This window comes from Xenopus laevis, chromosome 1L (genome assembly GCF_017654675.1).
Source record: "Xenopus laevis strain J_2021 chromosome 1L, Xenopus_laevis_v10.1, whole genome shotgun sequence".
Classification (NCBI taxonomy): domain Eukaryota; kingdom Metazoa; phylum Chordata; class Amphibia; order Anura; family Pipidae; genus Xenopus; species Xenopus laevis.
In genome coordinates, this window is record NC_054371.1 from 113,960,741 (window position 1) to 114,015,871 (window position 55,131).

Sequence of the window (55,131 nt, forward strand, 5' to 3'; positions counted from 1 at the left end):
TAGACAAAAAAAGGAGGTAATTTGGGGTAATGATGTACGAGGAATTCTGCCGATTTTTCACTGCCAGAGAGGCAATAGAAAAAGCAAAGCTTGTACCAGCAAATGAATTTCCCCATGCACATGAATAAAAAGTACCATCATTTTTAAGGCAAAATTTTGTTCAACAACTACCTCCCAACTGTCCCTTTTTCGGAGGGACAGTCCCTCATTTGTACTGGAAAGTCCCTATTTTCTCTGCACTGAACAGCCAGAAAAAGAAACAATGTTTCTCACTTCATTGGCTTTTAGCAGAGAGCACAGAACAGCTAACAAATAAGATACTTTGTAACAATTTTGAGACACAAAAAAAGTTTAGATAAGGAGAATTATTTTCAAACTTTCATAACCTGCCAAATTTTGTAAAATGAACATGGTAATTAGGGGGTGTGACCAGGGAAAGGGGCGTGGTCAATAATGCGAAACATGTTTTTGTCCCTCATTTTACTTCCAAAACGTATGCAACTACACTAGGTTACACTTTACACGTTTTGACTGAACAGTTTCAGTCGCTGCATTCAAGTAGAACTCAGTTGCGTGCCACGCCTCTATACTGTAACTCTACCCTACGTAATACTTTCGGCGCTAGTCGCCCTCTTCTAACAAGCCGATTCAACACAGTGCCTGATATGTATTTTTCTTCACGTTAAGAAGAGCAGTGGATGTTACAAAAAGGTCTAAATTTGGTGTGCGTTTTAGTTTCACTCCAAGGACTACACCTTTAAATTATTCTCCGGACATAGCAATGCATCAACCGGTCCAGAAAAGTAACCAATCACGAGCATCCGCTCTGACATTATTTCCACCAACCAGCTCGCACCTCACAGTTTGACTCGGCAGCTTTGCCTGATAAACTTTACGCTGGACTCGGCCGCGGGGGGTCACTAGGGATGGGCGGGTTGTGGGTGACGACAGGGCGTTGTTAGCCAATCGATCTTCTCTTTGTCATAGATTGACGCTGTCCATAGCCAGTCGTTCGCAGCTTCTGGTATTTCCTGTATAGTAGTTTTTAATATGGCGAAGACTTACGATTATTTGTTTAAACTGCTACTTATCGGCGATTCTGGGGTCGGGAAGACGTGTGTGTTATTTAGGTTCTCAGAAGATGCCTTCAACTCAACCTTTATATCCACTATAGGTAAGTCAGGGTTTTTGGGTGGGGAAGCAACTGGTGGGGTAAGTGGAACAGGGGGTGAGTGATTGGGCTTCTTTGTGGCTATATCCTTACTTCACTGGGGGGTATGGGGATGCCGGTATGAAGATAAATTAATATCAAGAAGGAAATAAGTCACCTGCCTGTCTCTGTGGCATAGGATTGTGCTTTCAGCATAAATTTACATCTGCTTCCCTGTTTTATAACTGTAACGTGTCACTGTACAGTAATACATCAAGAAACATCTTATTTGTAGGTACATGATATTCAAATCTGTAGCGCTGATATATGTCTGAAAACATCATCCAGTTGCTATGGAGCTTAATAAGTGCTAGTGTACATATATGGGCAAAAAAGAGAAGCCTCAATGAATACACACCATAAGGACTATGACTTGTCATCTGTACCATAACAAACCCATGTATACTTATTTTTATTTGGTCCCTTTAAACAGTAGAACATACTATGTCATCCCTGTGCTAACAACAAAACCAGCAAATCTATATATTCATTTTAAAGCTGGCAACATAGCACCTGATTTGCAGGGGGATCTATTCTAGATAGCAATGGCTATTTTTGAGTCTAGAGTGATATAACATTTTCCGACAAACCTTTGTACTCCGTGACGGGCTGAATAGTAAAGGTGAAACTGAAGTCACTGTGAATAGAAAGGGCAAGTCTTTTATTCTTAAGGGTGTAAAGTTGCTTTATATGCCTATGTTCATGCAAAGGGACACGTGGCAGCAATGCGTGGGATGCTCATTTTGTATAATCTTTCTCGACTAAAATAAAAAAAAATAATAAGGGTATAGTTTCTCTTTTAAATAGTTTTTCTTAAATAGACCGTAGGATCAGCTAGTTTAAATATGTCCCATCTCTATATATTCGCACGTTTTTTTACATGTTAGTGTGGCTTTACTAATGCAATATCCACAGATCTGCTTTGGTGGTCATCGGTTGTCTTGTGAATATGCATAATACAAGGCAATAAGCAATTGCAGCCCCATTCATATAATATATGTTAATATATGTTATAATTTATGTGAATATTCTGTGAGTGTGAGAGATGAAAAGTAATCTCTGCTTTTAAAAGATGCTAATAAAGATACCTTGTCTCTCCCTGGGTAACCCCTAAAAGTCGTTTGGCATTCAGACACCGTTGTTCATTAAAAGAATCGTACGTCTCTGAAATCCCAGTCGTTTTCTTTAGTGTGAACACTTTAATATCTGACACAATGCTTTGAGATGTATGGGGAAGTTCAATCATGTGCTCGTCAGACTAAAGCTTGAAATGTCACCTTTTTGGTCTGAGAGAAACTAGATTGGCACCTGTTCAGCAAAGACGTGGCAGTTTTTTCACACATTTGTGCTTAATGCTTTAATGATGATAGCTGACTTTATTGTGTGTAATGAAATCAGGATTGTAATTACTGGAGTAGTAAAACTGCCAACACTCAGAGAAAGAACTTTCTTTTAATCCCTTTCCTGCACTGACATTTTATTTCTCAGTGGACAAGAGGATCAACCAATGATATAAATCAAAGCATTACAGTTCTCAATGAACTAGAACTGTAGAGCTCTACTATGCAGACCCAGCTGGCAGTCTATTGGCCCTTATATGAGGCCAAAACACTTACCCTGTGAATAAGATCTATAAAGCTTGAAAAAATTGAATCTGGGAAGCACCACACCTGGCCATCCTCTCCCAACAAATTCCTCCATCAGATCAGCATGATTTTGCCCAACGCTTGGATGGCCAAATTAGGCAAAGATCCTGTGAAATGGTGACCTGTCCAAACAAACATTTTAAATTATAATTTGTAATAAGCACATCCCTTTTTACTTACCTGAATCAGTCAGAATATGTGTGTAATGTTATTTATTTGTAGCAACATTTAAAGGAGAAGGAAAGTCATAATCATTGGGGGTACCAAATTGTTAGGTATCCCCAGTGATTATAATCAGTTACCTGAGACCTCAGTCAGTGCTCCTGTTTACTGAAAGCTGCACCAGCCTTGGGTCTGTAGGAACACTATATACACTGCCATCTTCTCTCTCTCTCATTCGGATACCTTGTGATTGATGTGCACTGTGCCTGTCCACAGTAGAGTGAAAATATTAATTAAACTGAAATCTGGCATTTTGTTCTGCTGCCCATGTGCACCTGGCTATAGAGAGGATCAGTGCAGAGTAATAAGATGGCAAAATTGCACTCCTACATTAGTACTCAGGATTGCTCTGCAGTTTTTGTCAAACAGGAGTACCAGCTCGGGGTCAAGGTAAGCAATTGTCAGTCACCCCAATGATTATGCCTTTCCTTCTACTTTAAACCAGGCTTCATATGTTATGGTTTTCAGGTTATTTGCCTTCCGTTTTCATCCTCTTGCAGTTTATAATGCAAAAAAACATTCTCAGAGGCCTGATTTTTATTTTTTCTCTTAGTTTTATCATTGTATTGGGTTTGTTGTCTCTTATTCATTTGCCACCTGGAGAGCTGTAGTGTTCATTCCAAAAATACACGAAAAATAAATGCTTCTTAAAGACCAGTTCCAAAGTGACGTTTAAATATCACTGTCTATATCATTATTTTTCTGGTAAACTACCCTTTAATAAAGGGAATAGAGGATTTTAGTAATCAAGGTAGTCTAGCCAAGGTTGAAACTGTTACATTGTAGAAAAGCATCTTAAGGGGTTTATGATCTTTTTGTATAATTATATAAAGTAACATACAGTAAGCTGTCTGAATGCTTCCTTATCAGTAGATTTTTTTTAGAGATCACATGTAACTTGAAATGAAATGTGGATTCGGTTTTAGATATTGAAAAATGTTGAGTTCTGTGGAATTCTGTACCTGAAGCTTGTATTGGCACATGCAAAAGGTAGTTTCAAGTGGGGAATCACAAAGTTACAGGTACTAGTATATTCAGGACATTGAAAATCATTTTCTTCTTGGGGATCAAAGTGGAAACTTTGTCCCCCCCCCCGCCAAAACATTGCCCACACTACCAAACCAAATGTAGCACTTTTAGGTAAATCGGCACAACTGTATCTGTGAAAATCTTTAGCTTACAAATGATCTATGCGCATCAGATTTTTTCTTATGTTTTGCCAGCACACAAAGAAATAAATGCAGGTGGAAAAATCATAGCAGTCCCAACCCTATGCCAAAATGCCATTGTTGTGATGCTATATGACAGATGTATTTGATTTTTTCTACAATAAAATAAATGCTGTGTAGAAACCTTCTTAGCACACAAGGTTGTATCATAACAGCTTATGCAGTGCTCAGTGGTAATGTAGTTTGATTTATTGTATAAATGTAGTTGTCGATACACAATAGATCATGTGAGCTTTCAAATTTAAGGCTGGGTTCATACAATCGCCTTTAATACTTTAATGAAGTGTCTGAAAAATGCTTAGTGGGATCCCTGTGCCTGTTGCCACATGGTAACGTCTGTTATATTCCTATTCCAGTAGGGATGCACCAAATCCAGGATTCGGTTCGGGATTCGGCCAGGATTCTGCCTTTTTCAGTAGGATTCGGCCAAATCCTTCTGCCTGGCCTAACCAAATCCGAATCCTAATTTGCATATACAAATTAGGGGTGGAGAGGGAAATTGCGTGTCTTTTTGTCAGAAAACAAGGAAGTAAAAAAATGTTTTCCACTTTTTTTTTTTTTCCATGTTTTCGGATTTGGTTCGGTATTCGGCCGAATCTTTCGCGAAGGATTCGGGGGTTCGGTCGAATCCAAAAAAGTGCATTCGGTGCATCCCTATATTTCAGTGCTGCACAGTACATAACCTTATTATCAAGTTATTTTTCTGGAGATCATTGCTGGCCATAAACTGAGTAATGGGAGCACCACTAGCACCATTATAGTGAGGTCTGTTTTTAGAAGTCTGTTTAAATTTTATTTAGAACTACCTCAGATTAAAAATACAACAATAATCAGTTTTATAACCAATAGAATTTAATTTGTGGGATCTACTTTTCGTGTATCTGAGAATGGAAGGGTATTTTCAACTAAACAACCAAGTTAAGCTGGTTATACATGTGTCTATGTTTAGTAACAATTCAACCTATCTAGACCATGTTAATAGCTTATCATGTATAGAGTCAAATGTACAACTTGCCTGACTGATGGACAGCTATCTGTCAGGCATCATAGTCCCCCATATTGTGAGGACTTCTTTGGACACCTCAGGGACTTTCCAGTCAATTTGTCCCATGTAATGAAAGTTGCTTTTATGGATCTCTTTTGTACCAGGAGATACAGTTTCTCTACTGTAAAAACGAACAAGCCTTGATTAGGAACATTTACCAACTCAGACCCATACGTGGATGATATAGTTGCTACACTAAGCAGAAATTCCTGAACTCCACCCCACATTATTATGGTATTGGCTATATACTGTATGTCCATTATGTGTCTAATGAATCCATGATTTGTTTGTAAGCTGCGTGATTCATGCATCCACTACTACATCCAGCTAGCCTCCAATTGTAATAAAAGGCATTACATTTGACCAGGAGCAATAACCCACATTAAATGAACTGTAACAAGTATTAAAGTAATTAAAATATAATGTACTGTTTCCCTGCACTAGTAAAACTGGCATATTGGCTTCAAAAACACTATATAAATAAGCTGCTGTGTAGCTATGGGGGCAGCCATTGAAGACTTGGGTTACATAGCAGATAACAGAAACACTTTGTAGAATCCCATTTTATTTCATTACAAAGCATATCTGTTATTTGCTAATTATCCTGTGCCTTTTCTCCTTATTCAGCTTAAATGGCTGCCCCATGGTTACACAGCAGCTTGTTTATATAGACTCTAGTAGTCACATAACTTTTACCAATGTGGACAGTGTCGGACTGGGCCGGCAGGGCACTGGGAACCCAGTGTGCTCTGGCCCTCATGGGGGGGACCCCGTGGACTGCCAAGAGGGCCCTTCATTTGCAGCCCCAGTAGGCCCCCAAGGCTGCAGTCTGAACCTGAATGTGGAGCAACATTACATTATATTTAATTACTTTAAAACAATTTTCTTTTTTGTGTTACTGTTCCTTTAACCAGTTAGATATTTGCTTGTTAGCAGGTGACTGTTAAATACTGCCTGCTGTAACCTTTTATTATATAACCCGATAGCTAATATGTATTTTACAAATACAGGAAGTTCATTTTCTAGGAACAATTCTGCTCTTAAATGGCAACATCATATTTTCCTTAAGCAGAGCTTATATATAGAGCTGGTATATAGAACAAGGCATTTGCAAAATGTCATAAATGTAAACCCGGTGCCTGTAAATGTTTATAGCTGTTTAACAAAGAAAGATGTCTTTAAATATGTCATTTTAGAAAAATCATTGCACCAAAAGAGAGAATGTGAGGACGTTTCATGGTAGGCGAATTACGTGTAAACAACAAAACAATGTAAATAGATGACGATGAGTCACGTAGGTAATTGTCTGGTTCTTGAAACAAGTTGCTCATGTTTCATGTATTGGCCATAGAACCCCCTTATATTAATATCCTTAAACGTTACAATAGGAGGTATCTGTTTTGTATAAACATGCCATAGTTGAAACCTTTGCATACATGTCCTCTGCCTCCCAGGACGATTTTATGAGCTCAGATGATCATATTTTATCAGAGATTTGGCAGTTTGTAAGCCTTGAGCAATTGATGTCCGTTTGGTGTTAAATGAGTGTGCCAGGATCAGTACTTGCTGACGCAGAGTTATCTAAATAATACAGAGATGTGAAGCAGAGTATAAAAGCAACACCCTGCACTGTTGAATTAGCTTCATCCACCCTGGGTTTGGTTTCACGTTGCGGTTGCTATTAAAACAGATACAAAAGGTTAACAGGGTGCCTGTCACTTCCTCCTATGTGTGCTGTCAGCAGGAAGAGCTGACTTATCTGAAGCTGCAACTTGTTAGCGAGCAAATGGTCACTCAATAATAACACATCATAGGGAAGAATATTTTGTATGTAGAGTAACCAGGATGGAAAATGTTCAACAAAGTGAAAAGGCTGGAGGAAGGGGCCTTTAACTTGGGCTTAGAGCTGACTGACTCATACAACTGCTATATAGACACTTGAATGAATATATATATATATATATATATATATATATATATATATATATATATATATATATATATATATATATATATATATTACTTTTGTTTATTGAGAGGAATAAAAGCTCTACATTAACAAAGGATATAAAACACTGAAGCAGCCTCTCTCCTCTTTACAGTATTTTTTCTATCCTGCTGATCATTAGGGAGATAAACGTATAACTCATCCATGTATATACATAGCCCATCCATAGATATGCTATACATATAATATCTATTATACATAATTCAAATGTAATCCAGCACAGCTGCATATTAACCTTCAGTTTATTTATATTTGCTTCTTCAGATGGTTTTGAGATCCATTATCCAAAAATCTCAGAATTACGGAAAGGCCATCTCTCATAGACTCCATTTTATCCAAATAATCCAAATGTTAAAAAATAATTTCCTTTTTCTCTGTAATATTAAAACAGACCTGGTCTATACAGCAGTTGTACGAGTCCCAACTAAGATATAATTAATACTTATTGGAGCCAAAACCATGATTTTCTAGTAGACTTAAAGGGGTTGTTCACCTTCCAAACACTTTTTTTTTTTTGTTCAGTTGTTTTCAGATTGTTCCCCCGAAATAGACTTTTTTTCATTACTTTACATTATTTATTTTTTACTGTTTTTCCAAAATCTAGGTTTAAAATTAAATGTACTTGTCTCTGGTGTTTCAGTCTGGCAGCTCAGTAATTCAAGTGCAGATTCTAAACTGTTACAATTTTGCAACATTGAGTTGATACATTTCTTAGCAGCATCTCTGGATTATTAGTAACTATTGTATCAATTCTAACAGCTGCCTGTAATGAAACCCAGAGATTCTGCTTGGCAGGGACAAAGATAAGAAATGTATCAGCTAAATGTATCAATTTAGAACAGTTTACAGGGTCGGCGACCCCCCCTCCCAGAGCATCTTTAGAAGGTGAAAAAAGACACTTTACACTTCAATATTAGAAAAACGGTGAGACATATGAAAAATTGAAAGTAATTGGAAAAAGTCGTTATTTCTGGTGATCTATCGGAAAACAACTAGTTGTTTGAAGGTGAACAACCCCTTTAAGGTATACAGATAAGATTTACAGAAAGATCTGTTATCTGGAAAACCTAAGGTCCTAAGAATTCTGGAAAACGGGTCACATACCTGTACTTGTCTTTACTTGTTACCATTTGCAGTCCTATTTATTTAGCTTATGTTTGACATGGCTATATGGTTGTATAAGTAGTAGTATCCAGAAACACTACTATAGTTCATATAAACAAGCTGCTGTGTAGCGATGGTGGAAATTGAAAAAAAGGCTATATGGCACAGGATAATTAATGCATAACAGATAATACCATTATGTTCCACAGAGCTTATCTGCTGTGTAACCTGAGCCTTCTCTCCTTTGAATGGCTGCCCCCATTGCTACACAGCAGCTTATTTATATGTATGTATTTATGTATATTTTTATTTGTAAAGCGCTCCTTGAGGGCAAAGCACTGTACAGCAAAACAATAAATTAGTAGTAACAAACAAGGGCCCATTGGAATAAAAAGTAACAATAAGTGCATTATTAGAAATACAATTCACATAAAAAAAAAATATATAATTACAATACAGATTAAGTGCTCAGTGTCAAGGAAACAGAAGGCTAGAGGACCCTACCCCGTAGGGCTTACAGTCTAAATGGGAGGGTAACATTCAGAAGGGTATTAAGGTGCTGTATATAATACATATATGAACAATAGTAGTGTTTCTGAAGCAAACACAGCAGTTTTACCAGTGCAGGGCAACACTGCATTATATTTTTATTACTTTAAAACACTTTCATTTTGTGTTGTGACTTACTTTAAGTAGCCTTAAGGTATGGTAATTCATATTATGTAAACAATCCCTTATCTGGAAAACCCCAGGGCCCAAGCATTCACGATAATATATCCTATAGCTGTATATTATGTTTGCCCTAACTAATAATAGGCCTGTGATGCACCAGTAAATATGTTCGAAGAGTGTAGGCCTGTGGCACACCTGGAGTTTTAATAGCTTTGTTTCTCTCATGGGGAAAACATGCTTCTTAGGTCGGATACCGGCGGTGTCAGGAAAATATCACTTTCCTACCAATGCCGACCTCTATAGGTTGTATATGTTCTATTTATGTTATTAGGAATTACAACTTGGATTTCCAAATTAACTCTTGATGGCCATTGTTATTAATAGGGAAGGTTGGCAGCCCTAATTACAACATGAACTTACATGAATACAAGTAAAATGGGATATGTTGAACATACACATTACATGGAAATAGCGACTAATACAGAAAGTACACTGGGCCCTGCTCAGCAAAGCTTGCAAGCAAAAACTGAGGAGTTCTGAAATGCAAGGTAAATTGAAAGCAGATGCAGGCTGGAACGGATGATGTGATTGCGCCCCACAATGCCCAAAGTCATAAAGCTGTGCTTCCAGTGACTTTAAAAAAAAGATAAACAATGTCCACTATTTCATATTGTTTGATGAGCCCTAAATATTCCAATTTCATTTGCACCAATTGTCCTGATGGAATACTGGTTCTGATAAGACCAATTGTGAAGCTGGTTAGGCACACACAGCTGATAATGTATGAACCATAGTTGTTTTTTTTATGATGAACGGTGCTTGTATGCCGGCCCACCAGTGCTGACTGATATCCATGTACAGTTCAATGGACAGTGTTATGGAATTTTCCTTCACCGTTTCCTTCATTGTGAAGTGATGGCTTCTGAGGGCAGGGTTGGATCACTCTGTAAGCCTAAGGGGCATGAAAATGGTAAATTTTTTTGCATCCCACCACTCGGCAATTCAAGTGTCTGCTAATATTCTGCCTACTGTTATGGAGCCCTTTTACAAACACACATAAAATAGTTCTTAAGCACTTAATACGTGTCATTGTTTGAGTGATACAAACTAGTACAATGTCAAGACATTCCAAGGCATTCCATTGCATTGAAGATGTTTTGTGCTATGTGCTGATACAGGTTGGTTTTAAATATCTTTATGTTTACCAGTACTGTTTTTAATGTTATATTACCCCTCAACCTAAAGTATAAAATACTTGTCCTTCAACTAGTATTATTGTGTTTGTAATTTTTATATAATGTATAACTTTTCTTCACAGGTATTGATTTTAAAATCCGAACAATAGAATTAGATGGCAAAAGAATTAAGCTACAGATATGGTAAGATGTTTATTGAATGTATCTTGTGTTTGCAGAATAGAAGAAAAAACAGACTAAGGACTGAAAAGCTGCTCATAGCTACATTGTGTCCTTGCCAAGTGAATCATAAAAATGCAATGATAATTAAGGTATCTCTGAGAGGAGCAGAGGTGATTGACCAGAACTTAAAGGAAGTCAAGGGAGGTGATGTAGGGAGGAGCAGGGCTTTGATTGTTCGCAAATGTATGCTGTCCTTTTCTTAACAGGCATGCCATTAAAGAGATTTTTACCTGGGGCTGGATATGATGTCTTTTAGGAGAGAGAGCAGGAGAATTCTAGCAGAAGAGTTTAAAATTGACTGCAGGGGGGGAGAGGTGGGGGTTTGGGAGGCCCATTAGTAGGAGATTGCAATAGTCTAAACAGGATAGGATAAGGGCCTGGATCAGTGATCTAGCAGTTACTTGTTAAAGGAGAAGGAAAGGTTAAAACTAAGTAAGCCTTATCAGAAAGGTCCATCTAAATATACCAGTAAACCCTCCAAAGTAGTGCTGCTCTGAGTCCCCTGTCAAAAGAAACACTGCATTTCTTTCCTTCTATTGTGTACACATGGACTTCTGTATCAGACTTCCTGCCTTCAGCTTAAACCTCATTGCCCTGGGCAAGAGCATGCTCAGTTTGCTCCTCTTCCCCCGCCCCCTCCCTTCTCTGCTGTAATCTGAGCCCAGAGCAGGGAGAGACTCAGTCAGGAAGTGATGTCACACCACGTTAATACTGCAGCTCCTATCCTAAACAAACAGAGAGTTTCTAGAGCTTTTTACTCAGGTATGGTAAAACATTCTACAGAATAAATATAGCATTCTAGCTTGCACTATTGCAGCTAATCTATTGGCAATAAAATGCCTCCGTAGCTTTCCTTCTCCTTTAAAGGAAGGGGGTATTTTTGCGATATTACAGAGGAAAAAGTGTCTGGTTCTGGCATGGACATTAATATGATTAGCAAAGGATAAGGTTTGGTCAAAGATCCCCAGGCAGCATGCTGAATCAACAGGATTAATGGTCATGCCAGATGTAGTAATGGCAAAAATACGAGTAGGGTCAGGTTTGGGGATGGAAGACGAGAAGCTCTTTTAGCCACATACAGTTTGAGTTGGCACTGATTCATCCAGGTTTAAATCAATACTGTGTCCAGAGAACACACTTTCTGTGCATATGCACATTTCTACTTTTCAGTGGGAGCATCCATCTTGTTTGCCTTGGCTGAGTGGTTCTCCATAGGCTTTACTATAACAGCAACCCTGTTGGTTTCACATAGTACTGTTCTGTTGAACCTGTAAAATCTAACAGTTCCTTCCTAGATGTTCTTTGATGTGTGTGTGTGTGTGTGTGTGTATGCGCAGAGGCTGCATGTACATTACATTGGTAGACAGCATATGTGCTAAATCCTTTGTGTTTTATTGAGATCTTCACTCAACTTTTCGGGGTTTCCTCCCCCTTTCTCTCACTGAGAGAAATTGAGAAAGGGGGAGGAACCCCGAAATGTTGTGTGAAGATCTCAATAAAACACAAAGGATTTAGCACATATGTTGTGGGGAGTGTCATCTGACTGTTTTTGTTTTATGCTAGTATCTAGTTATACTGCACTAAATATTATTTGGCACAAAAATATCATGAAGCAGTAGATTATGTTCTAAGGAAATGAATGAAAGTTGTTAGATGTATGTTGACCACAGCATATAATATTTTTTATTATGCTGGTTTTCCAAGTTTTGGTTAGACACCAAGAATGCAGCATGCAAATAAGTTAATTTCAGGTGTTGCTGTGAATAAGATATTTATGCTTTATTTGTCATGTTTCTGTTTCCTGAAAGTGTGTCTTTCAAGCTGCCCTGCATTCACTTTGCCTTTACCCGGTTGATAGGGAACAGACCATGCAAGCTACAGTGGGAGGTTATCAGCTGCTGTCAAGCTTTTCCCAATTGCTTCTTTAATACTATGATCACGTTCATTCTGATACTGAAGGATTTAGGCATAAATGACCAGTCATGCTGTTTTGCCTGTTTATAAGAAATGTAGTTTTTGGCATAATGGGCTAATATATTTTAAGACTCATGATGTAGGAAATTTGAGACACTTATTTCTCATTAATTATTTACCTTTTTGAGCAATGGCATGGGTCATTTTGTTCACTATAATTTAGCAGCAGCAATATCTACAGTACACCTCTTTTTGGCTACAGATATACAGCATCTATTACAAAAATGTTAGTGCTTTGTAAATTATTTGGTAAAAAAAAAATTACAATTGAAAGCAGAATTTGCTTAACTCCTGGTTACTTCTTGATCAATGTTGCAAAAATCTTGGTTCCCCAGCAAAGACAGGTCTGTTAAAGGAGTGGTTAACTTTTACTATGTTGTAGAATGATCAGCACTGAGAAACTTTGCAGTTATTTATTTTTTAGTTTAAATGTTTTGCCTTCTTCTGACTCTTTACAGCTTTCAACTGGGGGTCACAGGCACCCCATCTAAAAACAAATGCTCTGTAATGCTACACACTTTTTTGTTCTTGCTACTTTTTATATCTCATCTTTCTGTTCAGATCTTGTCCTATTCGTATTCCAGTCTCTTATTGAAATCGGTGCATTGTTGCTATTGTAATTTGGACCATACCAACCAAATTGCTGAATAAAAAGCTAAATAACACAAAAACCACAAACAATAAAAAATGAAAACCAGTTTGTCTCAGAATATCACTCTCTACATCACAGTGAAAGCTTAAAAGTGAACAACCCCTTTCAGCTGCTTGTCTTACATTATTCCAAAAGTTAGAGCCAACAGGGCAGAAAATAAAAAGGGACAGATGCTGCTTTCAATTGCAATATATATACAAATAACCTAATAACAATAGAAAATCTGTAATGAATGTATATTGTAAAGTTGCTTAGAATTATGTTTTCTTTTATTAGACAAATGCTTTTTGGGTTGATATTCTCTTTAAATATGGGATTGTAATAAATATTTTCATATCTTAAAGAGGCAATTAAACAATCAAAACAAATTACTGTAAAATTGCTCAAAAGAGAGCAGTTTACATTATTTATTTGTTACAAAATGCAGCCAGAGACAAGATTCTCATCATTACCAATAACAAACCCCCCTTCCCCTTTTTTCTGCTTGCATTATTGATTTGTTGTAACACTGTTGTTCTACAATTCTAGGGATACTGCGGGACAGGAAAGGTTTCGTACAATCACCACTGCATATTACAGAGGGGCGATGGTAAGTAATATACTAACGTTACCACATATTACAATTACAAAAACACATCAACACCTATGTTCATTAAATGAGATGCATTTCTGTTGTAAGTAGAGTGGGGCTAGTATACTGTCATGCTATTTCTTTTTTTTTTTTTTTCATGTTCTTAAACCCCCCCCCCCCAACTTATTTTGTAACTACAAAAAGCATACATTTTTAAAGTCTCTGTTCCTTGAAGCAAGATAAACCTTTTTTCTTTTTCTAAGATAGCCTCAGTTAGAGTCCTGCGCAGGTCCTTTTTTGGTACCCGACCCGTACCGGCAACCTGCAGTCCGCAACCCGGACCCACAACCCGCATTCTTAACTGCTTGGACCCGCAAGTAGCTTATCCGGACCTGCGAGCCGCTGACCATCAAGAATCAGGAAGTGCTGTCATTGTAAACCAGAAGTGACATCATTGGAAGTAGACATGATCAGAAAAAAAGGAGTAAAACCGGTGCTGTCATTGTGACCTGGAAGTGACGTTGTCGGAAGTAGCTGTGACCAGAAAAAAGGAGTAAATATCGCAATTGAAAAGACCCGTCACGCGACCCACAAACCCTAAGAACCGCCGACCCGCGTCTGTACCCGGAACTTCTATCCGCAACACAAATGCCCGAGGGGCCGCTCTGTCCTGTGTTTAAGTGGGCTGCCGGCTGCCTGATTAGATGCAACACTGCACTTATTAAACACTGCGCCCGTTTTTGTAAACTGCAGGCTTTTTATTTTTTCGGACTGCCCAGCTGCTCAGACTGAGGGGATAAGCACTGGGCCGGCAGATCGCTCACCACTAGGACCCAGGAGCAGCTTTTCCTTCCTACACACTGTGACAGAAGTTTGCCCGATCGTCTTCAATCTGAGGCCCGCCACCTGCCTGCGATCTTCCTTTGTCAGGGGAGAGCAAGCGAGTGCCAGAACAGCAGAACAGCCAATGAGCTGCAGGTACCCTCACATTGATCTGAATTTCCTGCCCACTGTTCTACTGTCTCTTTCACTGGGCTCTGGAAAAACTGGGTATGTTAGTGGCTGGTTTATGTTTTTACCTATTGTATAACATTACTGTAATGTATATGACATGTTTGTGTGAAAACAATAAAAAACACTTGGGAAAAAAAAAAAAAAAGTTTGTGGCTGACTAGTTTCCAGATTCCCCCTCTGCCCTCAACCCCCCCCCCCCACCTAAACTTTGTGCAGGGAGAATAGTGGTTAGAACTATTGAATTTTTACTGTATGTATGTATGTATGTATGTATATGTGTGTGTGTGTGTGTGTGTGTGTGTGTGTGTATATATATATATATATATATATATATATATATATATATATATATATATATATATATATATATATATCTCATTCAAAAAGACCAGCAACACTGGGAATTTTGGTGAAACGTCAAGTCAAAAGTCTATATTTTTAAAGTGCATATACAGCCAACGTTACACCCTGCACCCTCACTAATGGAAGACTGGTTCGGAGTGCAAGCATTAAATTTGTGATTTATACAGTCCACCAAAGAGCCAGCACTCACAATAATGAAAATAATGTGCCTGGGTGCAGCATCAATAAAGAAACTCTAAATCCAGCAAATAAGATCCGCACTCTCAGGTCTTGAACAATACATTTTTATTATTTTTAAGACCTGAGAGTGGGGATCTTATTCGATTACTCCCAGTCCGGCCCTGTTTACTTCCTTCTGTTGCACGAACAACAGGTCACTTTGTCACCCTGATAAGTAAGTATATTACACATTACTTCACAGGAAATGTTTAATCATTCACACCAGTACCTGCCCTAGTCAAACTTCCCTGCCACATGCACACAAATACAAACACTATGGTCAATTTCATCAGAAGCCAAATAACTTACAAGAATATTTTTAGGTGTGTGGGAGGAAACCTACACAAACATAATGAGATCAAACTGGAGGAAACCCACGCAAACATAGTGAGGACACACTGTGAGGGATGAGTGCTAACCATGATGCTCCTGTAACATTGTATAGCACTGATTTTAAACAGCACTGTATAATATTTTCAAGCTAAGTGACCTACTATACTACCTGCTATACTGACCTACTACAGTGCTTACAATTTAGGAAAGGAAGCCTTAACCCCCATTCTCCATTTTTGCAGGGCCCTCTACCCCCCACCCAACCATATACTCCTCACTGTGTAAAACACCCTTTGTAGGACCCCCATTTAAATACAGAGTTATGCAAAAGGGATGGCTGGTGCTATGTTAAGCCATGTGACATTCAGGGGGTTATTTATCTAAGGTCGAGTTGTGTTTTTCCCTGAAAAAACTTTAGTGTAGTTTCAATAAAAATTGGAATATTTAAGAATAAAAAAAAACCTCATATTTTCAAGATTTTTATTCCCCCAAACTGCAAAAAACTAAAACTTGTTGAGGTCATGTAGACGTCAATGGCAGAGGTCCCTTGAACCATTTGAAGATGTTTTTAGCCTTCATTCGTTTTTTTTGTTTTTTTTTTGCCGATAACTCGATCAATATGAGTATTCAAGTTTTTCCCCCTGATTGACATTCATTTGAGTTTTTTACATTTGAGTGTTTTCGTAAATAAGTAAACATTCGAGTTGTGAGTTTATTTGAGGTAGAAAAAACCTCACAAACTTGACCTTTCCCAAATAACTCCCTTGGTGTCTGCTTCCCTGGAAGTCTTTGCTGAATACACCAGACAGAGCGTAAACTTGACAGCCACCAACCTGTATCTCTGTATTTATCAACCAGATGCAGGGGGCCCATGGGGTTTTACAAAGTCAGAGGTGGTGCCATGTTAATAAGTGTATACCTAAAAATACATGTGTGTAAATGTTATTCATAAAATATTTCAAACTACAAAGTAGTCATATTATGATTACGATAATGACTGTGCATTAAACAACAAGAATAAAATTAACAAGTTGTACTTTCTTTGTATGTTAGCACTGCTGGATATCATCTCATAAGGAAACCTCTCTTTTCTTTCAGGGAATCATGTTGGTATATGATATCACCAATGAAAAATCCTTTGACAATATTAAAAACTGGATCAGAAACATTGAAGAGGTATGTATATATTTCTAGCTTGGAACCGTTTTATTTTTAGGCTCTAGGCATTCATTCAGGCACGAGTACCTGTAACATGACTTAGCAATGGTAATGTGGTTTCTAATAAAAAGAGAGAATATAAACTCTTGGCAACAAATCTGTTCATCTAGAATTCTTGTTCCAGCAGTTCTGTATAGGGGTGATGCACAGATGTGTGGGAATGCACTACATACATGTTTAACCAGGTGCACATAAGAGAAGCATTATGGCCACATTAGCTTTTGTCTTCGCTTTTATTTTTAGTGAGGAGCATAGCAGTGCTCTTATCACAAAAACATATTTTATATAGGTTATAGAAAGTGGAATATTACTATTTCTGATTATAATTAGAACAGATAAGTGCTCTCATATTACTAGCAGCTGGTTTGCTACATCTCCCCCTAATAAAAAATATTTTTTGATACTCCCCTTTTCAGGGACCTGTTGTGATAAATAAAGAAGATTATTTATATTGGAATAAAGTAAAATAACAAAGGAAAGTGAATTATCTTGGACATGTTAAATTGGTATCGTGCCAGATTGATCATGTTCTCGCGTTACATGGTCCAGTGTGGGCCCATAATGACCTATGTCCATATTTGGCCTTTAAATCTACCAATTTCATTTTTAAAGGTTTGTTTGAATGACTGTGTGTGTATATATGGTTTGGCTTGAAGAACTGTTCATATATCGCGATGATCTCTACCAGGAACACTGTGTGGCCTGGTGGAGATATATATCGACGATATTTTTGTAGTATGGCGGGGTGACATTGATTCCCTATCACCTCAATTGCTTTCATTCCTCCATCAAATTCACGCTTACCCATGATGTCAAAGAAATCTCTTTCTTGGATGTACTAGTCTATAGAGAAGGAGGGCTATAAACTAAATTATATTCTAAACCCACTGACCGTAACCAGATTCTACACTTTGATAGCAATCACCCTAGGCACACCAAGAATTCGATACCAATGAGCCAATTAACACTGGTTCACAGATTGGTTAGTGACCCGGTAGTTAGGGATGCCCAAATCAAACATATGAGACACAAATTTAGAAAGAGGGGGTATCCATTGAAAGTATTGGATAAAGCTGAAAAGGTCATGGGACAGACAAGATCTAAAAAAATGAAGGGCCCTAGAATCACCTTTGTCACACAATACGGCGGATTAGCTAGACAAATAAATGGTATTCTACAGAAACATTGGCCTATTTTATGCAGAGCCTATCCTACAGTGAAAGAATTTATCTCCCCTCCACTAATATCGTACAAAAGAGGAAAAACCATAGGGTCCAAACTAACTAAATCTATAGTGCAAAAAGATAAATCATTAACAAGTAAATTTTTGGGACCACACAATAGTGGCATGTATCCATGCCTTGATTGCAAACAGTGTAGACATGTGATTAAAGGCAAATTTTTTTTACATCCAGGTACAGGAGAATCTATTCAAATTAGGGGATACCATACCTGCCTATCACAGTTTGTGGTGTATGCGATTTTTTTGCCCATGTGTTATGATCTATGTTGGGGAAACTATCCAGAAGGTCAAATCACAGATATCACAACACAAGTCCACTATAAAATTGGGAAACACTGCATTACCATTGTCCCGTCATTTCAAGGAAAAGGGCCATACTGTGGAGCAACTACGGTTCATGGTACTAGAATATGTGCCCCCATTAGATAAGGGAAGAAAACCTTGAACTTAGGTTCAAACAAAGGGAAGTATGGTGGTTTAAAAGAATTCACTTCATCCAGCAGGCCTTAATAAGGATTATAATTTATATCTATTTTTAAAGCTATATCTGTTTCTACATGCATTGTTTCTATTGTATAAAGGTTCAAATACTTGAATGGAGATACATAGATTTTATTCAGCCATTGTTCAGTGTACATTGTATCAACCCTGTATAGTGGATAATGAATACGCTGCTAGGTCACTTCCTTTGATGATCCTTAAATATTCACATGGATTGTGTTTGAACTTGATACCATTGACACACATGGCTTGATAAAGAGCCTATGCAGGCTCGAAACGCCGCTTTTTATATGTGCACACATATGGTGATGTCATTTTTTACCATTTAATATAAACTTTTGAGCATTATAAGCGAGTGCTGTCCATTACTACTTATATATATAAACCAAATACTGTACAAAAACCACACTCACAGGACTTTATAAAGGTGAAAAAAGATCTGTTTATTTCTCTTTTTGTAAAGAAATAAACAGATCTTTTTTGCACCTTTATAAAGTCCTGTGAGTGCGGTTTTTGTACATATATATATATATATATATATATATATATATATATATATATATATATATATATATATATATATATATATATATATATATATATATATATATATATATATATATATATATATATATATATATATATATATATATATATACACTAGCTATCATATCCTTGCAGGTCTAGACTAAAAATCACAATAGGCCCTGGTATTCTAGGTACACAGAGGCCCAAATAGCCCAACGAGAGGTCCAAACATCCCCACCAGCCCACTAATTAGTGAGTGTCTATGACATCTTACAGCAGCCAGAACCTACAGATTGCCAGTCCAGGCCTTTATCCATTGTGATCTGTGCTGAATGTATTTCTGTTGAACATATTAATTTTGTTTTGTCATGTTTTAAAGCTGGACCTATGTGTGGCCAGCAAAAATGATTTGCCAGAGAGTCGCTTGTATGATAAAGCACTTTGATTTCAGATCAAAGCTACTGAGTTAAACTAGGTTTTAAGACCATCATAGTGTTTTGACTGACTCCGCTAAGACAAGTTCTTAATGCTTTGTGAAACTGGCATCGGTCTCGCGTGTCTGGAAGTCTGTTGATGGTGATATGGGACTGGATGGGAAGCATCCATCACTTAACTGCATATGATGCAGATAGTACATAACTAAATGATAAAGAAAGGCAATAATCCTTCTCTCTCTTAATGCCATTCCAGCATGCATCCTCTGATGTTGAGAAGATGGTCCTCGGGAACAAATGCGATGTGAATGAAAAACGACAAGTTTCCAAAGAGAAGGGTGAAAAGGTGAGTTATTTAACAGTTTTGGTATCTGAGCTTTAAATCCCATCTTGTGGTGAATAATGAACAAGCCATGAAGGCCGCATTTGGGTACATTTAAAAATATATGAAAATCTGTTTCAAAGAGCAAACAAACAAAATAGTGCATAACCACTTCCCAATTATCATTGTGTTTAATGCACACTGTAGTCAAACCTAGACATAATGAGATTGGATTATTTGTAGATTACAGACACTGGGATGATGACATCAGTGCAACCAATATGGTATAAAGTAATATATATATATATATATATATATATATATATATATATATATATATATATATATATATATATATATATATATATATATATATTAATATTGTATAGTAGTAATTTTCTTGAAGGCTGCTATAATAAATGTAAGCACTACTGTGCAAAAAATTATTTGCCTAAAACTGGCCATAGACACAAAGATACCATTGTACAAAACAAAGATTCGTATGATTTCCGGACCGTGTGTGGATTGTCCCAACATTTTTCGTATCATGGTGATCGGTCATTCAGTCAATATATTGCCTATCTGACGATATCAATGGGAGCTTGTCACTACTATTTATCGGACATAAGTTTAGTATAATTGGTGCCTGTCAATAGTGGCCGAGCATTGTGTGATTTGTTCTCTTTACTACTTTATATTCATCTGAATGGTTAGTTGCAGGTCAGAAGATTGGAACGGATGTTCGCTTGTCTGATATAGGCTATAATCTGCATGTCTATGGCCAGTTTAAGGCATAGAGACAGGGCAGGCAATTACTTTCCATTCTGCACTTCCTAGATGTTAGTGCTATCCGCACATTCCCTCTCCCTTTTCACCTTCTTATTGTTTATCCAGTGCATGGGCATCTCGTCCCCATTCTTTCACATAAACAAGATTTCGGCACAATGCAAAGCTTGCATTAATAACAGTGCCTGCAAAATGGCTGCTGCCCATATGATTTGAAATGGTTTCTTACGGTGACGGATCCCTTTTAATTTTAGTCTTAATCTTGAGACTATATATATATATATATTACTGCAGAGATTGACAGCACTCCAAGGACGACTTTACAACGTAGTCAAGTATGCAAAAATCGTTGAGGTTTATTAGTGGTCCAACGTTTCGTTTCCGTACAGGAACCTTCGTTAGGGCAGTCCCTGACGAAGGTTCCTGTACGGAAATGAAATGTTGGACCACTAATAAACCTCCACGATTTTTGCATACTTGACTACGTTGTAAAGTCGTCCTTGGAGTGCTTTCAATCTCTGCAGTAATTTTATATTTCTATGGACTGGCACCCAGGCTTTATATGCTAATGATTGTGCGTTCCATTGGCTTTGTACAAATTATTTTCTGCCTTGAATAACTATCACCGTTTATATTTTAGCTGGCCCTTGAATATGGAATTAAGTTCATGGAGACGAGTGCTAAGGCAAATATCAATGTGGAAAATGTAAGTAGACTGACTATTAATTTAGTAAGTGGGGAATTTACCAAACTGTAACTACCTCTGGGTTCCTCCCACAGCAACAGACAGGTGACACTAGTGCTTGTGCATGGTAGATTGTAAGCTCCACTATGGCAGAGACCGAGGTGAACGATGAACAATCCGTATATAGTGCTGTAAAACATGTCGAAATACTAATTTTAGTCAAACGCAGCAGTGTGATCAGTCAGCTGCAGTAAGGCTATTACAAGCAAGGAATGATGAATAGTGTTTGTAAAGCAATAAATAATATGTTTGAACTATTTAAATAATGTAGGTTTCTATGGGATACTGATGTGGAATAAAATATACCAGTTTTATGCGTTCCATCTTACATTCCTCTATGTTTATTCAGTTTTTTCCAAAGGTGGCCTTACAGGAGCCAATTCTTATAGTTATCAGACCAATTGTCTTAGGGCCGAACAGTCAAACACCATATGAAGAGGCACTGATGCCTTTCTATTACTCTGATACTACTGATCATTTGGCCAGACAGCCTGAACTGAACAGGAGGAAGTGAAGAGTAGCTGTGACTCCTCTTTACCTCCTCATCTTCTGATGTAACATATACTGGCAGATATGATGCACTGGCAGATAGGATTTACCAAACTGCCCAATATCCATGTGTCAGAATAGGTTGGCCACCATTCTCGACTGAAACTTCTCTTCTTTTCTCTTCTCTTTTGTATGATATCTGTATTTGTATGTTTAGCTTTAGCCTGAGACAAGCGACAGGAATGAGTATAAACCAAGGAAATATATTGTCCAAAACAATTCTGCCCGCTTGGTTCAGGAAAAGGGTGCAACTTTCCTCGATCAGGTCACCGATATCCTGATATCTATAACTCGAATTATAGGGAAATGAGGAGAGCACTCTGCAAGCATATAAATGCTGTGGTTATCCTTTTATTAGTCGACTACTAAGTAACTTGATAAAGGGCACATGGGCCCGAAATATGTCGCGTACAAGTAGTCGACTAATAAAAGGATAACCACAGCATTTATATGCTTGCAGAGTGCTCTCCTCATTTCCCTACAATTCGAATGAGTATAAACCAGTTGTTAGAGGAACACTAAGACCCCAGTCTACATCACTGTTCATAAGCAGGATATACATATTGTAACAGGCTACAGTAGCACGTCGCACTAGCTGAAATGTATGTATGGATAGATGCAGAAAGTTGTAGACAAAGTCATCATGAGATTGTAATTGGCTCAAAATGAAACTTTTAAAAGTTTTACTTTGACTTTTTTTAAAGTTCAGCAAACCATGTAGTCATATGTTTTTCTATAAAAAAATAAGTACAGGTATGGGACTTTTTTATTCAGAATGCTTAGGACCTGGGATTTTCCAGATAAGGATATGGCTCTCCATACCTTACCTCTTAATCAAGAGGATTGTTTTTGCCTCCAGGAAGGGTTAATTATAACTTAGTTACTATAAAGTACAATGTACTGTTTTGAAATCACAGGGAAAAGGGAATTCAATTATTTGGTTAAAATGTAAGATGGCCTTCTTGCAATTCTGAGCTTTCTAGATATTGGATCCTATACCTGTACATGTATTGTCTGTGCATTTGCCTGCAACTTCCATATCTGCACAATGGCATATAGAAAGAGATCTGTAGTGCTGTGTAGTGAAAATAAGCTCACAACATGGTACTGTATAGCCTCAACTAACAGTTCCACATGTCAAAAGACCTGAAACATAGGATATATTGTGATGGTACTGTTCCAAACTCCTGGCCCCCTATATGGAGGCTCAAAGCAGCATCTGGGTGGCTCAGATTATGGAGAGTTTTGTAGAGAATGCCTATGCATGGATGCATACGGGACTATGAATAAATGGCTGATCTATGAATGTTTTCATATATCTGTATCCTCAGTTAAGGGGTCCTTGACTAAATTGTGGACCTGAAAGAGGTAGAAAAAAATGTAACGTGATCCAATAATAATATAGATTTCCATTTATATAGAAATGTATGATCTATGTATTCATTCCTGGAGGGCTCATAATACATTTTAATTGTGTTTGTTGTATGTTTTTAAGAAACCCACACTTTTTGGGGTCAATGTTTTGCCATTCTATAAACTTCTATAAAGAGTGTGTTTATTGTCGCCTGGTACTTGTACTATGTAGGCAAGAGATTAAAAGAAACACCCACTTGCGGTATCACTATTGATATCCAACTCTTTTATCCTTTTACAGGCATTTTTTACATTGGCAAGAGACATCAAAGCAAAAATGGACAAAAGAATGGTAAGTACAAATACTTAATGGCTGATTTGTACTCTTGTTCCAGATACTGGTACTGAAAACCAACTATTTAACATTTTTCTCACTTTCCAACCCTGGTCTGTTCTTCCTTTTTTTCTGATGAGGTTTTGAGTGGAACTTCATAGACTGGAATGATCAAAAGAAAGAAAGACCTATGCCTCAACTTGCTATTAATTTAACAAGCGTGCGCTTGTTAATACTAGAACTTCTTCTTGATTATTTAGGCTGTAATAGATCCTTGTGAAATTTTTATCAGATTTGATTGCTTACTAATATATTTCAAAGATTCTGAAAGTTCTATTATATTAACCCAATACTGTTTCATACATTGTTGAGATTGGGTCCAACTGTGTATAAATATATAGCTCGGTGAGTCCCAGGCAAGAATTTTATTCTTATTTTGCATTGTTTATCTTTCTGTTTAGTCTGTTTTATTATCTTCCATTCTGACTGCTGTCAGGATTCCTGGGTTTTTGTATCCTATTAATGAGAAAGCAGTTCCAAGCATCAGAGCCAGACCACAAAAACTGTAAAAAATTGGAAAACAAACAATAAAAAAGGTCAATTGCAATTCATATTTGAATAATACTGGGGCTCATTTATAACCAGTGGGCAAATTTGCACCTGGGCAGTAACCCATGGCAACCTATCAGATGATTGCTTTCAGTGCTCAGTCTGCATCTGGTTTAAAAAAGCTAATCACTAATTGGTTGCTATGGGTTACTGCCCAGTTGCAAATTTGCCAACTGTTTATGAAAGAGCCCCACTGTTTTCTCTATACTAAAAGTTCATTTTAAGGTGAGCTTTATTACCCGTTATCCAGAATGCTTGGGACCTGGGGTTTTCTGGATTATGGATTCTTTCCATAATCATTTAAAAATGAATTAAACACAATATGATTGCCTTCAATGAGAATTCATTATATCTTATTTTGGATCAACTGTTACAGAGAAAAGGCAAATCATTTTTAAAAATATATTTTATTTAATTAAAATGGAGTCAAATGGAGCTTTTCGCATAACTGTTTTCCAGATAACGAATCCCTTACCTGTATCAGTAAATCTTGTTACCAATATATTTTAGCAGAAAATAATCAGTTGTTAAACTTTAACCTGGGCCAGGACACAATGAATGGCTGGGTATGAGTGAGTTAGAGTAAGGCATGTCTACCAGCACATATTATTAAATTCTAATTTTAAAGTAATTGTTCAGTATAAAAATAAAAACTGGGTAAATAGATAGGCTGTGCAAAATAAAAAATGTTTCTAATATAATTAGTTAGGCAAAAATGTAATGTATAAAGGCTGGAGTGACTGGATGTCTAACAGCTCTCTTAGGGGCAAATTTACTAAAGGGCCAAGTGACTAACACCGGCGAAAATTCGCCAGCATGACGTCATTTCGGTACTTCACCGATTTACTAAAGGGCGCAGGTGTAACTTACCTAGCGAAGGAGATTGATACAATAACGCAACTTCGCACTCTAACGCCAGCCTAATTTTTGCTCTGGCGAATGGACGTAACTGTGCAAATTCACTAAGAAGCGGATTTTACTGAACGTTAGCTGTTCCGCCGGACTTGCCTTCGCCAGCTCAGACCAGGCGAATTGCAATGGAGTGTATAGGACTTCCTCAATTTTTTTGTTGAGTCCCAAAAAAACGCCAGTGTAATTTCACTTTTTCAGGGTGATAGGCTGCAAAAGTCCTTAACTTTTTTTTGGGTAGGGTCCCGCCCTACATTTCCTAACATATGGCACATAAACTATTCACTGGGCTCGTGTAGGGCATTATAACAACTCTATTTTATTACGGTTCCCTGGGCTTGTGTATTGTAATGTATTTGCTGCAACGTATAAGTGCATTCAACTTTCACTTCCTGCCATATGCAAATTAGCCAACACTAGCGCAACTACACTTTGATTGCCGACGTAACGCTACCGAAAATTTGCCAGCGTTCGGCACCCTCGACGCAACTTTGCATTTTAGTAAATTAGCGTTGTCTGAATTTTTGCCTGGCGAATTGTAGCCGTCGCTGGCCAATTTCCGCAAGTTAGTAAATTTCCCCCTTGGTTTCTACTGATTGGTTACCAGGCAGTAGCCAATCAGTGACTTGAGGGGAGGCCACATGGGTTATACCTGTTTGCTTTTGAATCTGAGCTGAATGCTGAGGATCAATTGCAAACTCCCTGAACATTTATGGCCCATGTGAACCCCTTACAGTCACTGACTAACTCAGAGTTAAAGAGCTGAAAAGCAGGAAGTAGGGTTCTGGCTATTATGTTACACATCCAGTCACTCCAGCCTTTATACATTACATTTTAACTATATTAGATTTTTTTCATTTTTTCCACAGCCTATTTACCCAGTTTTTATTTTTACACTGAACTGTTCCTTTAAAGCAATTGGACAGACAAACAATGTCATGATGTGGAAATATACCTCTCTACTATACATGCAAAGTCAGTAAGTGTGCTACACCATCTAGTGCACAATGTAAGAATTCTGCTGCAGATGTGCCTTTTAATATGCAACCAGTAGCATAATAAAATGGGCATCTTCCCCAACTGCATTCAATTGAGTGTGTGCGGATCTGTTTTCAAATTATTGCTGCTCCATCTAGTGGACATTCTTTTTATTCTGACCAGGTTTTCATTTTCCTATTTTTCTGTGCAAATTCTGAAGTGGGTGCTTTAAGAAAAACATCAGACATTCTTCTGTGATGACCAAATTCTTTGTTCTTATTAATGTATGAAAGGTTTCAGTGTTACCGATAAACAGTAAATGAACACGTGGTTAGTTGTACTGCTGTAGGACATCTCAAGTGGAAGTCCAATAGAAACCAGCGAGTGCATGCGTGCAGTAAAATGACTTTTCCCAGAGCATTGGAATAATGTTCACATTAAGGTATTTGTTTATATTTCAGGAAGGGAACAGCCCTCAAGGCAGCAACCAAGGAGTCAAAATCACCCAAGACCAGCAAAAGAAGAGCAGTTTTTTCCGATGTGTCCTTCTGTGAGGGATGCTGCCTTATTGGAGTGCTTTGCTCCATCATACTGGACTGTGCCTGTATCTTAATTCCTATTGTCTTTGCAGACATAAAACCTTAAACCTGCAGCTCTGCAGCGTTCCAGCTCCCAGAATGAGAGTAACTGTTTCACCTAGTTTATCTGGAACATGTTCTTAGTATGTACATTTCTTCTCTTCTTTTTTTCCCTTCTTCTCACTTTTGTTTGGATGAAGGTAACCACCGGACTTTCATTTTCCTTTATTTTTTTTCCAAGTATATATTTTCCAATAAAGTTCCAGCCAAGTTTCATATATCAGGTTTTGATTAGAAACTTGCTGGTGACTATTCCAAATTTTCATCTGGAGCCATATTTTACAATTATAGGTTTTTTTTTTTTTTTTTCATTAACCTTAAAATGTATGATCCTTTATAGCTGGGTACATACGTATAATATATATAGATATATAACATATAGATACACAAATACAAGTTTGTGCTTTGTAGAGATATACACACCCATGCATACACCAAGTCTGTATGCAAATATGTGCACCTTTAACTTACATTCCAAAATGTGTCTTCCATGTTAAACCTATTGGTAGACATCAAAATGAGTTATTTTTCTTTAATTTAATGAGCAGTCTTAGGTTTAATATATTTAAATGCAAAAGGAAACTGTAAGCCAATATAAATTATGCTGCCTCTATTCTTGTCGTCTGTGTCCAATCACCACAGGCCTCATTTTGAAGCACAGCCTGTTGCCTCCATTAGACCTGAGTACCAACCGTGTTACATTTCCACTCACTGATGCATTGTTCTGTGTTAGGGACTTCATCATTTTGGGCAGTTCAACATACAGACTGTATCATTCTCCTGTTAGACTACACTAGCTTTACTAGTTCCTTTTGGACAGCAAGAGAATATTGGTGGGGTTGCTGGTGTTTATTAAAAAAAAATCCCATTTAGATTGAGTCATGACTTTCTCCACTAAATTTAGGGGTTCAGGAGGAGCACGTTTCCTGCAGTTATACCTAGTAGAGCCATAGGAATTATTAATGGCAAAATATTGTATTCAGAATTAGAGATTACGCCTTTGAATCTGAATTCGCATTCTGCCATTCTTTTGTTTCTGAGACCTGTATGTTTTCATATTGTATTTGTAAATGTACTTTTGTAAATGCTCTGCCTAATCTTACTTGGTAGATATGACCAACCACTGAACATATTGTACAAGTCGTATGTAAAATGTCTCTGGCGAGACTTACTTACTGTATGAGACTGGCTGCTTATTCATTCATTCATCAGTACTGTGTCATGTCATATTGGCCATCCCTGGCTTATTATAACTCAGCAAATTGCAGCTATAAAGGGCAATTAAGCTTTGATCATTTGCATTTTTCACCTGTATATTGCATACATTTACCCTAGGTGACATAGAAGCATTTTTGTGAATTAGATTCTTTAAGTGGTATTTTATTGCTAACATCTTGTGCTAGTGTAGTTATCCACAAGCACCACGTTTTGGCAAATCAACTAGTGTTAAATGTTCGAAAATGAATTTATATCTCTCTATTTGGTTTCAGTGGGTACCTGCACTAGTGAAGTTTAGCACTTCGTATACTAGCCTTATTGGGGCAGATTTTAATTACATACATACAAAATTGCCTCAATACATGTACCCTAGAAAAAGATCTAACTGCTGTATGTCACTGCACTGGTGCAGTTTTGGCACCTGTGTTGGTAAATTAGCCCCTTTGTCTTAAAATGTTTTAGGTTGTATCACCAAAGAATGGAATTTGTGGCTTACAGCTCAGGCAGGCTCATCATACATGGACCCTGTGATACTTATTCAATCTTAGCACTCCAATAAAATCAGCACACAAACTCCAAATAGAAACACATTTTCCTTGGTTAAAAAAGGGGTTCCGGCAATACGTCTGTTTGGCTTTGATACTCTAGTCCAGGTTCCAGGTTTGTTTTCTTGTCCCACAAGGCCATTGCTTATCAGATTCCATATCTAGAATTCTTATTACTGCTATTGTGCCACTGGATGTTTTGTTTCAGCATATAGAATCCCCTGAATTTCTATTACATTGTATGGCCACATAAGGGGTTTCAAGCAATAATCACTCCATTGAGCTCCTTTTGCATTCCCCAAGCAGTGCCAGGAATTGATTTTTGCACTGGTATTTTCAGTGTTATTTTTTTTTTTTTTCCCCCAGCCCAATGGTATTTTCAGATAGAAATATGTACAGGCATGATTGGGTAGATCTTGACCTGCTGACTTGCATCCTGGTCCTACCCACTTCTGCCCTAACAAAGAATCCACATGAGTTGATATGTGCCACAGGATCCTGGAAATATCATATCTGAGGGTTGATTGGCCAGGGAGCACATAATTCCTTTCTTTTTTCCTGTTTTTTATACATTATTTAGCCCCCTGCAGCCCACTCTCTTCTGGGTGCCTATGGGTGGCATAATTCTTCTATAAATAGGAGAATTGTACTCCAGTTCATTCCTAGGGCTGGGGGGGATTTAAAAAAAAATAATAATAGTGCATCTATTCTTTATTAGCACTACTAACATGATCTTATCTAACACAGGAAAATTCAGTCTGACTTAACACACTTCTGTGATTCCACCAGCAGAAACTAGTTGTAAGTCTTAAAAGTCTTAACGCATATCCCAAAATATCACTGGAGCTGGAAATCTAGGTCCTGTTTTTCAGCATTTCAGAAACCCATGCAAAAAAGAAAAATGTGCCACTTTAATGAAGGCTTAACACCGACACTATTTAGAAGCAATTTCATTTTTAAAGGGAATCCATGATTAAAAAGCAGAATTAGTAAATGTATGTTCGAGCACACATGTCATTCTGATGCTTTAGTGACAGAAACCTCTTCTATACATAGGTGACACCTACTAGTCATCATCTTTTGTTTTTTTTTTGTTTTTTTTGCTCTGTAATTTATGCCAGAATGCATATAAATAGCTAATGTCTAATGCATTTGTGCTACGTATATATTTTCTAGTGATGCATTCACTTTTCGCTCATATTGCCATGTAGGCCTCTGTATTTGGTTTCTGTACAGCTTTTTCAGGTTTACAAAGAATGATTCAGTGAAAGACTAGAGGGGACTATGTAAGACCAGCAGAATAAAATCTTTTTGATTTTTGATAGCCTTCGTTATGGTTTCAAAACAGATTATATTCCATATGATATATTATAAACACATCAAACGTGTCCTGCTGGAGATCTGTAATAACTTGCTTTGTTTACAATGACAACTGCACTTCAGGAAAAATACAAATTAAAGCTTATTTTAAAGTTATGAATGTCTTCTCTTTTTTTACAAAAGAAAAAAAGGATTTCTCTGTCTTCTTGTTTTTTAGCATCTGCCTTGAGCCAATATAGTATTCAGAATGACATAGAAATGTTATTAGCTACAGTTACAACACTTCAACTTTGGACATTTGCTATTATAGAATATTAAAGGGGTTCTTCTTCACCCTGAGCTGCAATCTTTTACATACAGAAGAGCTTGAATCAGTACCTAGTATCTTTATAATGTTTTCATGGATGATCTGTTGCTCACATTTAACCTCTTGAGGCAAATTACAGGGGAAACTATTGTGGAGGCTGTAAAATACAATGATATACATGCTGCTTGACACCAGTATGATTATACAGACCTTATATACATTAAGCAGAAAGCTCAAGGGGTTCAGCATTAGCTCTACATTCCTGGCATGGAGTTCATGGCCCCCTGTAAACAGGAGATTAATCTTTCCCCCAAGAAGATACTCAAAGCTTTTCCCAAAGTATAAAATAGGAAAGGTTTTCTTTGATATATAAATGGCATCATTTAAATGGATGGCCTATAGGTGTCTGGCATTTGGGACAAATAATAAGCAGTGTTATTTCTGCCCCTTAAGTCACCTACCCAGAAGACCTTAAAGGGCCCTCCTCCATAAAAAGCAGCTTCTAAGATGCCTAGCTGTTGACACAAGGTCAATACTAGTGGTTACACTAAACCTGCTGTTCTTAACATTATGATGCTCTGCCTTTGTATCCACAAACACATGGGAAATAACAATGTCAATTCTACATATATATGGTTCTCTAGCTAATAACTGTTTATGACACACATTGCGTGAAGCTTGTGTTGTTCACAGATGCCAAAGAATAAAAAACGCTCTTGCCTTCTAGCTGATCCAGAAAACATTGAAAAAAAACTGAAACTTAGTTACCCTTATGCGCAAAAAAAAACTTTTCCAAATCAAAAATGGTAATTGTATCAGTTAGAGCAGGGATCACCAATCCTTTTTACCCATTAGTAAAATTCAGATGTAAAAAGAGTTGGGGAGCAACACAAGCACAAAAATGTCTCTGGGGTGACACATAAGGGCTGTGATTGGCTATTTGGTAGCCGCTGTGTTGACTGGTAGCATACAGGAGACTCTGTTTGGCAGTGCACTTGGTTTTTATGCAACCAAAACTTTCTTCCAAGCCTGGAATTCAAAAATAAGCACCTTGAGGCCACTGGGAGCAACATCCAGGGGGTTGGAGAGCGACATGTTGTTTACGGGTTACTGGTAGAGGATCACTATTTAACTATGTGGTGCCAAGTTACCAAACTGTATTAGTTTTACTATAGTGTAGCACTTCATAAAAGCCAACAGGAAATGCAATGAGAGTTGTTATTTGTTGCAAGACGACTAATCACATTTTATAAATATCCCTTAAAGAATAATACAACATACTATTAACTTTGTATTTTTTTTATTTTATAAATGCATATAAACCTTACTTGAAACTAGTGGGGAGCAATTTTTTTGCCAGCCATGGATCTGCGGTGAAATTCCACATTTCGCCATCTGCAAATTCTTTAGCAAAACTGCCACAGAGTCACAGAGACAAAAAGTCGCCATAAGAAAAAACGGCTATTGACGTTAATGCATTTGGACAAAAAACTCCCATTGACTTTAATGCATTTGGCGCAAGAAAAATTTATCACATGTAAATAATTGTCACGTGTAAAAATAATTTTGACGGCCATTGACCGTTTTTGGAATTTTTTGCAGTTTTGCTAATTGTTCGGCAAAGCAAAACAGGACAGATTCGCTCAGCGCTACTTGAAGCTACTTATTGTATTTATCAGTACCAGTGCAATTTCGCAGCTCACATTATTTGCATATTTTTATTTATTCTTATAAATAGGAGAAGCCCTAAAAACAGGGTGCATTTCCACCTTTATCAAGTAAGAAATCTTGCAATGTTGCCCATGGTAAACACACCAAAAATACACAAAATGAAGGCAAAAAGATGCATTTAATAAAAGCTACCACTAGGTGCCCTGCCAGTGTATATACATCAGCATCACCAGTCACATAGAGCAGCACAGATGTCCCAAAAGAAAATAAATATTGATGCTTCTTCTTGACGAATCTTGTGCACCAGGTATAGTACCCTATAACAACCAACAGATATTTGATTGTGAACAGTAACTATTGCTTAATTGCTATGGGTTACTAGACCTGGTGCCAATCTGATCAAACTGTGTGAATTTTATTATATAACCCCAAACAAAAACTGTGGTACCGTGTTAGCCAGCAGCAGAAATAATAAATAAAAGAACAAACAAATACAAAAAGTATTGTAGAAGTGATACCTATATTGGCTAACAATAAAAAAAATATATTGCAAGCTTTCGGAGAACCAAGGCCCCTTCGTCAGGCAAAATACAAATGAAATCTAGAAAGGCACAGCATATATTCTGTTAGATCAGTGAAAGGTATTCATGGGCAATAAATTCGAAATTTACAGATAGATAGAGATCAAATGTAGAGATAATATAATGAATTAGGGTGGGTTGTAAATAGTCCAGGAGTCTGGATTCAGTCAGGTCACATAGTGTGACATGAAACCTGACCCTAAATTAAGGCCCTGACTTAATATGTTAAATAACTCATACATTTGAATTCATAAATCTTTCTTTCCTGTTCAGTTTTTTTGTTTTTTTTTTTAAAGGTTTTTATTTTTGTTTTCACAACAAAACAACACACACAGTAACATGTACAGTTAGGCTACGACAATCCAAAGCAGTTATACATCAAAATAAGTTGACAAGTAGTATGAGCATACAGCATAGATCCGTAAATGGGCAAGGGGAGGGGAGGGGCACCTCGGACCAAGGACGTTGGTTTGTTAAGAAATCACCAAGCTAGGGGGCTGCTTCTGAGTTGGCATCTAGCCAGGGGTCCCAGATCTTTTCAAATTTGTGGGGACAACGTCTGGCTAAGTATGTGAGTTTGATGACAGGAAGTTTATTATTTACCATCTGGACCCAGTGTTTGATTGTAGGTGCTTGAGGGCTCATCCACTTCATTGCAACAAGCTTCTTTGCATAAAAATACACCGTTTTTAGCAGTATCCTGGTTTTGTTTAAGGGGACCACCTCATCCACAAGCCCTAGGAGGCACACCTCTGGGGCTAGTACCCCGGGGAGGAGTAGCTGATCTGAGAGATATTTTACCACTGCAGTCCAGAACTCATGGACTAGCGGACAGGTCCACAATAAGTGGAAGAATCCAGCATCTGGGGCCTGACATTTGGGGCATGTGGCAGTGGGGTTCCTGCCCATCATTCTAAGTCTCAGTGGGGTGATATAGATCCTATGCATAATTCGATACTGAACCATCTTGTCCCTAGTAGAAATCAGAAAAGCATACACTCCCTCAACAGCATCTTCCCACAGTGCATCATCCAAATGAGGGATATCCACAACCCATTTACCCTTTACCTTCCCAAATGGGTTGCCTAGAGCAGGGATCAGGGATTTATAGAGGTCAGATATTAACTTCTTAGGGCTAGGGTCCCATAATCTGCGTTCATACTGTGGAATCACAGTAGAGACCGATTGCGAGCCAAATTGGGACACAAATGCATGTCGCAGTTGGAGATATCGATATATCTGGATTGTGGGCTGGTTCAGTTTCTCCTTAAGTTGGGACAAGGTCGGAAAGTTATCGTTAACTAATAAGTCGCTCAAGTGCTGAATCCCCAGTCTAGGCCAGTAATGGAAATCTGGCAATTGTGTTAGATGCTGGAGGTTGGAGTTCCTCCACAATGGGGTATACGGTGAAGGTGTAGGACTGTTTTGGGTCAACATTTTCCGAACTATAGCCCATATTCTTTGTGGGATCGCCAGCACTGGTGGCAACTCCGGGGTATCTTTGCGTCTCCTGTAAGGGGCGTTTCTAATTGCCTCTAGGGAGCCTGCTATAGAGGCATGAAGTGCAGTTAGCGTGTTCTCTGGGTCTGTGCAGAACCAGTTGTGTACATACATTAATTGTGAGGCATAATAATAATATCGGAGATGTGGGAGGGCAAGGCCACCCTTTTCCTGAGGGGCCATAAGTGAGAGCTTGCTGATCCTAGGGGATTTGTGGGCCCATATATAGGGGAGTAAGATAGAGTCTATGTGTTTGTGTACCTGTGGGGCAATCCACACTGGGGCATGTTGCATCACATACATATATTTGGGTAAGACAATCATCTTGAATAAGTTCACCCTGCCCCACACTGTGAGAGGAAGGCGTTCCCATTGACCTGCTTTATTTTTGAACGAATGCGTTACTGGTTCAATATTGTCCGCCACATAATCGTCAAGTTTGTTTGATATGGTAACCCCTAGGTACTTAAATTTCGACACCCACTTCAGTCCCAGGATCTCCCCTTCATTACGGGGTGCTTCAATAGAGAAAAGAGTAGACTTGCCCTTGTTTACCACCACTGAAGGTGCCAAAGTGATCAATCAATTCTAACGCCCTGTGCAACGAGTTCTCGGGATCCGCTAAAAATAGAAGGATGTCATCCGCATATAGGGCTAACTTTTCTTCTAGTCTCCCACACTTAAGCCCAATCACGTTGGTTGCTTGGCGTAGCATTATGGCCAAGGGCTCTATCGCCAGAGCAAATAGTAGGGGGGAAAGCAGGCATCCCTGTCTGGTACCACGGGACAGAGGAAAGGCTCTAGAGAGGGTGTTATTGACCTGTATACGGGCAGTCGGAGAGCGATAGAGTAGCTGAATCCAGTTTATGAAATTGCAGCCTATCCCAAAATTCTCTAATACCTTCCACAAATAGGACCACTCAATTGAATCGAATGCCTTGGTGGCATCCAGGGATGCTAGCGTTCTGTTGCCACCATTACTATGTTTAATTTGGAGGTGGGAGTACAGCCGCCTGAGGTTAATGGACGTGCTTTTGTTGGGCATAAAGCCAGTTTGGTCTGGGTGAACCAACGTAGCTATCACTTTATTTAGGCGCTGGGATAATATTTTTGCTAAGACTTTCACATCCGTATTAATAAGAGAGATGGGGCGGTAGGAGTCACAAGAATCAGGGTCTTTTCCCTCTTTAAGTATAAGAATGATGGTAGCAGTGTAGAAGGATTGAGGAAGTGACCCTGTCTCTTTGGCCGCAACTAGTGTGGCGTGGAGTTTGGGAGTGAGCTAGTCACTAAGAAAGCGGTACCAGGCGGTTTTCCCTGGGGATATGCTTCCAATGGCTTCTGCCACTTCACCCAAGGTTATGGGGGCATCTAGATATGAGGACTCCGCTGGGCTAAGCCTAGGGAAGGTAATGCCTTGTAGGTATTGGTCTAGTTCTGGCTTGGAGTAGGAGGCGTGTGCGGAATAGAGGTCCTGATAGTAGTTTGCAAATACGTCCGCAATGTCCACCGCCCTCGTCATATAATCACCAGCGGCATTTTTAATTCCCGCTATCATCGTGGGGGGGTTGTTAAGTTTAGCCAGATACGCCAGGGTTTTGCCATTTTTGTCCCCCTGATCAAATATCTTTTGGTTGATATACAGTAATTTTTTCCGAGTGGCATTAGTTTGCGCTAACTCGAGGTCTCTCTGGGCAGTGATCAGCTGCTGATGACTTTCTACAGTGCCTTGTACACAATAGGCTTTTTCGGACATGAGGACTTTGTCCGCAGCCTCGTCAATTGCTTGCTTAGCTACTGCTCTCGCCCTGGCAATTGCTGAGATCAGGGTGCCCCTAGCTACTGCTTTGGAGGTGTCCCATAAAGTATTATTTTGCGCTGAGTGGGAGTTAGACTCCCAGTATTCATCGTATCCCTTGGTACAGGTCTCAGCCACTTCGGCGTTATTGAGCCATAGGGGAGAGAGTCTCCACTGGAAATGTTTGGCCCGGGGTGTGACGCTAAATACTAGATATAGTGGGGCGTGATCAGATAGGGCCCTTGGGAGGTATGTGGCTTCCGTAACCCATTGGGCGAAGTCTGGGGTGCCCAAGGCCATATCTATGCGGGATAGTGAACCCTTACCCACCGAGTGGCAGGAGAACTGTTTTTCTGTGGGGAATTTGTGCCGCCAGATGTCTGTTAACCCCACTGCTTCCATCCACTGATTGAGCGGGGAGGTAGGCGTTGAGGAGGCATGTAACCTATCCAACGTTTGATCGAGCACCGTATTAAAATCCCCTGTGACACAAATTGGGCATGGTAAGTAGTCAGAGAGTTTAGCAAAAATGAGGTCTAACAGATCCAGCTTGAAGGGAGGAGGCATGTATACATTGACTATTACCAGCTCTTGATTATTAACTTTACAATGGAGGATTACAAATCTACCAAAGTGGTCAGTGTTAACACTTAGCAGTTCATATTGTAAGTACTTGCGTACCAATATAGAGACCCCTCTGGAATATGTGGAGTAGGAGGCATGATATACCTGATTAACCCATCTCTTTTTTAGGGCCATCAATTTTTGACCAACCAGGCGGGTCTCCTGTAGTAAGAGGATGTCAGGTTTGTATTTACCAATATATTCAAACACGAGTGCCCTTTTGAATTTGGAGTTTATCCCACGCACATTCCACGATAGTAATTTTACATCCCCCATAATTTGCGTCTACTAGAAGTGGTGCCAGGATACTGCCATTTACTCCAGAGTGTCTGTATCCCCTCCTCCGCCCACACAGTTGATAGGAGGACAAGTACATAGCCAGCTGTACATAACAAATAACACACATTAGACGCCCCAACTTTTCCCCTAACCCACCCTGCCCGACTATACCCTATAGACGGCCTGTACCCCGAACTGGATTCCATTAGGAGAGGTAGCAAGTGCTAAGTTCTTGAAGCGCTGCCATGCCGACCGCACTGGGGGCCGGGACAACAGTATCCTGTAGCAGCGAACACACCATTGCTGCTGCTCGGAACTAGACTGCTGCTGTGGTAATGGGATAACAAGGGAAAACTGAAAAGAGGGGGAGCATACGCGGCAGCGTGAGCCACTTGCTGTCGCTGAGAAGGCATCAGTGGTCATTCAGGCCATTCCTTAAAGAAACAATGAGGCTTGACGGTGGCAGACCTAGTGTTCCGGACGAATGACAGAATAAGTGTGTGGGGGGGAGTCATGCCCTTCCGCATACGGGAGCATAAGGAACAGTAAGACAAAGTTAGTACTAAACCACGTACTAGGGCTCGATGATAATGTAACGGCCTTGCGCGCCACTGTGTTTTGTCTAGTAGCCTGCAGGGGCAGGCACGACTCCCAGGGTAAATTTCGCCAAAAAAGGGGGGAACCCCTCAAACATAACTATGGAGCCCCAAACAATGTAGGAATTAGTCACTGGCTCGTATACTCACACACCCTCCTGCGTTACTGACGATGAGGCGGACTATGGCGCGGGCTGTTCTGTTGCCTCCGCATATTAAGCCATTGGTCTGCTTCTGAGGGGGATCCGAAGAACCGCGTAGAATCGCCATCTACGATCCGCAGCTTTGCAGGATAAATGAGCGAGTAAATTATTCCCACTTCTCTCATCCTTCTCTTGACACCTTGAAAAGAGGCGCGTTGCTTTTGTACCGCCGGCGAGTAATCTGGGTAGAGACTGACAGGAGATCCATTCCAGGTAATTGGGCCCTTCTTCCTGGCTACTACAAGCGCCGCATCCCTGTCTCTATAATTCAGGAACCGCATGATGAACGGCCTCGGATTTGCGCCAGGCGGCAGAGGCCTAGTGGGGATGCGATGTGCATGTTCGATGATCAGGACTTGTGAGAAGGCATCCGGTCCCAGGTTCTCCTTCAACCAGTTCTCAGCAAAGGCTTCTGGGGTAGTGCCTTCGGTTTTTTCAGGAAGCCCCACCATGCGCAAATTATTGCGTCAGTTTCTGTTTTCCAGGTCCTCAGCCCGGTTGGTAAGGATCTGTACTTGTTGCCGCAGCTGAGCGATATCATCAGGGATGGGGCGCACTGTGTCCTCTAACTCCGACACTCGCCGTTCTGCCTCTGCCGTACGCTCGCGGAGGTTCTGGAAGTCCTGGCGCAGAAGCGAAAGATCCACCTTAATGGTTTCAAGCTGTGCGGTTGTGGATGAGTGAGTGCCTTTAATCGCCATGAGGATCTCTGCGTTGGTAGGCTCAGGCACTGCGGAGTCAGAGTCGTTACTGTCCGACACTGGATTTGGCAGGTCCGCGTCTGCGGCCTTGTCAGCGTCCTGAGAAGCACTCAGATACCTGTCCATGCGGTTTTCGGACCTGGCTCTGGTACCATGTTTTCCCATATTGCAGCTGGGTTATTAGGGTGTTTATTCGCAGCACAGGAGACCACAGTCCTCAGGGGTATAATCAGGATGCTAGCTGAGAGAACGGAGCAACACAAAAGCACGTCTGCTCAATCCGCCCCTTCCTGTTCAGTTTTAAAGTTCCCTTTTAGAATTAAGACCTGCATGTCCTGAAGACTGTGATTTTGACTGCAGAAATGTTGCCCCACTGGTGTATCACATGATTTGATGTTGATTTTATGTCTGTGATGGTTCATCCTGGTGCACAATTTTTGTCCTGTTTCACCAATGTATTTGCCTCCTGTAGAGCACCTAGTACATGTAATCATGTATATCACATTGGATGAAGCACATGAATAGTGGTCCAGAATGGTGTAGACTTTTTGTGTATTCGGAATTGCAACTTGATCTTTGCACAGGATGTATTTGCAGATTTCTGGCCGTGTATGGGGGCTTCCTACGGGTCTTCCCGATCGATATCTGGCCAACCAACCTGTCGGAGCCCCTTGGCGTATCGTAATTCGATCGTTCAGCCATACGGCCGAACATTAGAATTACCCCCGATAAAGCCATGCCGTTAGTGGCATATCGGGGAAAGATCCGCTCGTTTGGCGGTGTCGCCAAATGAGCGGATCTTTGAGTCTATGGCCAGCTTAAGTTGTTTTAGGAAGAGCACTTCTGACAATCATTTTCCTCAGATTAGGTGGTTGTCTATAAGACAAGAGAGGTCGTTTCGGGAATATTTGTTTTAGTCGGGTATTTGTATGGAGCATGGGTTGCAGGTCTCTGGCTATTTTTCTAATAATGTTCAGATGTGGGTTTTAGGTAACTACTATAGGTACCCTGTTGTTTTTTTTCTTTTCTTTGTAATCCAAGAGTGTGTCTCTGGGTATTTGAGTTGCTCTGTGGATTTGATCATCAATAACCTGCGGATGGTATCCCTGATTAACAAAAGTTTTCCGTAAGGAAAGGAGATGTTTATTTCTGTCATCAAGGTTTGAGCAAATCCAGTTGTATCTCAGAGCCTGGCTAAACACAATTGATTTTTTTATGTGATGAGTATGAAAACTGTCCCACATGGTATAGGGATGTTTGTATGGTTCCATTTTTGATGGAGATGGTTGTATCCAAGAACTTGATGTGTGAGTAAGAAGGTTAAGGGTAAGGTTGATGGTGGGGTGGAATTGGTTAAATCTTTGGTGGAATATCAAAAGATATTTTTCTGATGCTGTCCATATGATAAGTATGTCATCTATATACTGTAAATAGGTTAAGGGCCTGGTGTTGCAGGAAGCCAGGTCATTTTCCTCTAACTGAGCCATAAACAGATTGGCATACTGAGGTGCCATTTTGCTTCCCATAGCACTTCCCATCAGTTGGAAGTATATGGCATTCCCTAAAGAGAAAATCACCTAATCTGAGGAAACTCACAAAATCAAAATCACAGTCTTCAGGACATGCAGGTCTTAATTCTAAAAGGGAACTTTAAAACTGAACGGGAAAGGTTATTATATAACTCCATAATCATTTAAATGCTTATAGCACTCATTGGGGCAAATTCACTAAAGGGTGAAGTGGCTAACGCTAGCAACTTTTCACCAACGTTACCATCCGCAGCGACATCGGCAATTCACTAACAGGTGCAGGTGCCAATTCGCTAGCGAAAGAGACCGTCACTAGCGTTCGATTGCAACTCTATCGCTAGGAGACTTTTCGCTCTGACGTTACTCCGCAAATTCAGTAAAGTGCGGATTTTACTGAACGTTGTCTCTTTCACCAGAGTTGACTTCGCCACCTCAGACCAGGCAAAGTGCTAAAAAGTAGCTATATCTTCCTCAATCACTTACATCATATCCTGTGTGCTGAAAATGCATTAAAGTTCAAAAAACACTGGCGTCTTTTCCTTTTTTTAAGTGGGATTGGCTGCAAAAAGCCCTACTTTAGACTTTTGTTGGGTAACGAGTTTTCTCCAGACATTTCATAACATATGGAACATTCATTTTACAGTGGGTTCATGTATAGGGCATTATATTAACTTTATTAAGGTTCCCTGGACAAGTGTAATAAAAAGTGGTAACTTCAAGCATTTGCAGCAACATTTATAATAAAGATCTCCATACAACTTTAAATTACCCACCGTATGCAAATTGACCTAAGCGCAAGATCATTAGCGACTTTTCACTAGGCACAAACGAATGCTAGCACATCTTTGCTATGAAATGCTCACACTGCCAAAGTAACGCTAGTGAAAAGTCACCAGCATTTGGTGGCCAGGGTGCAACTTTGCATATTAGCGTAGTGGTAGCGAATTTGCGCCTGGTGAAGTGCTGTGATGTGTGTGAAGTTGTGAAGCGGTTGCTAGCAACAATTTGCCCTTTAGTGAATCTGCCCCATTATGAGGTGAGTACCTATCAAATCTTTTACTCAATCTTGTAACAATCTCGTTACTGGGAACCTTGCTTGGCGGCGGGTACACTCTCAATGCATAGGGTATCCCTGCGGATTCCGGTGTTCAATGACGCCCTTTTGGGGCCTGAGCTTTCTGCTGCAGAAAACACAAGGAAAAGTGCGTGAGTTCAAGGCATCCATTGCTGAGAAAGGACGCCAGCGTCACCCAGCCCTGGTGCGCAAACCAGGAAGTGCGTGCCTGCGCAGAAGACGTGAAGAGGCACGCCGGGAGGTAAGAGACCGGGAGGATCTCCCGGCGCGTTGTACACATCTACAGTTACCCCATACATGGAGAATAGTTTTACTTTTTATCAAACTGTACAGCTGAATGCTATATAAGCTCCTAGCAGTGTTGACTGGTTTGTAACAAAGGCAGTGCCAGATAGTTTGATGGCACCATCGACTTATTTGAATTATCATTTTAATGTAATATGTCCCCTCAATAATATTATTGTATATTTAGCACCTTTGTAAGAAAAGGTGTACAGCTCTGGTGTAAAGAATATGGGTATGGGGTGTGTGACCATTGTCATGTGATTAACAGCTAGGCTACAACAAGTGATTATAGGCTTGTAGGGAATAATACCCAAATCCAACCGAAAATTGAAAAAGTCACAAACAGAGCAGAGTGTGGGGATGTCTATTGAAACCCACACACATTTCAAAGACGTGTCTGTTAATAGCTACCTAGAAAAATCTAGCAATTTTAAAGGGGAACTAAAGCTTAACCAAAGACATATAGCAAACACTTTGTTCCAGCCCAATAGAACCACAGCCCTTTAGCACTGAAGATCTGTACCTGAAATGCCCCTAGTAGCTCCCCATCTACTCTTCTGCTAATTTATAGCATATTCTGCTGCTGTCAGTTACCTGAGATTAGGGGCCAACTCACAATATACTGTATATAAAGAATATAAATAGCACAATATAAGGATGATTAGTAAATCATTCAAATTAATAATAAATGGCAGCTATAAAACCAGTGCAATTAGCATCAGAATTTAATAATTAGCCCTGTAGCATCAGCTTATATAACAGACAAACCTCATTTTCTGCTTTGTGATTTAGGAAGACCTCTAAGCTTAGCTCTCAACAGCCGCTCATAGCACACTGAGCATGTGCTGTGTCACTGACACTCCTAACAAAATCCAAGATGGGGAGCTCCTGACAACTTTAAAGGACCGGATCATTACTGTTAGAGAAATGGTGAACTGTTCGACTGGTACAATAAGTTCAGTATATAAAATATGGCATTTCTACATCACCTATTTCATATGGATTGGTTGGAAGCAATAATCAGAAAAGAACACAACACAACAAAATTCTTTAACACCCGGATAAAATATATAACATCACTTCAATACCATATTAGATACCTTACACCCTCAGATAAACAACATGGTACAATGAAGAAACCCTTAGAGAACACCCACTTGTAGTGGAGTCATCCCGATACCTCGACACATGGCTGTGCGAACAAGAAAGGCTGGATTTTACACCCCCCAGGAGTCATCAAATAAATAGATTATTGGCTGTATACCCATTAAACCCAACATAGGGCCATATACTAAACTTTGAGTTGTAAATTTCATTATGTTACTATATATTGTTGGAAAACTGTTGTTGAAAACGGTTGAAGAATCTGCACTGATTTCATTTACTATATATGAAACTGCATAAAGAAAACAAGCTTTATTATGTGATAATAAAAACATGTTTTAAAAAAAAAATATGGCATTTCTTTCTTTATTCATTTTTAGGGTTTAGTTCTCTTTTAAACTTTTGCCCAGTCTGCACCATAAGAGGAAGGTAGTGCACCGTTGCTGACAGGAGAATTGCTGGCAGACCTGGGTAGCCGGATTCTGATGGCAATAGCCAATTGTTCACCAGTGGTGAGCTGTGACAACGTTTTTTTCACATATAATAAATATGTCATTTAGTTGTACGGAGGAATATAACAACAGGAAGTAATAATATAATTAATCATTTTAACACAGAGGACACTTCCACCCTAATAAAAGACTAGTAATGTGTAAAGGGTCAAAAGTGCTGTTTGACATGCAGGAGACAAAGGAAATTGGTGGATTACGGGTGTGTATTTATTTTTGGTGATATAAAATTTGGCTTTTGGGGTGGAATGTATGGACATTTTGCAAGATATGCCAGTGTTTGTATGGTACACATTTTGCTAACTTTAAGGGGGTTATTATTTAAAAGTCTAGTTGATTTTTACCTGATCAGAGTTTTCGAGGGTATTTTTTCAGTCAAAACTCGAATTTTCAGGTTAAAAAAACTCACCTTTTTCAGTTTTTTTTTTTAAAACTCGAATTTTTGGAGGTTTATTATACCCAGAACCTGGAAATAGCTTGAATCTGAAAATACTCCTGCTTAAACCTTTCCAAGTTATGTAGAAGTGAATAGCAGAGGTCCCTTCAACTATTTGAAGATGTTTGTAGCCTGATGTTCAGGTGTTTTTTTTGGTGGGTTTCACGCAAAAACTTTCAATTTGAGCAATTAAAGTTTTTTTTTTTACTCCGAATCCACTGATTTGAGTTTTTTTCCATTCAAGTTTTTTGTTAAATCAGAAAACATTTGAGTTGTGAGTTCATTTAATATAAAAAAACCTCACAAACCTCTAAAACTCTACCTTTGATAAATAACCCCTAATTGCCAGCCTGTACTATATTGTAAGTTACCGATATCTGTGCATACCTGAAAGCAAGTTGGGGGGCAGAAGGATCAAATTTATATATTCTCTCGAGGGTGATATACCAGAACACCATTACTTTGTGTGCTGACTCCTTAAAGTTATAATGACACTAAAAAAGTGCAATTTGAAAATATGAATGTACATCAAAAGTTACCTATAGGTCATGTTGATCGTTTTTTTGCTGAGAGGTTTGTTTTTGTTATTGTTAGTTGAAGTTTCTAAACCTGACTGTTTTGCCAACCTGACTGTCCCATCTCAGTCTGTCAGTTAAAGTTTTTAATGCTAACAGACTTCTGCTGCACAAATATGGCAGCCCCCTCATACAGGAACATGGGGCATCAGACTAGTAATGTAAAAGCATTGTAAATACTTTATGGCAAAGTTATAAGTAGCTTTCAAAGGCAATATTATAATAGATGTAAAAAAAAAGAGTCTCATTTCTGATCTCAGTATCTCTTTAATAGCCGTATCTGGAGAAATTTTAGAGTTGCATCCCAAATTAGATTACATTGTTACCCGGAGATCAGTTGTCCCATATCCGATTTCCAATCTGTCATGTATTTCAAGGGTTTGTTGGTACTTAGTGACATTATTCATTTGTACTATAGAAAAAGAATTCCCCTGAATCTACCTGCATGTTGGTAGCACATTTCAAGCAATGTAAGTGGCCATTTCTTAAAGGAAGGTTCAATTGACTATATAGAATGATAAAGCTATCATTATATACAAATTTCATTTTCAGGCAAATTTTGAGAAAATTGCATGTACTGCAGTGATTTAATTCCATTAGATAAAAAAGGTCCTGTACCCTGTTGATGCGATTATCTTTCCACATTCAAAATAGGGTTTATTACATATAGGTTTAAAAAAACTACTGGTCAGGGCCAATTGGGATTTTTGTAAGATATTATGCCATGTGTGGAATGGTATGAATGGTATGATTCAGTACCAAACTGGTTATTGGGAGTGATTTGATTTGCATTCTGTCCAGCAGGATGTCAAGTGATTCAAAATGCACCCATCGATTCTCTGTGTAAAGTAAGTGCCACTATGGGGTCCAGGCCCAGACTGGCAATCTGTGGGTTCTGGCAAATGCTAGAGGTGTTGCTATAAGGTGCCATGGAAAGTCAGTATTTAGTGAGCTGGTGGGGACTGTTTGGGCCTCTGTGTACCTGAAATGCCAGGGCCTATTTTAATTCTCAGTCCTGGTATGGTCAGGGAAAGCTGTGGTTCTTTATAGTATTTATATAATATATATAATTATATTAAAAGTCTTAGGCCACCATTTACAGAGGATCTGTACATGGTGCGTTTGTTTATATGTAGAGGTTTGTTAGCCCAAATAAATTTGTTTACCTCCCTGTACTGAAGGTAAGTAAAGCCTTTCGTGCTGTCACTGGTAAAATGTGGAATTTGTATAATAGTCTCTATGCAGTAGAATCATTTTGATTGCATGGATTTTCCCAAACCACAAAATGGCATGGCAAGACCATTCTTGAATATCTTTAGTTAACTGTCTGATGTTTGGGGTAATTAGCCTTATAAAGCGTAGTATAGGAAACTGTAACATTGACTCTAGGGAGGAGTGTTTACAGAATAAAGTGAAGTTACATTTCAGAAGTTTAATAATATGTTTTGGAGTGTATAATGGCATTGGCTGAGACTTAGAGATGTTTACTTCTAAGCCTGACACACAAGAAAACTTTTCCAAATGGGCAAACAAGTTTGGTAAAGAAGCTTGGGGTCTGGTAATGGTTAGACTAATATCATATGAGTAGAGACGTACTTTAAAGGGATCCTGTCATCGGAAAACATGTTTTTTTCAAAACGCATCAGTTAATAGTGCTACTCCAGCAGAATTCTGCACTGAAATCCATTTCTCAAAAGAGCAAACAGATTTTTTTATATTCAATTTTGAAATCTGACATGGGGCTAGACATTTTGTCAATTTCCCAGCTGCCCCTGGTCATGTGACTTGTGCCTGCACTTTAGGAGAGAAATGCTTTCTGGCAGGCTGCTGTTTTTCCTTCTCAATGTAACTGAATGTGTCTCAGTGGGACATGGGTTTTTACTATTGAGTGTTGTTCTTAGATCTACCAGGCAGCTGTTATCTTGTGTTAGGGAGCTGTTATCTGGTTACCTTCCCATTGTTCTTTTGTTTGGTTGCTGGGGGGGGAAGGGGGGATGATATCACTCCAACTTGCAGTACAGCAGTAAAGAGTGATTGAAGTTTATCAGAGCACAAGTCACATGAGTTGGGGCAGCTGGGAAATTGACAATATGTCTAGCCCCATGTCAGATTTCAAAATTGAATATAAAAAAATCTGTTTGCTCTTTTGAGAAATGGATTTCAGTGCAGAATTTTTCTATTAACTGATTCATTTTGGAAAAAAGTTTTTTTCCCATGACAGTATCCCTTTAAAGTGTTTGCCTTGTATTTGTACAATGTTGGGGTCTTGTCTGATTAACTGGGCAAGAGGCTCAACCATAAGTGCAAAAAACAGGGGGGAAAGAGGGCACCCCTGATGTGTGCCATGTATTACTGCAAAGTTAGGCGAGAGGAGGCCCATATATTTAATTTTAGCTATAGGGTTATAAGACCCAGATCACATATAGAAAGTTGCCTTTGATCCCAAATAGTACAAGGGAATGATATACAGTATGACCAATCCACAGTGTCAATGTTTTTCTAAGGTCAAATAATAATAGTAAGTCTTTAGAGTTGGCATAATATATGGTGCTTATAAGCATATGTTTATCTGTGATGGATGAAGCCAAATTGGTCTGCATGACTTAATTTGTTTATGAATTGATTTAATCTAGAGTCCATAATGTTAGAGAATATTCTCATGTCTTTTCACAACATTTTATTCAAAACCTATTTCAGTATTTTTTTCCAGAGAATGTCTTCCCCAAGCTATATTTTGTCAAGCAAGGTTTCTCAAACTGTGAGGCTACATTCATTTCTTAGATTCACTGTCATATCTAGTGAGGTCTGATTTAACTTCTTCTTTATACTCTATACATCGACTCATAAACCCAGTTTAAGTTTTGGTTAAGACATTATATTAATGTCTAATAAACATTAAACATTACTATAAAATCCAAGGGAAGGGTTTGGAATCTGGTGATGCTCTTTTTGTACTACTTAAAAAGTAAAAATGAGTAAAAATAACAGTAGGGTTACACATCTAATTTAATTCTAAGCAGTGGGCCTTGTTGGTAACTATTTTTTACCAAAGCATAAGATCATAATGCCTTGGTGAAAAAGAAATCTGAGAATTAGTATTTTATGGCATATAGGACTTGGGATATGTTGGAGCAGTTATTATTACTCTCATGTGCCAAAAAAATCAATATTTCCTAAAACAATATGAAACGTAAACAGCCCTACTATTGTTTGGAAAACTATTTTTGGTATACTGTACTATAAACTTTTCCTAATGGTTGTTCCACCATTTCATTCAATTTAGGCTGGGGCTACATGGATTCACACTAGTTATAAGTAATCTACCTTAGTCCCGCTCAACTTCTAGGGTTGTCAGACAACTGACAATGTCAGAGTTTATTATATGATCCCCTCATATATTTATACATAGTTATCATATTTCCCCCTCAATTGCCCCTTCTCCAGAGTAAACAATCCCAACTTGGCTCCAGTTTAGCACTGGAGACCAAAACTGCATGGCATATACTCAATGGGGCCTTACCAGCACTTTGTAAAGTGGAAGAATAACCCTCTCCTCCTCCAAATCTATGCCCATTTTAATACAGCTCAGAAACGTGTTTGTTCTTGCAGCTGCTGACAGATATTGCTTGCTATAACCAACCAATGGACTGCTATGTACTTCTCCATTATGGGTTTGCCTAGTGCAGTCCATTAAGCGTATAAGTGGCATGCATATTTTTACATCGCATGTAGAAGGTCCTTAATGCTTTTGTAATGATGTGATATTTCCAATGGCCACTGTTTCAGTCCTGTGCTTTAGCCCCTATCTATGCACTGAAGTACTGACATTAATTGTTTTCTTGGAATTCAGGAGTCTTTGTTTCCCCAGTGTATTGCCACAAACATTAAATGATGGTCACTGTTACCCAGGAGTTCAATTACTTGCACATTTGCTGTACGTTCTGGGTCATTAGAGATCACTAGATCCAGTATAGCATGGTTTCTGGGCGGCTCCTTAACAACCTGTTTCCATTAAATGTTCTGGCATTACTGTTGCTCCTGTCACGACTTGCCCAAACTAGCAGCCTTTTGAGGAACTGAGCCACTTGCAAAAAAAAAAAAAAAAAACATTGGTGGCCAGTGATTTAAAAAAAACATCAGTGTTTAGTGAGATTTACCTTTAAACTTTGACAGGCAGACTTCTTCCTTGGCTTCTTTGTTCTCCTGTGAGGTTTCCTGTTCGGCTCATTTCGTCGGCTTTGGCTCCCATTCCAATTTGGCAGGCATTTGCTCCCATTCTGCAGCTTTGCTTCAGCTCCCTTCAGCGGCTCTAGTTTCCCTGATTCCCTATATTAGGTTGTAAATTCTTAACACACATGCCCTTCTTATTTTTCCAGATTTTCCCAGATTTCCTTTTGCTACCAGCCTTGAATATTGCCTAGACTTTGTTTTATTCCTTATATTATGGATTTTGGACTTTTCTCTGCCATACCAGTAAGCCTGACAATTTTTCTGTCTCTCTCCCTGTACCAGTGCCTATATTCTGCCTTGTTTTGTTTATCCAGTCTATTCTAACTTAAAGGAACAGTTCAGTGTAAAAATAAAAACTAGGTAAATAGATAGGTTGTGCAAAATAACATGTTTCTAATATAGTAAGTTAGCCAAAAATGTAATGTATAAAGGCTACATTACATTTTTGCCTAACTATATTAGAAACATTTTTTATTTTGCACAGCCTATCTATTTACCCAGTTTTTATTTTTATATTGAACAATTCCTTTAAAGGGCCTCAAATTACCTCAAAACTCGAATGGTATCTTATTTAAGAAAAAACTCAAATTGTAAAAACCGGAATATGCAAGTTCGAGTCCCGCAACCTGAAAACTCGAATTGATCGAGTTTTCGGCAAAAAAAAACTTGAATCTCTCGAATCATTAGAGTTTTCGGGCAAAACCTCGGGCACAAAAATCAAACAGGCTGTTAACCTCTTCAAATGGTTCCAGGAACCTCTGCCATTGACTTCTACATAACTCTGACAGGTTTTAGGTGGTGTATTTTTGGATTCAAGCTATTTTCAGGGTCGAGGTATAATAAATCTAGAATATTCAAGTTTTTTTTAAAGAAAACTCGAGCAATTTTTTTTTTAACTCAAACTTTTGTGGAAAAACAACTCGAACCTTAATAAATCTGCCCCAAAGTGTTCTTATGCTTATGCTCATCTGTTGTACTTCCTCCTCGGTCCCTTACAAACACTAGACAAGTGGCCCCTAAGACTTTGTTGTTGCCCTCTGGTGGTCAGTCAGAGTGAGTTTTGGCCACTGTACGTGACAACTACACCAATCTCTCAGCCACGCATTCCTCTAAAGGACTGAAATCAGCATCTTAAATCTGCCCATGTGTGACCTGAAATTGTAAATTGTAGAGATCACAAATTTTTCTGCTGTTTACAGCAATTAATTTTTATAGGCTGTACAGGAAAAGAACCTATGGAAGACCGACATACATAACATGAAATGTGTGTAGTTTTTACCAAAGCATCTCATACACCATATTTTATTTAGCAAAGAGAACATGCTAAAACATTTGCTTTAAACCAAATATGTGTTCATTTCCATATAGAAAACAAATTACCTGAAATGCAAATATATGAGAAATGTGATTGTTCCACTGCATCTTTAATGTAAGAGCTCTAAATTTAGTTAGCATAAAGAGGCTTTGAAGTTTCCAAAGATCCATACAAGACACCTATATTAGTCTCAGTAAAAGTAAAACAGATCAAAGACTCAAGTCTCTGCTATTCCCTGCAGAGAAAGACTAAGAATATAATTCACATTAGATTAGTTAGAAACAAAAGACTGAAATGGTATCCTGCTACCCTTCCATGACTACAGTATTTAAAAAAAAAAAGGTTAAACTAGCGGCGGATAAAAGAAGAAAAAAAAAGGAAAAATATGAGCCACAGCTCTGTACTAACCACAGAGCATTTCTTCCCAGAATGTTTTGCATTGTACCTAAGCAAAAGTGTATTTGTTCCCATGATGTTTGCTAGGCAGAGATTATATTCAAGGCTGAAGTCAGACAGTATTCTAATGGATGCTGCTATGATGCAGAAAACAGCTGTGGTCAAAATGTCCTATCTGCCAATCACAGATTCACACAGAAATCTATGGGAAACATGATGTTTGTAGCACACACAGTGGTGACAGGTGGAGGTCTGTTAAAATATGCTTGCTTGACAGTTTCTGAACAGAGTGCCTAATATTGCTAAATGGGATTCAGGTTTTTCACTAGATTACAATGAGAAGTGGGGCCAGTTCAATCACTACTATTTTTCGACTACCAAAAGCTACCCTTCATACACAGTGCACAAGGAGTGGATTATGTACAGAAAATCACACTTGCTTCCAGTGCTATCACTGCGCACAGATACAGTGTGCAGTATGTGCTATAGGGCAAGGGCATATTAGCATATGGAACGCTCCTCTATGACTGATGAATATTAATGAAGCACAGAGAAGTGGATGCACTGAAATCAGCTCTTCCTGTATCTGTTTTTAAAAGTCCGCCTGTATGAAGTGGAGATTGGCTTCAAAATGCCTGCATGTTTCAGGCCAATCTCCTCTCATCTCTGTTATAGCCATACACACACAGAAACTGTACTTTTAAATGCAGATACAGGAATCTATGATTTCACAGCATCCGCTTCTTTCCACCTAATGCCTATTGAGGTGTTCTATATGCTAGTGTGCCCTTGCTCATAATTGTATATGGCCCAAACTATTTTATAATTTACTGTCCTTTGAAAAGCTAAATAAGAAGATTAACCAAGTATTCATGCACTCCGCCCCTTTTGCGCCACAGACCGCCCCTTTGTTTTCCGCCCCCACCGGCCGATAAAATTTTTTAGAAAAGGTGCCAACCCTTCCGGCGATTTACATTCTAGCCGACGGGAAGGCAGTTTGGGGAGATTATTCGCCCCTCGAAGAAGAGGAGATTTGTCGCCAGGCGTCTAATGTCCCTAAATCTGACCGTGTGTCTCTGCCCTAAAGGCTTGACAGGCAGCATGTCAGTTGGTAAATAACCCATTAGGCTCAAGGCAATAAACTGCCTAGGAGATAAGGGGGCAAGGAATCTTATCGCTGTATCTAGCCTTTATACCAGGATTAGTACCTTATTCTCATCTTAAACTGGAACTGTACCAGTAAAATTATTCTATGATTTTCTTTGACAGGCAGCATGTCAGTTGGTAAACAACCCATTAGGCTCAAGGCAATAACCTGCCTAGGAGATAAGGGGGCAAGCAATCTTATCGCTGTATCTAGCCTATATACCAGGATTAGTACCTTATTCTCATCTTAAACTGGAACTGTACCAGTAAAATGATTCTATGATTTTTTTACATGTTAAGAGACCCACAGATACCAATAATGTACTATGGATATTGTTCGGATTAGGGCAAGTTTAAAATCGAATCTGCAGATGCACCAAATCTACTTGTGTATGGTGCGTGGGCTGATGAGGCAGTGAAGAAGTGCCACAGCTCCTTTTTATATCTTACTGTTTCAATCATTCAGGCTGTCTGAATGTGTGTGACTGCAGTCACTCGTATACTATACAGTTGGATAGTTATGGGAGTCTGTTGATATATGACTGCCTTAACACTCATGTAGCTGTAGCAATTGGTGCTACTACAAAGCATTTTAAGCAACATTCTTTTTGTTGGCAAAGCGTTTCCTATGAAGTAGGTTAAGTGATAGTGTGTCTGTTAACATTATCATATAAAGATATATGTAAAACAGCAGATAAACTGTAATAACACATAATTTGTGCTCAAAACACATTTTAATAACCAGTTTGCTACTCAATCACTTTAGCCAAATAAAGTTGGCCATGGATGCAAAGATCCGATTGTTCGAATCCTCAAACGATCTGACTTCCCCATCTCCCGACCTGCCACTAACCAGATCAAATAAAGAAGAAAAGAACATATCAGCCGATGTTCTGCCCCTGACAGCAATCGTACGAAAGTTATGTCTGACCAAATCTAGTGACAGTCTCCCACTGAAAATCGTACGATCGGCAATACATGCAGAGATATTATTGGCAACCAACAGAAATCTTTTAACCTGGCTGATCGACCAATCAACCGTTCTCCGTTGGACGAAAAATGTCAGGACTCTCCACACACAGTCCGAAAATCGTAGGAATCCTCGATTGCGTCTATGGCCAGCTTAAGTGGATCTGACCTACACACCCATTGGAGTGGTCCTTACCAAGCAGGATTTTCAAAACTGTCTGATAGATATCTAGTCGATTTTTAGCTCAATATCAGTCCAGCTGATCCTCCTAAAGGCTTCCATACATGGGCTGATATGCTGCCATCTAGATCTGGAGGGAGTGAGTTGGCAGCTTTTATTGGTGTGCATCGCCTGATTCATCAGCTTGATGCCAAGGGTATATGATGAACAATTTAACTAGGCACCTTTCAAAAGCATATCATTTACAGTATATTCATGGCTCTTAAGTTTTACAAAAGTATAAAAATATAAATTAATGCAGGTATTATAATATTATATATGTATATAAGCATTAGGGCGGGGTAACATTATTCCCTAATGTATGTTATGATAGAGTGAGTATATCCAATTCTATAATACCCTCTTGCAAGAACAGAAGCTTTAAAACCCAGGGTATACTAATCAAAAATCAGTGTATAGGTTTATTGGCTGTTACCTGAGAGATGGCAAGTTCAATAAGGATCAGTTCTGAATATTTTCTTCTTTATGACGATTATATTTATTCCATTTTTTTTCAAATCCTGAATTATGAATTTATTATTAATTATTAATTTATTTTTAATTAAACATAAAATCTTATTACAGAATAATGGTGTAGGAGATGCAGAACCAAGCATAAACAAAGAGGAAACTGCAATAAAAGTGATGGTTTCTGTAATTATTTAGCACTTAGCAGAATATGGAATAACACAGGCAAAATGTAAAGGATCATGTTGTAAATTAGTCAGGGATAATGCTATTGATGAATCCATTAAATGTAATAACAGTTGTGAAGAATAACAAAGGATTGTCCTATTTGCTGCTATTAAAGAAATGTAAGATTTTGGATCTCCTATAGGCTGGAGTTTCAGTTTATCAAAAAATGCTGTGAATTTAATAGTTGAAGTGTCGCGAGAGCTTTTTAACTGCAGATAAAAGACTGCTGAAAATCTTTTAAGTGTTTTTGTTCCCTTTCAAATGAGGAGACTTAGAGGAGTCTCAAAGCTACTTAGAGCTTCATTTGGCTGGCACAAGTGGTTTTAACTAACACCTCAAGCTGAGCAAGTCAATAAAAACAAAAGACGACTATACCTCGGGGGGCATATTTGGTATTTAAAACACCTCTTTGAAGTTATCCTTGGCCACTGTCTCTGAGACATTTAAGTGTGGAAATTCAATTAGTTTAGGGTTTTTCTTGACACCACTTTTGTGTTGTATTAAGATTGTAATCTAAGAAACCTCTTGTTGTAGCTTGCCCATCAATATACATATTAGATCTGACCCCCTAAGGATATAAAGGTCTGGACCCAAATTCTCAGACTCATCCATTAGCTTTCAAACAGGAGAAGGCATCAGACATGGAACATCTTTTCTTGTTTTTCTTGTACCTCTGTAGCATGTTCAGCTCACATTTTGCTGCCTGTAAGTATTCTAATGATACCATCCTATATATATATTTATAATTCCATGTGGATATTAGCTTGAGATATCACTTGCCATCTACTGAAAATGTAATTTGCTTTTTTTGCTAACAAACCTTTGTAATTAAATACATGCACGGATGTGATGTCTGCAAGGTATAAAAGAATGAGCTTTTACCTTATTTTGTCTTTTAGATGGTAGCGTGATGAACAGGCAGAATGACAGGCGCAATCTATTTGCAGAGAGAGGCTGCTGTAAAAGACAAAGCAATTTTGTTTATATTGGACAAGGTGAGTTCACAATATGCAATTGCCAGTATTTGAAAATTATATTATGCAAAATAGGGCAATTTCTTTTTCTTCCTTTACAGTACTATTTTATTCAATCACTATTATATGAGGAGTTTTGTTTTGGTACCATATTCACAGAAGATGCACATTTTTCTCAGATTCACTTTAGCATAAGTAGCACTTGAAAAAGCATAAATTAAAGCCATATATTTTTATTACAGATATCTCTGTTAGTCCAGTAAGTGTGGATGTTGGACTGTGCAGGTCTCATTGCGGTGTTCCCCAAAGAATAAATGCGTACAATCAGGCATTGCCTGGGCTTGCAAAGCATTCTTCCATGCTGGATATCCTGAAAAATAAAAAGGTAGGTGTCAGCTTTCTTTTGATGCACTGACAGGCCTATTGAATCTGTTGTTACATAATTTGCAAGGCTTCTGTTATGTAATTGGTTTGAAACAGTAGAAGATTTTCAGATTTAGTTCACAGACACCCCTATTTAAATTGCATTTTCTGGTGTAGTTCCTGTGTGGATTGTGTTCCTGCCACATTCTGTCCCTCTTGGAACTCAAACTATCACTTGCAACAGCTCAAAAGTCACATTTTCAACATATGTGTCATTGGCAGTGCTTGTCCATGATCCACATGCATTGACATAGTTTGTTTATTAAATGAGCACATTACAACTAGAAAGTGCCAGTAACCATGACACTAGGATAGGACACTCCCGCTATTCTCACTTACCCCTCCTAAGGCAGAAGTTTTCTTTGCCAGCTGATAAGCTTATGCATTAAAGCAAGTAAATAATACATTTGATTCATAAAATCTGTTAGGCTTATTTTGAGCAGCTGTTTATATATTTCCATTTCAATTCTATTTTGTCTGTATTAGAACCTATTCTGGAAATGTGATGAACTGCATTTAATGTTATGTATTTTACAGCTGCGTGAAAGGGTTCCAGACCCAAATCCTTCTTCTGGATCAGAACCTTCTTGTCCCCAAGAGTACACCTGTCAACCCACCAAAGTTGGGATTGAAAGAGTCCTGTTATTCCAGGGAATCCAAGAAGTGGAGGTGATAGAGGACTGCCAGTGCAGCCTGATTCCAGAAGATTGCATCAGAATGCCATTTCTGAAGACATTTTTTCCAGATTCTCCCTTTGAATCAACAGTGGATGTAGGAAAGTGTTCCAGTCCTACAAAGACCACAGGTATACACATTCTCCAATGTCTGCACTTGCCGCACAAATCATTACACAAGAGTGAAGATTAGGAATTGTTTAAAGAATACTTACAGTAAATTGGGTTGACAAATCACTAGGCATATTATTATTGGATAAACTTATTTGAACAAAATAATTGTATGCATTTATTTGTTTATTTAATATTACTTATAGTTCAAATACTTCTGGCTTTGGCCATTTATGTTTGTAATAGACAACAGTCAGTCCTCGTTTGACTGTTATTCCTGCAATAACAAGATCA

At 38.7% G+C, this 55,131-nt stretch overlaps 2 protein-coding genes across 2 annotated transcripts in view; both read left to right on the forward strand.

Annotated features, from left to right (window-relative positions):
• Positions 1 to 892: 892 nt before the first annotated feature.
• On the forward strand, positions 893 to 30,066 carry rab8a.L (RAB8A, member RAS oncogene family L homeolog). Its single transcript, XM_018255775.2, has 8 exons — positions 893 to 1,174; positions 10,455 to 10,515; positions 13,709 to 13,769; positions 16,779 to 16,856; positions 19,861 to 19,950; positions 21,353 to 21,418; positions 23,661 to 23,711; positions 26,651 to 30,066. The coding sequence occupies exons 1-8, from the start codon at positions 1,051 to 1,053 to the stop codon at positions 26,741 to 26,743; spliced, it is 624 nt and encodes a 207-aa protein (XP_018111264.1). The 5' UTR covers positions 893 to 1,050; the 3' UTR covers positions 26,744 to 30,066.
• Positions 30,067 to 53,291: 23,225 nt separating this feature from the next.
• The window catches only part of pnhd.L (pinhead L homeolog), a gene marked incomplete at its 5' end in the record, with an annotated part of 6,511 nt that continues 4,671 nt past the window's right edge, over positions 53,292 to 55,131 (forward strand). The window contains 4 exon segments of the mRNA NM_001127751.1: positions 53,292 to 53,360; positions 53,555 to 53,650; positions 53,872 to 54,014; positions 54,590 to 54,857. Coding sequence (NP_001121223.1) covers positions 53,297 to 53,360; positions 53,555 to 53,650; positions 53,872 to 54,014; positions 54,590 to 54,857 — 571 coding nt within the window.

Coding starts and splice junctions, on each gene's coding strand:
- rab8a.L (XM_018255775.2), top strand. CDS start 1,051: ATGGCGAAGACTTACGATTATTTGTTTAAACTGCTACTTATCGGCGAT. Junction 10,516..13,708: donor AGAATTAAGCTACAGATATG/GTAAGATGTTTA, acceptor CTACAATTCTAG/GGATACTGCGGGACAGGAAA. Junction 19,951..21,352: donor CCAAAGAGAAGGGTGAAAAG/GTGAGTTATTTA, acceptor TTTATATTTTAG/CTGGCCCTTGAATATGGAAT.